The sequence below is a fragment of the Lonchura striata genome, chromosome 15 (genome assembly GCF_050655825.1).
Source record: "Lonchura striata isolate lonStrDom1 chromosome 15, ASM5065582v1, whole genome shotgun sequence".
NCBI classification, from domain to species: domain Eukaryota; kingdom Metazoa; phylum Chordata; class Aves; order Passeriformes; family Estrildidae; genus Lonchura; species Lonchura striata.
In genome coordinates this window covers 2433548-2494495 of record NC_140717.1, presented here as the reverse complement: position 1 = coordinate 2494495, position 60948 = coordinate 2433548, and the positions used below count along the sequence as shown (strand labels likewise).

General features: G+C 47.4%; 3 protein-coding genes across 6 annotated transcripts; all 3 read right to left on the bottom strand.

Moving 5' to 3' along the window:
* Window positions 1-1400: 1400 nt before the first annotated feature.
* LOC146765975 (TOG array regulator of axonemal microtubules protein 2-like) lies at window positions 1401-34600 on the bottom strand. 2 transcript variants are annotated; one of them, XM_085592814.1, is made up of 4 exons: window positions 11080-28267; window positions 5240-9769; window positions 3961-4078; window positions 1401-2995 (listed from the first exon to the last, which is right to left on the bottom strand). In XM_085592814.1, the coding sequence occupies exons 2-4, from the start codon at window positions 5557-5559 to the stop codon at window positions 2885-2887; spliced, it is 549 nt and encodes a 182-aa protein (XP_085448940.1). In that variant the 5' UTR covers window positions 5560-9769; window positions 11080-28267; the 3' UTR covers window positions 1401-2884. The 2 variants fall into 2 exon arrangements, with proteins under 2 accessions (XP_085448940.1, XP_085448939.1); XM_085592813.1 differs by lacking the exons at window positions 1401-2995; window positions 3961-4078 and having other exon boundaries at window positions 9663-9769; window positions 11080-27768; window positions 28212-34600.
* A 2000-nt stretch (window positions 34601-36600) lies between these two features.
* LOC146765974 (TOG array regulator of axonemal microtubules protein 2-like) lies at window positions 36601-45040 on the bottom strand. The gene is made up of 3 exons (XM_085592815.1): window positions 40440-45040; window positions 39161-39278; window positions 36601-38195 (listed from the first exon to the last, which is right to left on the bottom strand). The coding sequence occupies exons 1-3, from the start codon at window positions 40757-40759 to the stop codon at window positions 38085-38087; spliced, it is 549 nt and encodes a 182-aa protein (XP_085448941.1). The 5' UTR covers window positions 40760-45040; the 3' UTR covers window positions 36601-38084.
* Window positions 45041-45089: 49 nt separating this feature from the next.
* Window positions 45090-58562, bottom strand: LOC146765973 (uncharacterized). 3 transcript variants are annotated; one of them, XR_014958620.1, is made up of 6 exons: window positions 55108-55436; window positions 54116-54267; window positions 53324-53370; window positions 52001-52176; window positions 48166-51160; window positions 45090-47211 (listed from the first exon to the last, which is right to left on the bottom strand). XR_014958620.1 is itself a non-coding variant. In XM_085592812.1 (6 exons), the coding sequence occupies exons 2-6, from the start codon at window positions 55231-55233 to the stop codon at window positions 51005-51007; spliced, it is 657 nt and encodes a 218-aa protein (XP_085448938.1). In that variant the 5' UTR covers window positions 55234-55283; window positions 56430-58562; the 3' UTR covers window positions 45090-51004. The 3 variants fall into 3 exon arrangements, 2 of the variants coding, with proteins under 2 accessions (XP_085448938.1, XP_085448937.1); XM_085592812.1 differs by adding an exon at window positions 56430-58562 and having other exon boundaries at window positions 45090-51160; window positions 55108-55283; XM_085592811.1 differs by having other exon boundaries at window positions 45090-51160.
* Window positions 58563-60948: the final 2386 nt, after the last annotated feature.

Here is a 60948-nt window from a genome sequence, read left to right as displayed (position 1 = left end):
CACTAATTTACTTCTTCTAGCCCAAGGTCATAGTTGTGAAGAATTTGAAGGAATGTGCTGTATGAACTTTTCTGATCACGCTACATCTATCCATAAGCAAATACGAAAATTGACCGAGCTAACTCAACAGTTAAAGGTAGAGGATAGATTAGGTTTAAAAAGATAGCTAAAAGGATTGGGGATTGGACCATAGTTAAGAGACATTATCAAATACGGCATAATAGTTCTAAGCATAATTGTGATACTTTTGTTTGTTTTGCCCTGTGTGTTTACTTGCTTGCAAGGCTTGATGCAGCAGCTTTTGCAGAAAATGCTGAATGCACACCTTCTTGTACAAAAGGAAAACGGGGGAGATGAAGAGAGCCTGACAGAGGAATGGTTGAACGACAAGGGACATGATACTGTAAAATTAATCCAAATAGGGAGGGCTACGTGACTGCTGCAAAGTTCGCATGGCCCTGAAGAGTAGATGGTGTGCAGAAAGCAGGATATTGAAACTGCTTGGTATGTAGAAGTAGATAGAGAAGAACAAAGGGGTACTAAGCTGTTCTAACTGCAAGGCCAGCTGGACAGGCATGTATAGATCATAAAGATACTTTTAAGATAATAGTACAAGTCACATAGCAACCAATCATGAGCTTGGCTTTTGCAATATGTATGAGCTAATTAACGAACATATATAAACTGTGTAATCTGTCACAATAAACTGAGACTTGATGATCATGATAGCATGAGTCTTGTCTCCCGCGGCATTTCCCTCTAACAAGCAGTTACTGGGAGGAGAAGGCAGAGATCTGTTCTTAGCTGTTTTCCTCCTTTTCAAAGAGAATAAAAAGCCCCCCAAGAAGGGTGAGCACTGTCTTTACCAAGAGGATTAGGGACAAGGATGGAAATGAGTAGCCAGAGTTGTGCCTGTGCAAGACAAGATGGAGTCTACAGATGTATTCTTTAAAAAATCCTGGGTTTAAACAAACCCGGCCTGATACTTCTGTTCCCCATGCAAACCCATTTTTAATCTGGATTGTAATTTCCATGCTTTCAGTGGCTGAATTCCCTTCAATTAACCCAACTGGGAGTAGGAGACAGCAGCAGTTGCACCAGAAGAAAATTCTGTCATCATCTGATGAACAGCATCAATAGGCACCTGCCAGACAAATACAGCTGGACTGAAATAACTTGTCCTGAAGCCTGGACCTGAATTAAATTTGTCTGGGTAAGAGGGACCAGCCTGTCCCAAACAGCCAGGATGTTGTGCCAAGACACACTGAATTACCTTTACAGGCTTGGGAAAGGAGCTAAAGGAAAGGAATAATGAAAATACCCTACATACTTGGACAATGTTATTGGAGATTAGCTGGGGGCTGTTTTTGCACAGCTCTAGGAGGAGTGCCACTCCTTCCAGCCGTGTTTGAAACCCCTTGGCTTCCAGGAGCTGGTAAAGTTTGTGGAGTGGCTCCATCTCTTCTGCAGCTGCAGGTAACGTGGCCTGGACTTTTGCATGGTGTAAGAGGTGTCCATCAGAAGTAGACTCCACCCTGGAAAACAAAACCAAATTAGAACCTCTTGGTGATAATAGCTTCAGTTAAATGTGAGCAAATATCTTGAGCTTTCCTAATGATGTGATTTCAAGCTAGAAAAACATGAGGCTCTGAAGAACAACGTGGACCTTGTGACAATCATTACAGGAGACAAACTGCTAGTAACATTCTCGCCAGTTCTCACTCAGGAAAACCAAGGATGAGATGCATCTGATCTATCTTCAGATGGCTTCCAAGGTGCACTGCTCACATTGCTTTGTGGGGAAAGAGAGATGCTACTTCCAAGTTTAAATGCCTCCTCATATGGGATGTGTGTGTCTTATAATAAGGAAACTCATCACTCCGGAGAAGTGCCTCTACAACCAGCCATGACAATTTGGAAAAGTAACTCAGATGCATCTGAGCAGGTGAACAGGGCCATATGTGAAGGATCCAGAAAATCAGTAACAGAGATAAAACCAGAAGCCAGACATCCCAGAACTATGCTCACATTTCATTTGCTTCCCTAGAGACTAGATCCACAGCTTAACAACCCCACTGGGAACAATTCTCCTCGATCAACCTGTCTCATCCATGAGCACGGGAAGATGCTACTGAGGCACGTGGTCACTTTCCTGACACCACTGAGTGTGACAGGGCTAAATAAATACCCTCTGTTATCAGAGGAGAACAGGTACAAGTAGCTCTGCCATTGGAATGAAGAGACAGCGAGGACCAAATTCCTGTCTTAAATGCTGATTGCAGCACAGGGGGAAATAAACCAAACATGCTGTCCATCAAGTAAACTATATGAAGGACGGGAATATCAAGACAAAAAGTCCACATTGAGACACCTGTTGACCAAAGCTGCTCAGGAATTGCCTTGCTACTTACTACTCAAACTTGGTACTGCTTGAGGGTAAGAAAACCATGACTCAGCCAGGCCAAACCACATGGTGAGAACTGCATCTTTGTGGAATGGCATCTTGCTTCTAGACTGGGACTTCTCATCAAAACATCCATCTAAAAAAGACTCTACTCAGATGAAAAAAGCCTTGGTTGAATTTACTTGTCTCAAGTCAGGCAGCAGAAACTTGGCCCTGTCATAGCCTCCACAACACCGCCCTTGCCACTGCACTGGATTGTCTGAGCTGCAACCAATGGGTGTCTTTTTGTCTCTCCATTTTTGTGAAAACCCTTCCAGAGAAGTTGTGTTCAGTGTAATGCAGAGGTAGATATTTTTTATCCTAGAGCATTTGTAGGGAAAGGAAACAATCTCTGGCACTGGTCATCTCTGTCAGAAAGATTTTCCTGAGGGAGAGGCATGTAAAACTTGTCATATGCTTGGTCACATCTCACAAAAGTGCTCAGTACCGTTTGCTAGAAGACATCGTGGCCTGGGGCTTCTTGGGGCCATCATTCCTCTTCTCCACTGGCTCCTTGACAGCTGGGCATTCACTCTTCTGGTTTTCCATCTCCTACAAAGACATGGAGAAACCCCATCCATCTTTAGAATATAAAATAGGAAATTCCCTGTTTAAAACACCAGTTAGAACCGGGATCACTGCTATCAAGGCTTAGGGAAACATTTCCTAACTTACAGAAGGAAACAGACCAGAGATTCAGTGATGCCAACTCTTTGCTTTCTATAGCCCAAGGCAGGTTATGGGTGCTACCATACTGAGCAGCAGTCTGAAACCCCAAATTCATTAATCTTGAGCACAAATGGGAATTATGAAAACTGGTAGGCAATGAGTGTTCTTAAAGGAAGCAGCAGAAAAAATTGGACTCTTTGTGGGTCAGCCCATTGTGTTGGAAGTTGATTTGGTTCAACACTCACTCTCCCTGTGCCTGCACAAAGGCACACTCCTTTCTATATTTTTTCAATAAAAAAGTAAAATCCCCCTCCAAACAAACAAAGAATTTTTTGCTGGATGCTGCTGGATTCACCAAACTTCTTCCAGCTCCACAGGGCTTGAGAGCAGGGCAGTATTCCCAAAAGACAGACAGAAATTGTAGTAACTAGTCTTGACTTGGACATCTTTTGTATATTTGGAAGTTTTCTTGGTACTACTACTTTGAGTGTCTTAAAGATACTGTTATCTTCAGACTGTTATCTCCTATTCTCATTTAATTGCTTTACTGGGGGCAGAGCAGGGACAGCGTGGTGGGGGCCTTACTCTTAAATGTAAATCCATTTTCTCCTCTTTCCCTTTCTTCATTGTGACCAATATTCAAAATATTCAAAATCTCACTTTTTCCCTAATAATATCAGTCCCTTTGCGGCTTGCAAATGAACAGGCTGAGGTTTACCAGCTCATTCCCAGGAGCAAAATGATTCAGCAGAAGAGGAATGAGATAAAGACAGATTGGGTATGTTTGATCTCGTATGAGTGGTGGCAGTACTTGCACAAAGGAGACATTTCTCCTGCTAAGCACTTACCTTCTTCTTAATTCTTGCCAGAATGTCTTCCAGGTCACAGGTGGAAAGAGATCGTTCCAAAAGCATTTTCAATTTTTGGTGACTCAGCAATATCTTTACCATCTCCTGTCCAAAATGCCTAAGGAGGGATGGAAGGAAGGATGGGAGAAAGGAAGGGAGGAAGGGAGGAAGGAAGGAAGGAAGAAAATGAAAATGAAAAAATGAACAAAGGAAGGGTATCTTAAACTCATCAGGTGCAATCCTTGCATGAGAAGGCATTACCTACTCAGCAAAGAGGGAAATTTCCCTCCACTTGACACTGCACAGTGTTGTCAGCTGAACACAAGAGACAAGAGGAGAATGTGGGGCCACAGAAAAATATCATTTCACTCTGAAACTGTGGGTGTTCCCAGAGAACATGCAAAATACATCTGCTTTGTTGTCAGAGCCTATTAGCAGTGTCCTGCTGCCATTGCACAATAATTTGCCTTTCTTTAACTGGCAGGGAAGCCAGGACAAAACACCTCATGCGTCCTATTGATTATTCTATACTATATGTATGCACAGAGGCAGCTAGTTGCTCTCGTGTTCTTGGCAGCTATTAATGGGAATTTCATCATCAAAGTAAGGGGCTTTTGGCAGTTTGGGTTGATCTGGCCACTAGGAAATCACAGTCTTCTTCAAGAAGAAATTTGGAGGTCACTGAGCCACAGATAACAGCATTGCAGAAATCTGTGGAAGGGGTTTAGAAAGACTGAACACATTGGCTAACAAACCTTGAAATATTTCTAGGAAAGTCTTAATGAGAAACAGATGTTTGGGATCCTTCAGTGAATAACATTAGCCAACACTTTGGCTTTGTGTTGTGCACCTAAGACCAAACAAAACTGTTTGACAGACTAATTGGAGCTCTTTTGATCTCAGTAAAGAATCCTTCAAGTTACAGGAAGTTGATAATGCACCTTTTTGCTGGCCAACCTCAGGTTACCAACTACAGTCATTTCCCAGGCAACCCAAAGCAGGGGTCACAGCACCAAGGCTGTCTGAGCTCAATAAGTGTTTGCACAATGCTCCCAGGCATGAGGAGTGACTCTTGGGGCCCCCTGCACATGGCCAGGAGCTGGACTGGGTGACCCTGACAGGTCCATTCGAACTCAGCATATTCTCTGAGTCTATGCCCCTTAGCCACACAGCGAGGTCACTTTTTATTTCCTTCAGTTTCCACTCATTTGTGGTTTTACCTTTCTAGCCAGACACAAAATGGTTTTCCTGTTTGAGGAGGTGAAATGAAGATCATTACCTTGTGTCCTGGTGACAGTCCTGTGCAAGCTTCCCTGCCGCATGTGCCAACATCTCAACCCTGGGGGTGTCTGCGAGCTTTGTGACTCCCATTCTCTCCATCAAAGACAGGAGGAGCTCGGCCGCGCACTTCCGCACCTGGACGTAGCGGCTCCTGGGAAGAAGAGAGAAACACTGGGCACAAGGAGAAGGAGCAACAGCAGCACAGGCCTTGGCCAGAGCCTGTTCCCTGTCCTTGCTGGGGGAAGGAGGCCCGGGCTCTCCCTGCAACTTCAGACACCTGTAGAAGGTTCTGCCCTCAGATAAACACAAAGTTAGCATTGTACAGAAGGACTGACTGTGAGGAAGAGGGAGGAATTCAGTCTCCCTGCACTATCTGATACTCCATTTCTTTCACAGTATTTTCTCAGAGAAAGATTAAAAGAATAGATCACATATGAATTATTAAGAAATTAAGGACAATTCATGCTGACCCATCAGAGGGCACCCACTACACAGAGCTGCAGCAGGATTGATGCTCTTTCCACCCATTTCTCCCCAAATCTGCAGACCTTTGGAGAAAAACAAATGCAGGGAAAACATGCTGTGGGCTGTGAAGTTGCAGAATATCCAGCAATGCAGCCTGTTTCTTCTGTAAGGCTTGGCAACGGATATATCTGAATGTTTTACCCTATTCCAAAGCTGAGGAAAGAGTGGCAGGCATTTTAGCCAGATTGTCCTGTTCTAGAGAGTGCCTCTTGGGAGCTATCAGCCCAGCACCAACAGTTAAGGCAGCATTTTCTTCAGCTCTCCCATGGTAGTTGGCCTGTGAAGGTGCCTGTAAAGTGATTCACCATCTCAAGGCTAAGCTGAAACATCAGTTTGAATTGAAAGTAGAGCTCTAAGGCCAGGACAGTCATACAAGACTCCTTTTGGCAGGAGCTCTACCTGCTGTGTAGGCTGTGCCTCACCAACGCATTCTCCCCCATGTGCTCTAGGCAGCAGCAAACACCCTCCTTATTTCTCAAATTAATGGCATCAAGAGGAGACATGGTTTTCCCAGGGTCTCTGTGGTTAGTGCTGTTAAATACCAAACACCATTCACAGCTGCAAAAGCACAAAAGCACAAGGCTCTATCCTTGGCCTTTCATTTCCCCAGTGGTTACCATGTGTAAGAAAATCTGACAGACTGGGAGAACTCCAGGAGGCAGCAGGAAGCTGCGTGGGACGAGCTCTAGTTTGGATATCAGGAGAAAAGTTTTCCACCCAGAGGGTGGTTGGGCACTGGAACAGGCTCCCCAGGGCAGTGGTTACAGCACTAAGCCTGACAGAGTTGAAGAAGCATTTGGACAACAATCTCAGGCACTTGGTCTGACCCTTGGGCTGTTCTGTGCAAAGCCAAAAGCTGGACCTGATGATCCTGAAGGGCCCCTTCCAACTCCCCATATTCTACAGTTCTGTGATTCTGAGAAGTTCTATGATTCTGCTGCAGGAGGGCAGAAATAGGTGACAAGAGGAAAGAAATGAGGTAGATCAGAGAATCAAGTCCCTGAGTTCACAGAAGATGCAGGATACAGGACCCATTCCCACTCCCACCATTCCCACTCTCTCTCTCATCCCTTCCCCCACTCACACAGGAGAAGGTGAAGAATATCATTAAAAGAAGAACCTACTTGACTCCCCTGTCAATGAGAGTAGTCATTGCTCGTGCAGGAGTCACATTTTCCACCATGAGCCCCAGGGTGTGACAGGCTGCCTTCTGTATGAACTCTGGGGAGTTCCACACCATCTGGAGAAGGACTGGTGCAACCTCTTCTACCTCAGAGTCCATGTCCTTCTTCAAGTTTGCAAAGAACTCTCCCAGAGTGACAATTGCAGAGTAGGACACCTTTGAACGGAGGTTGGTCACCTGGGGAAGTCATGAGGGAAAACATAAGAATCACCTTGAAAAGAAATCAGTTGCCTTCAACAGAAGTCCCAGGAAATGACAAAACATCCTACTGTGTCCAGAGGAACATAAAAGCACAAGAAGAGCAGAAGAGCACAAGCACGGAAAGCACTTACCCAATTTCTGGCCACAGACGTGCTTATTGCAGGCTTTAAAAAAAAAAAAAATCACTAAAGTGTTCTATTTTACACTTCTAAAATGCCCACTACTTTGATTTCAGGTCCTTTTGCTAGTAAATTAAAACAAGGACTGCTTTCAAATCATAAAGGCACAAGTCATAAAGATAAAAGAGTCAGGTGCTCCTATTCCAGAAGGCAACACTAGCAGCTGAAGCACTCAGCCAGGAAACAGAAAACTCAGCCTCAGGTCTACAGAATAATTTGCAGTGTTGAATTACAGCTTGGGCAGAGATTAGGATTCTGGTAAATAATGTCATCAGTGTCTCAGTTTCTGCATTTGCACATTGCATTATAATGGCACCTCACTCGAAGAACAAGTGTCAGATACCTGACCTACCAGTAAATACAGCTACATGTACACACAGAGCCTACAGAGAGCTGACAGACATTAGAAATAGAAGGTCTAAAACCAGAAATGAAGACATGCCCTGAGCACACATGGAGATGAACAAGCACATACCTACTCTACACACCATGTAAGGAGTATGGGGAACAATTCAGAGCAATGTTCTCACCTCACTGGTAAGTGCCAAGCAAATATCCCGAAGTCGAGAGAGCAGGACATCTGAATGGGATTCAGCCAGCTGTTTGATCTTGAAGAGTCCCTTCTCCTTCTGCTCCCTGAAAGGCAAGTACCAAAAAGATTGATTGATATTTCTCTCCATCCAAGAACTAGGCAGCACCCTCTGAAATGACCAGGCTGGCAGCTCATCCAAACCACAGGAGGTGCTTTTCAAGGAGCACTTAATGAAATCGTGGAACACGTTGCCACAGGATGCTGTGGCTGTCAAAAGCATATAAAAATCCAAGAGGCAAACAGAGGGGTATCAGAGTCTTCATTTGTGGCTGTTTAAGAAGACAGTATTTCTGAAATCTCTGGCACATGATGCCCCTCTGTCACTGCTTCCTAGAAGCTGTGAGACTGAGCCATGCTGCTGTTTCTTGTCACCTCCCTGTACCAGTCCCTGAGACACAGTCCCATGGGGCTGTTACTGGGGCATTTTCCTTCCTTGTCAGCCCCAGCAGGCAGTTCAGCAGGGAGAGTCTGCGCTGCCACTCTGGAGCCGAGTTTCCACTCTTCAGTCTAAGCTTGTGTGTCACCCACTTCACCTCACACATTCCCCTAAAAAGCAGCAGGATATCCTAGAAGATTCCACCCCTGGGCAAGAACTGTTGAAACCCTGGCTTTTCCCAAACCCCCCTGCCTAAAACAACCCCCCCAACAGCAACATGTTATTTAAAAGTTGCAAAAAACTCCATCTCCCAACACTTGCTTTCTGTAGGCTCTCAGCCAGAGGAAGGTCTGTGAGGCATCAGGGCTGCAGCACAGGGCTGGTGACTGATCCCATGGGCACCCCTGAGTGTCATCCTGACCCCCACATCTGCAGGAGCTCTCTGCACCTCACAGGGCACCAAAGAGAAATGGGGAAGAGAAAGGGCAGAGCAAATGTGGCTGCACAAGGAGATGCATCGGGACAGATTTTTCATGCTTATGCCAGTGTGAATGGAGGCCTTACCCCTGTGTGAATGAAGCATCCACCAGAGAGTGATCAAAAAGACACCAAAAACAAAACCAATACCACCTAACATTGTAGGGTTATCATCTCTGGGCCTCCTTCTGCCTGTGTATAATTTTGGGACACATTGTGAGTATTGACAAAACATCTCAGGCCCATATGAAGCAGTGAGAAGGAAAAAGCTGAATTCCAAAAGTGCAGGATTCCTAGAGGATTTTCTTTCTTTTTCCTTCTCTTCTGCCATGAGCCCTTAGGAGTAATGACAGACTGAGGGACTTGAAAGCACAACTCAGTCGGTTTCTCAGAAAGAAGAACTCCCTGGAGCTGTTTCTGGGACTGCCATGCAGGAGGTCACAGGGAGACCCTGTCACCTGCCATTGCTGGCAGCAGTGGGAGCAGAGAGGAATCTTAATCCCACTGGGTCAGTGGCCCAAGGCACCCAAACCTGCACGAAAAACTGCTGCCATCCTGCTCTGCCTTCAGTCAGCAAATCATCTCATCCCACAGCTTTCTCTCTCCCCTCAAGATTTCCTTTGCAGCCCCACAGAGCAGCAGGCAAACTGAGGAAACAGCATGGAGCTGCTGCAGCTGGAGCACTGCTGCAGAGCAAGGCTGAGGAAAGGCTGCTCTCAAATCTTTATCCTCTCAGTGCTCTGCAGTAGTTTCACCAGTGCCCTTCGGCCCTCTGGGCTCTCGGGGCTCAGAGGCAGCAGCAAGACTCGCTTCTAACCAACCTTAGTGCTAAAATGGACACAGTGAACGGGGCCTTTCTTACCACTCATCGCTGCCGAGCGAGGAGAGCCCCTCCAGCAAGGACTTCTGTGGGTCGGCAGGGGCTGCGTTCTTCTGTACAGTCCCACGGCATGGCTCTTCTCGGTGTTTGGCACCAGCGGCCGTCTCCGAGGTCACTGTAAGGACAGGGTCGGCCATGGGCGCTGCAGCCCCGGGCAGGGCACCCCGCCATGGAGCGGCCTGCAGCCCATCTCCCAGCCAGGGCTCCATGGGCACACACGGGCACTGGGGCAGAGGCTTCCCTGCTGCCTGGCGCCTTGGGCTCCTTGCTTTCCCCCAGCCTCCCCGGCTGGGCACAGCTCCGGGCTGAACCTGACCATGGCCCCGCAGCGCCAGCTCCCCAGTGCCACAGGGGCCACAGCCAGAGGCAGGTTCCTGCGGCCACATCTATAGTCCCAGAATCTAGATGAACTGCTCTAGACTCTGTAGGGTTTTTGTGCTCCCTTGCATGTTGTCACAAAGTATGGAGGAACCATATCATCAAAAATATTCAGACAGGAGCTAATCTGGGTGTCACTGATGTACCGCAGCCACTGACACCAGTGACAATGCTGAATTATGTAGACATACACATCTAGATTCACTATGGATGGAGAGCCACGTCAGGTTAGCTCTGGTCAATCCTGAACATGGAAGCAGCATCACTAGAAAAGAGCTTTCCAAGTATCCTTCCTAGCTCCCTTCTTCTTATCTCACCCTACTTGGGATCACAGCACAGGCAGGCTGCCCAAAAAGGAGAGACAGGAGCCACTAGGGACTATCTGCTGAGTGTTTCCTGCAGGCAGCCAACAGCCTGGGAGCAGCAGGCAGCCCCCTGTGCCTGTCACTGCTGCACACAGCCGCTGTATTTGCTGGGTGGCACAGGAGGCACTGCTTGTTCCCTCTTGGCATTGCAGCCCGTGGGATGGTGGCAGCGAGGAGCCATCGGGCACTTCTGGGAGCAGCAGCACGACTGCACCGAGCTGCTGACGGCTGTGCAGAGCCAGCCCTTGCTGGGAGAGCAGAAAAGCTGCATGCAGAGCCGGACAGCAGCACAGGCAGAGGGCCCAGATGGTGAGTGCACAACTGATCCTGTGGTTCTTGTAGGTGCACAGTGAGACCCTGGCAGACTGCCCTGCAGCTCATCCCTGCAGTCACAGCAACCTCCTGGCACCAGTGCTGTAGTTTGGATTATATCAGGATGGGCAAAAGCCAGAGCTTAGACCTTTACCACGATTTCATTCAGCTCAACTTTCTAGCAGATCTCTAAGAACCAACTGCTGCAGTACTACCAAGCTGGAGTAACTCCAAAGTAGCTTTGCTGTTCAATCTCAGGACAGGCTATGGACCCAGGATCCCAGCTGTGCTGGCTGAGGCAGGAGGCAGTTTGTGCTCCTTGGGCAAGGACAAACCCACGCAGGAAAAAGCTGCCATGGAGCAGGCTTACCTGAGGAGCTGTGTGGGACGCTGCCATCCCCACGGACGATGGGTGGTAAGGGCACATTGTCCTGCTTCCTCAAGACCTTTTTCTTCAAGGCACCACCAGGGTGTTTTTTCTGCACTCCAGAAGCTGTGCCATTGACAGGTGGTAGGTTAATCCCTGCAGGAACCAAATAGGAGTTTATAAGTGGAGGGTGCTGGACAGGCTGATGATGAAAAGAGCCTGGAAACTTGCTGGAGGTGGGTAACATCTCTTTGTTATCCCAAAGAACTTCAAATATAGCAATAATATACCACTTTATACCAAGTATAACACTAAAATGGGCCAATGATCACAGAATCACAGAATCCAAGAAGAGTTTGGTTTGGAGGGCACCTTTAAGCACCATTTAGTCCAACCCCTGTGAGCAGGGACATATTCATCTCTGGTGTTTTCATTAGAAGGAACTGAATTTTGTTTTTTTTCAGGTTGAAAAGCATTCTTTTGGAGTCACCTTCTCGGGAGGCTGCTCTCCAGGAGAGAGTCTGAACCCTCAGTGTACTTTGCAAGACAGAATTTTCTACTCTGAAAGACTTTAGAGGTAAAGGTGGGAGGCTGATATTCTGGTACTGACTCAGTGAGGCCATAGGGAAGACACTTCACACCTCTGTATTTTTCTTTGGGAAAAATAAATAAATCCTATTTAAGCTTCCACTCAGATGCAAGCCAAACAGCCCCCCAGTCTGATTGCAACAATGTGCAAAGGGCAAGCAAGTGGTCAGAAAGGACCACAAGTGTAGCCACCACTTACTTGCTTCAGCTTCATCCCCGGGCTCAACTGTATCAGGAGGCTGCAAGAATCTTTTATTTTTTCTTCTGTTCTTTATCCCTTCCACTATATGCTCTATGTCCTTTGGCTCTAAGTGCTCTTCAGCCAACTTCCACAATGCAGCACGGATCTAGGTGCAATGGAAATACATCACAGACTGTAAGCAGAGACACACAAACCAGACACAACATCTCATCCCGGGCACAGAGTCCATAAAGTGCCACAGGCTTCAGTGCAGCTCCACAGACATTCCAATAGTTTCAGAGGAAGGTCTCCCATCCTCACCCTGGCAATTACACACAGCGAGGTGGAACCCTTCAGTGCCACAACCTTACACTGTTGCAACTGCAACCTCTGTCAGGAAGGCCTGCTTGAAGCATGAAAGTCATAGGAGTGCTCCAAGACAGATGAAGAGCTCACATGGCCAGTGAGCAGGCAGTTCAGTTCCCACAGGCCATGGCAGGAGAATAAAAACCATGTGCAATACCCAGCAAGAAGGGGTAATGAGCTGTTGCTTAACACTCATGGCCAGGAACTACAGCTGTTTCTCCCTTCCTGCCTTCTGAAGGACTCAGTTCTGAAGGACTCTGAAAGGACTTGGTCTCTGAGACCATGAGACCAAAAGGAGGAGTCGTGAAAACAAGTTGCAGAAACACGGATGTTAATGAGCAGAAAACTTGAGAGTGAGAGGGCTGTGAGATGCAGCCACAAAGGTAACCCAGAAAAGTAAAACTCTCCCATTTTATTTTGCAGCCTTGCTTACACTCAACATTAGAATCTTTGCTTCTCTGCTTCTGAGGGTGCACTTTGCCTACATTCACTAATGTGTAGCTTACTCTGTCATTCAGAACTTCTCTAAAACAGCCTTTGCACATAAAGTATGCTTCTGGCATGACCTTAACACCATTTCCAAACTTGACACCACTGGAAATAGTCAAGCAATTGCTCAGTAGCTGTCAAATATATTCCCAAGAGAATCCCTATCCCCCAGGAGGGGAAGATTATGATTTTCAGTGACATTGTGGGCCAGGTACTAAATAGCCACTGGAGAGGAGGTCTGCTCATCCCTGTCCTTATTCCTTACCTTTCCAAAGCCTTCCTTGATCTCTTTGTCACTGGTAAAACCAGGACTGCTGGGATGACCCAGCTCCTTGGCCCGGCTCAGTGGGAGGCCTGGTAATGGAAGCAAAGGCTCTTGTAAATCTCTGGCAGACTTCAAGCCCCCAAAAATACCATGCTGGGCAACAGGCAAGACAGGTTCCAGATTGCAGAGCTCCCATTAAACACAGAGACTGGGATTGAGAGCAGCAAGGTACATCCTCCTAGACCCTCTCCCAAGGGATGGGCTACTGGCAGCAGCCATGACATTTACTCTGTTGGCCAGCAGACTGAGACCTGCTGCATGATGAAGGCTGCAGCCCCTGGATGCTGGAGAGCCTCTGTACTTGATAGAGAAGGGCAGAGATGGAGATTGCTCTTGACAGAGATCCCTATTTGCCCTTATTCATGCTGATTTTAGTAAACATCTTCTTTCTGGTTCCTAAAAGAAGTCCTGTGTTCTAATACCTACATTTAGATCAACATTTTCTTCTCTTTGTTGGAATATTTAAGAGGACATTCAAAGAAAAGCTTAGCATTGAGGGAGTGTTACCCAAATGTGTACTGTCTTCTTGACACTAGAGAATGCATTTTCTAACTGTAAGATATGCACCTTCCATTTCCTCTGCCTGCCCCACAGCTGAGCAGCCCTACAGCTCCAGGGGGCACTGGCAGAGCACAGCTCATTGCAGGGAGCACATGCAGGGCACAGCTGTTCCCTGGGAATGTGCTCAGGCTCTCCAGGCTGCCACAAGAGCCTTCCTCCCACCAGAGAAGGGCCCAGCTCCCCCCTTACCTTTTTGTGAGGCTGAGCCATGCTCAGCCTTCACCTGGTCCTCCCTGGCAGTGACTCTGGGGCCAGTGCTGCTCTGCGGCTCCTGGGCCAAGGTCCCCTGAGCTGGCTGGGAGCCGAGACCTTCATTGCCAAGGTTGGGCTTTGGCACATGGGTCCTCAAGCCAAAAAGGTCAGCCAGTTCCCTTGGGAACAGAGGCATCCCAGATCCTAGCCCGCACCAAGAGTTCTTTGCCTTCTTCCTCTCCATTTTTGTTGTAGTCTCAGAGGAAGCTGTAATTCAGGTACAAGAGAAGAAGTGAGTTCATTGAACTCATGCCTTTACAATCAGCCCATCTAATGGATGAGGAATTCAAAGCATATTTTAGTTACTGGAAAGACTGGTTGGTAATTTTTAATGAAACTAGCATCAGTTTAATTTCTCTGAACAATATGGAGCTGGAAAGAGAGAAGGGTTCTACTACTTCATGTGTTGCCTATTGCCTCCCCACTACTACAGGATGCCTTTGCTTCCAAACAGTTGGAAATTCACAGTGGTCTCTAGAATGTGACTCTGTCTAGGAAGTAATTGATTTCAAAAGTAGTTTTCAAGGCCTCTTTTTCTGTAGGTCTCACTCAATGCTATGTTGGGTTTTGCACTTTTGGGATTTTTATATTACTCTTTCCAACAAAGGAAGTGCTGGGACACAAACAATGTTAGATGCAAAGGAAGTTTTGCTTTCTCCTTTAATGTACCCAGTATTCAGCAAGCCTGTATTTGTAGGGAACAAAGTGGTTATCCAAAAGTTCCATTTTTGCTCCACTTACCTGGTCCAGGGGTTTATTCCCTACCTTCTTTTCAACAGACCCCCAAACATATACATGACCTGACTCAAAACATTTCTGATCTTGCCTAATACTGTCAATTCAAAATTTGTTATTTCATTCTGAAATACTCTCCAACAGAGCTGTTAGAACTAAAAGAACTAAATCTTTACATGGTTTCAAAGAGGATAAAATCATATGGCAGCCAAGCAGGATGAGTGTCTTAAAACTGGATTCTTTCACCCTGTAGAATGCTGCGGTCAGTAATAAAGGTGAGACAGGTAAGGTTTAATGAGGCCATTTCTAGTCCAGAATTAATCCAGCAAAAATGTCACCTTATTTACTGAGCACCCTAGCTGCACTAAACATTCCAGATGTATATCAGCAAATAAGGAGTCATTCCAAAGTGTCTGTACCCAGGATTTGACAGAACTAACCCTGAGCAAAGGGACCGGGGGATCTAATTCCTGTTTCTGCATCAGCAGAATTATTTCTTCAAGTCTCATCTCTCCTATCATTACACACCCAGAGATGGCAAAGGAACAACAACAGTGTCACTGAGGCTTTCAACCTGAAAGCATTGGCTGACCCAGATGCAACAGAGACTGCATTTTGTGTGGCACAATTCCACCTGCCTGGGATCAGGCAAGGCAGGAGCAGGGACAAGGCAGAAAGCAACTCCTCCCTAGCCTCAGCCTGCAACTCTGATACAGGCAGAGGGAGCCAGGGAAGAGATTTGTCATCCTGACCCTGTTGGGGATCTCATTTCACAGGGAGGCCCAGGCACAGTGAATTTTCACCTGATGGTTACAGAAGCAGCACCTGAATTTGCAGACACCTCTCCTGTAGCCAGCATTTGCCCAAGCATATTCTCCTGGCTGCAGAATTTGACAGTCAAGGATCACAGTATTCAAAGGTCTGCAGGATCCAGACCCGTGAAATACAGTTCCAAGTGACACCACTACAATTAAAAATGGAATCTATAGCCACGTCCAGGAGAGGACCCATCTTGAGGTGCTTTGAAGCCCTGCCTCCTCTTCCCCACCACCACCTCTGCTCTAGGGGCTTATGGTGTTGGGTTTGACATTGTAATGGATCATCATGGATGGGCAAAATGGTGAATACACAGAGATTTGCCTCAACACATGGAACACCTGACTGTGCAAAATGACCACACGAGATGGGAAGAGTGAGATGAACAGCGCACTGGAGCTGCAGACACCTTGGCTTACCTCATCTCCTGGGGCTTCTGGAAATCCTGATGTGGCAGGGACCCTGCAGTGCTGCCAACTGGGGGGCTTCCTGCCTTCCTTATTGGGGGGATCAAAGGTGGTCCCAATAACCCCTTCTTCGTATCCCCACCAATGGAATAGAGCGAGAAAGCCTGGAAAGAGTAGAACATATTGCTCAGATCAAGCATCCAGCCTTGCCCCCATTCATGCCTGAAGATATTCAGATATGCCCTCAGCTGAGACCTGGCAGGAAAAGTCAAACTGATGGTGGAGCTTGGACCAGGAGGGGAATGGAAAGGGAGGTGCCGATGGAGAGACCATGTCTCAGATTTGCCACCTCTCCCCTCATGCACACTTCTCTGCAAGTGTGGCTTCATTCCCAACAGGCATTCACATGTTGGACATCAAGATGTTCTGGGGTGCCACTGCCTCCACTGGCATTTTGGATGGCATGGGAGTGGGTTTAGATCACTATTGTCTCCCTGCCCCTAAAGGTTCCTAACAGCCAGTGCTGATCTCCAGCCAATTTCCACAAATCCATTCTGCAGAATGACAAAACCTCCTTTTTCCAAGCCCCTCATTTCTTCTGCTGCTGTGCTTCCCTCCTGCAGATCCCCCGCAGCCTTTGAACCCAGATGCTGCTGAGCTCTCAGGGTGCTCGCTGCTCTCCAGCTCCCACACTTCCATCATCTCAGGCTCACTGGCATTTAGAAGCTCAGTAGAGCTCCCTGCCCTGCTGCTCTCTGCAAGGTCTCAGCCTGCCCAAGTTCCTCCAGGGCCCCCATGCCTTGGCCAGGAAGGGGGCTGGAGGCAGAGGGTGCAGGTGCACACCCTTCCTTCATATCCCATCATTGCTGGCACAGTGAAAGAGCCAAACCAGGACCTGTTCAAACTTCAGGGAACTTCAAGTTCGTGTCATGGAAAAGGTCTCACAGCTCTGCCTACAGCACATCAAGTGAAACTTTACACAGGACTTTGTCTCCTTACCTCATGTCCTCTTCCCTCTGCTCTCTGCTCCTGTATTTTTATCCGGTGCTCATCAGAGCCATTGCCATTTCCCCCATTCTCCTGCTCTCTGCCATATGTCTGCCCTGGCATGGTGGAAGGAGAGCCCTTCTGGATGGAAGGCAATGGCTTGGATGGAAGGAGCATTGAGGGATTTCCAATGGAAAACCTCTTGGCAAGAGGATATCCGGTGAGGCCTGCGAAGTGGAGACACAAAATGTAACAAAGGCCACAATGCAAACCTAAAGCAGCTTACGCTCTAGATTTCATGGGACACATTTCCTGCCAACTTCTAAACAGGGAAGCATGCTTCTGCTGGCGGACACTGGAGGCAGGCCAGGGGAAAACCCTGACCCACTTCCACAGGGCTGCCACAGGAACAGCCTGGCCTCTGGGCTGCCCTGGGACAGCAGGAGCCCAGAGCCCTGTGCTGTACCCAGGAATGGCTCAGCTGCACATGCACCCTCCTGCTCCTCTCCCTGCCCCACAGCTGAGCAGCCCGACAGCTCCAGGGGCACTGGGAGCACAGCTCATTGCAGGGGCACATGCAGGGCACAGCTGTTCCCTGGCAATGTGCACAGGCTCTCTGGGCTGCCACAAGAGCCTTCCTCCCACCAGAGAGAGCCCAGCTCCCCCTCACCTCTGTGTGAGGCTGAGCCATGCTCAGAGGGGAAGGAGTGAGTTAGCTGAACTCCCACCTTTATCATCAACACATCTTACAGGTGTGGCACTCGAGGGGAATAATTTTTAATTACTGTGAAAATTCCTTTGGCTTTCTTTTTCATGGAACTAGCCTGTGTTTGATTTCTCTCAACAGTATTGACTTAGCAAGTCTGAAGGGAAACATGGAAGGGTCCAATGATAAGAGGGGAAAAAAGTTTCCTTCTTTGAGGCTGGCCTTATGGAAATCCCCAGGAAAGACCTACACAGATGTGACTGCCAGTTCTGCAAACCACAAAGACCTCTCAGCAAGCAGGCAGGCCTTATTGGTGTTTCTATAGCACCATAATACCATCCTCAGGTTTGGACATGATCAGCAAGCCAAGGAAGAATGGGAAATTTATCTTTACTGACACCCAGCATTGAGGGAAAAAAAAAGAAACAGGACTTGCATCTCATGACCATGTCCAATTTGTGGTCAGCTGTGGCCACAGTCCCTATCCTGGCTGACAGTGTGACTGATTTGGCTACTGTCAAAAAGGAGAAAGTAGAGTAAAATAATTAAAGAATTTTGTGGTGCCATGGCGTCCTTTCAGGATCATCTGTAGCTGTCAGCCACCTACTCTGACACAGAGTCAGCACTGGCCACCATGGACCAGTTTTCCCTGAAATCTGGTGGATTTTTTTTTTTGCCATTTGGCTTCAGCCTTTCACCTCCTTTCTATCCTCACCTTTGCCTTCAGAGGTCTTTCCTTTTGCAGTAAATTCCATCTTCAAACCCCTGCTTCTGCCTCACAGAAGTGTCTGGGTTTGAATTCGGGAGTAATCTCAGTGTGGGCAGCGACAGGAGCTTTGTACCCAGCCTTAGCACGAGGTTGGGCGACTCCAGTCGCCAGCACTCACTCACAGAGGCAGAGCCAGACTGTGACTGTGTCAACCACAACTGTCACAGCCCTGGCGTGGGGCTGCCCCTTTGTGATGCACTGGTAGTTACATCTATGGTTCTCTGGTTTCCATGGCTGCAAAACCACACCCCAAGTTCCATTCCTTTCCCTTCCCCAGGGCACCCAGCCCTAAGCTGGGCCAGGCCAGGCCTGAGGATTTCACACTGTCTAGGCAGTAAACCATTTCCAAAGCTACTTTTCAAGGTCTTTATTTCTGTAATTCCCACTCAGTTCTGGGTTGCAGCTTGTTGGTGTGGGATTTTGTTTATTTCTCTTCACATCCAACTAAGTGGTGGGGCACAAACATGGCACTAGGTGGTGGAAGTCAAAGAAGCTTTGCACTCCCCAGTTCAGGACCCCAGAATTCAGTTGGCTGATAGCTGTAGGGAACAAACTGACCATCAACCTTCCACTTTTGCTCTGCTTCATTGTTCCAGGGGTTTATTCCCTGCTTTCTTTATTGCAGAGGCACCCAAACCTAACATAATCATCATCTGCCTCAGAACATTTCTGATCTTGGTAGTTCCTGACAATTCAAAATTTTCTTAATGGAAATAGCCCAGGCAGGTTATTCTAAACAGAGTGGATAAAACTAATCATGCTTGATTTGGCAGAACTAAGCCTGAGCCATGGGGCCCATGGGTCTGATCCCTTTTTATACATCTGCAAAATTATTTCTTCAAGTCTCATCTCTCCTACCTATTCAAAGGAGCTTTGTACTCATCATTAGTATTCAGGGGGCTGATATGATCAGTGTATCTGTAGGGTGTAAATTGGCCATGCAAATTTCTCCTTCATTGTGGCAAGGCTTTATTCCGGCTTCCTTTCCTTCACACACACCCAAACCCAACATTACAACTCCTGCCTCCTGAGTTAGAATAGTTGACTCCTTTTTAATACAAGTGTACCTGGACTTAAGCAGGGACACTGGGCTAATCATAGTGGGAACTGGTTTGTAAGCCTTGTGCAAGCATTTTTCAGTAGAAAGAGGTAGATGAGATTTTACAACACATTCATGAGCAAGTCTGACCAAGAAGCCAAAGTACAAGACAAATACTTCCAAATCTGCCACCCATGGGGAAAGGAATCAGAAAAAAAGATTAAACAAATGCCATTGCAGCTGAATTCCCTGCATTTATCCCATGGTCCTGTTGTCAATGCAGGTGAACCCAACAGGAAGAAATTATGAAGTCTGACTCAATTCAGAAGGCTGAATGATTTCTTTATTACAACTATACTAAAATACATTAATATACTATATAAAAGGAGGATACTAAAACTGCATACTACTTTCTTTGACTCTAACACAACTCGTGACCCTCTCTGAGAGTCCAGCCCCAGGTGGGTTGGATTGGCCATCACGCTCAAACAATCCTTATCAGAATACAATAAAGTGCTCACTCCAGATAAACAAATCTCCAAACACATTCCACATGAGAAAAAACAAGGAGCAAAAATAGAAATTGTTTTCTCTTTCATTTCTCTCTGTGCACCTCTATGAAAAATCCTGAGAGAGGGAGAAATGTGCTGCCACAATTGTGTATGCTAAACCTTCTTACTAAACATGGATATAGAGATTAAAAACATAGGGAGTATGACATTAAAGAGGTTGATATGTGTATTATAACTACTTAGTGTTACCTAAGTTTCTTCTGATGGAACCTGATTTGTTTGCAAATGAAACTGATAGGTGTTAACTTGTGCATAACTGGAATGTAGACCTGCCTTGAAAACACAGTCTTGACAAGACACAAAAAAAAATTGTGCAACACCTGACATGGCTTGATTTTTTTTTAATTTTTTTTTTCTTTTCTACAGCAAACTACCTTTAAAATAGGTAGTTTGCAGTAGAAAAGCGGCTGTTTTATATAGTTACAAAATTCAGCAATATCTAGTGAAATTATTTTCTGGCTTGGCATATGCATATGGATTAGATAGTGGTAGATAACTTTATGTGCCAGGTCTGCCTCATTTTTTGTGAATTGTAGCAGTTCATGTTACTTGCAGATTTAACAGCCAGGGTAGATTGTGCTCAACAAAATTTCTGGGCCTTTGTTTCTCCCATCTCTTTGCTATTTCTTAGGGTTTAGGTAGATTGACTCCCCATTCATGAAGCAGTAAGGTAATTTTCAGCACTACACATGCATTTTAATCTTACTGACAATTTGCAACATGCTAATTTAGAGTGGAGCTTTTTCCTGACTTCCATTTTCAAGGGCCCTCTAGGTCTATTAAACTGTGTTTATATCTGTATGAATACAGCTACTTCATTACATCTAAAACATTCAGAATTACAATGTGGAAGGTCAAGAATACAAGGCTTAATTGATAGAATTTCAGGAATGATGGGTTATATTTGGAGGGGGAGATAGAAGGAATGGAAGTTAAACAGGAGTCTTTAAATGGCAAGTTTAAATCTCCCAGAATAGATGCATTAAATGTACAGGCCAGATTACTATTTTCTGCCACAAGGAATGTTGCTCAAATAAACTACATAAATCAAGGTCATTGGTGCTGGTGCTACTAACAATTGGTTATTTACAGCTGGAGTTTTTCTACTTGCAAAAGCACTTTCCTGACATTAGAGGCATTATCTGTTGTGATCTGAGAGAGATCCAAGAAAATAAAACACGATCAAGTAAAACCAAAACTGAGACAGTATATGTCTATAGAGCCTTACTTCAGACAGTCAGAATGTAGTGCTAGTTAAATCTGGGACAAAGGTGCTGCCTTTATTTACTGGTTGGCAATTTTCTTGTAGGGAAGGAAACCAAAAGCTCAAGAATTTGACAGATTGCAAGTCACTTTTGGATGCAAGCAATACCTTACAGTATTTTTCATGGAAAAAGCCCAAAACCCAACAAAAAGCCAAACTAACCACAAAAACCCCCTTGAGACAAGACCAACACAAAACCTAAATATTAAGTATTTCTGTAGCTTTCCACTATTGAAAAAAAACACCTGGTGGTGATATGGAAGGGTATTGGTGGTTATGCTCAAGGCTATTCTTATACCCTCAGACTTTAACTAAATTTTCATATTGATTATGAGGTGGAACTCATTACTAGAACTTGATGGATTTTGAGGAAAGCTTTTTTTTTGGGTGAAGAACATCAGAAACCATTCAAAAGCGCTTTTTGTGTTACGAGAATACGAGGCTTTGGCTTTCTGCTGTCATTGTACTCCATTAAGTTGCCTTTTGCAGCCCGAGAAAATGCATTAATAACTCTGCCAAGTGTTCCCTGGAGGAGAAGCCGTGGTCAGGTTGCAGGATGGGCACAAAGCCACCGGGTGGCAGAGGAGACTGAACTATCCGGCAGCTCTGTGAGCAGCAGTGCCTGGGTTTGTGTTCCTGGCTGGGAAAGAGACCCGAGTAAGGCACCTGAGCTTCCTGCTCAATCTTCTAGAGGATTTTTCAGGAGCTGGGAAAGCAGAGAGAAGGGAAGAATCCAGTAGATCTAGTAACAGACTGAAGTACTCTGCTGGCCAGCTTAAATTGCTACACAAGTGTTGCATTGAGAAAGCAGTGCATAATCTAATGCACAGTTATAGGGTTTACTTGGAATAACATCCGTGTCCAAAAGCAGCATGTGCTTTCAATCTTTGTCCTGTTCTTCCTCTTTGCTTCTTATCTGAAATTTAAACTATTGACTGCTTTGAAGAAGGTGAAATGAAAAAAAGAGATCAATTATTTCCTCTTCTCTGTTGTACGGAAAACAGTAGTACTGGTATATTTTTTATAAGGTACTAGACTATTCCCACCTTCCTGTTGTGTGTGAGGGGCCTCATACTCTGAACTCTGCTGCTTCTCCCCTCACTGCCTCTATGTTTACACTTCAGGATTACGGCTTTAAAAGAAAGTGGAAAAAAAAATCCAAGTTGCAGTGCATCAGTTCCTCTGATGGAACAGTTCTGCATTCACTTCATGCTTAGTGTGCTAGATTGGTTTTAATTACTTTGTTTGCTTGATTTATAGTGAGAGATATTTGTTCTGCAGCTCATTACTTGAGGTCTCTGCATCTATCTAGAGCCTTCAAGTCACCACTGCCCATCATGAAGCCTGGAGCTGAATAAGAGACTGAGGTGATCTGGGTGAGGGACACAGTAGAGGAGCAATGTTGTCCATTCTGCTCTCTCTTTCTGTGCCTTGGGGTGGGCTGGAGCACCTGGAATATAACTTGAGAAATGCTGAAGATGCCCAAATAACTCACAGTGAATCCATTCAGCATTCTCTCTGTGAAAATTTACCTGTTAATATGAAAAAAACCCCATGGTGGCGGCTGGTAAGCGAGCAGCAGACAGCTTGTTAATAGGTCATTAGTAAAGTCCAGTTATTCTTTTCTTAAGATCAATGGATAATATAGTTTCTCACTCCATTGAAAGTGTTGATTAGCTAAAACTGAGGTATGGGCACTATGTGACTGGTTAACAACAGTTGCCTGGAGACCTGAGTCTTTGTAAATTTAGCAGGAATAATAATATATATTATATGCCAAATATAATAATACATTTATATAAATTATTATATAATATTTAATATTTGTGTTTATATTTATAACTGCAGATATGTTTATATTTATTTTAAGAACAGATTTATATTATTATATAAGAATATATTTATTATAAACAAAACCTGCCAAATATAATAATAAGACCACACAGATTCCTAGATGATAGCATACAGAAATCAAATAGCATGGGAAACATGGGCAGCACAAGTCACTAAAAGAAGAGGGTGCTGGAAAATAATTGTTTGCTTTGCATTTTGAAGATATTTCTGGTGTCAACTATTTTTCAAAAGCAAGCAAGGGGCAGTGTCAGTGAGCCAATGTTTTCCTTTGCTGGTAGAGCCTGGGACATGTATCCCTTCCTCTTGCTCTGGAAATGAAATTTATGGCTGAAATGTTCTCTGATTCATAAAAAGCAGGAAAATAATTCATCTAGGGCCTGATGCTCTGATTCCCATGTGATTCTTTTCATCTTTAGAGTAAAGTTTATCTGATAGGTGCTAACCCTTCTTCTCTCCAAGCTGCAAATTAAAATAATTAGCAAACAAAGCCTGTTGTAGATTTTCCATTGAAGCTGCAAAAAATACAAACAGACAGAGAAGCATCAAGGCACTTTTTCTTTCTTGTTCAAACATTATAAATGTCACCGATCATTTCACAGAATTAATCTTGCAAGATTAATTGCAAGAGCAGAAATGGTGTGAAAAGGGTAGGCTGTGAAAAAAAAAAAACAAAACTGGGTGAACGTTAATGCAAGTACTCTGGTTGTCAGTGATTCAAGCAAACAAGACACTTAGTGGTAGGTTGGCTGAAGAATATTTCTATAACAGAGAGAAATGAAGTGTGTAGAGTAGTAAATGCAATCTGAAGAGCCATTTCCTGGCAACAGTTTTTGTTTGTGTCATAGCCCACCACTAGAGAAAGCATGGCTGTGTGTTCCTGTGTTTTTGTGCTGAGACTTTCCCTTCTTTGCTGTGAGCTACAGCGATGTGGGGTGTCCTGTGTGGAAATGAAACTTTCTAGGAAGTGTAAATGCTAAAGAAAGCAAAGGGTTGCTTCTTTGCATGTGCAGAATTTGGCTTGAAATACCAGCCCAGAAAGCAAATTGTGAAAGTTCCTCAGTCATTATTTAATTCAAATTTGTTTGGGAGAACAACAAGGTGACTCGTTTTTTCCACTAGGGGTTTAGAGGTATGTCCTTGGCTTTTAGTGTTTGATCAAAACTTGACAGGTTATTTAAAGCGGCGGGTTGTTTAAAGTTTAAATCATTATTTTGGCAGTTGATAATAGCATATCACAGGTGCTTAGGAATCAAATCTTTGGGCCTTTATACAGGCAAATAACCTCAATAAAATCCCTAACATAACCTCTGATACAGCAGACATTGTAAATATTGCAATAAAGGCTTGATCCTTTAAGGTCATGTAAGTTTTACCCAAAGTTTTCTTTTTTAGATACTAGAACCTGGATATTGTGCTGTAAACTTTGGTGTACTAGTGCACCTTCCTTTAGCTGTATCTGTAGATAGACACTATCATACAGAACTTGTGATTACTGTGAGACCATGCTTGCTTTCTCATTACGAAGCTAATGGTGTGTCAAAAAACTGAGTTAAAAGGGCTTTGGAAATACATGATTCTGTGAATAAGTAGGCTGCATTTCTGAAAGAATGGTTGTTCCTGCACAATAGTGCATTTCCCTCAAAAAAATATTATTTTTCCTAAATATCTGAAACACTTCACAGATGAGTGGAAGAGGAAGGTCCTTTCACAGGGGCCAGCATGGTTTGGCTTACAACTAAACAACTTCCTTTGCTTGAAACCAAATTGAATGTTAGGTTTAAAGTACTTGCCTTCATCCATCCTCAATATTTTTAGTTATATGCTGTTTTGCAGCATATGACAAAATACAATTAGCTTTTCCATCTTGAGATTATATCTGGAGTCTTCAATCCTAGGTCCAGATAATTAGATGGGTTTCATTAACACAGAGGAACTAAGTGAAAGGAAGACTTCAGTGTCATGTTAATCCTTTTGTGTCCTTTCTCAGCCATCGATAGCACTTGGCAGGGGGGTTAAAGCAATGTGAAAAATACAGCACCAGCTCCAGTGGCAGGCCCATGGACATGAATGAACGCTGGCTCTTTCCCATGGGAAACAAAACTCACCCCTCCAGTTTCCTGATGTCAGTTTGTAAGAGGCATTTGGCACTGCCAGGGCAGCCCGAGTTGTAGGCGGTGGCAGGTTGGGTCTGGGAGACATCCTGCACCGTTTGGAATTTTAGGAGTGCACTTGGCTCCTTGTCTCCTCATTGTGTCACCACGAGCAGGAGCCCAGAGCTCCTGCAGAAACCATCGCAGCACTCAGTGGGAACAGACCTGTGTCCAGTCCTCACGCAGAGCTGTGGTGTCCAGCATCATCTCATTGGAATGAGGAACTGTTCCAGCTTTTTAGAAGGAGCTAAGGAGGTTTGGCCTTCAGATCAGCTCCTTCCCAGCTTTTGATTTGCTGCCCTGGGTAAGCTGCTGCTTGTGCCAACACTTGTTTCACAGCTGACCGCCCTGCTCTGCTGACCAGCAGCCATTGCAGGAGTTTCTGCCAGTGACATTGAATCTTTCAGATCACCCTAAGGAAAGCTCAGGGCAAAACCTGAGCATTGCCTGGGTGATGCTTTTAACATTAAATCTTTCCTCTGTGCTCCATGCCACGCACAGTAAATATTTGAGGAAGCAGGTTTGCTGCTCTAGAAATTCTTCAAAACAGTAATTAAACCACAACAGAACAAGATTTTTGGATGTGACACGATTCTCATTTTAATTCATTGTGCAGAAAACTTCAGGAGCACTGCTTGTGAGCTGTGTGTCTAACCTAAGTGACCTTGCAACCAAGAATTTAGAAAAGTGGGGAGAGATGGAATCACTACCACAAGGATCTGCATTGTGATTCTCCCACAGGCCTGAGGACACGGCCCACTTCCACTGGGCCGTGGCTTTTTACCCTACATCAAAACTTCATATTTCAGATTGTGGTGGTGAATCCCCCTGGCCTTGTCAGGCCACATGGTGATTTGAGAAACACTTGTCAGGCCTCGGCCTTGCTGAACAGCCCCTGGACCCAGCTCCTCAGGAGTTTTTCAGAAACACTGAGTGCTCCCAGGAGCTTGTGCTGTCTGATGAGCTCCTGGGGTGTTCTGTGAACAGCCTTGGAAACCACTTTTCTGGCCTCAGTGGCATGGCATCCTTCTTCTCCCACTTTCAAAGGCAGGCTGCTGACCCAAAGTGCAGCCATGAGGAAGCATTTTATTTTATAATCAACACTCCAAAAGGAGCCCCTTGGAGCTCTCCTGGACCACAGCAGCTGCCAGCAGCAGCCTCCCTTTGCGTGGGGCCTCTCAGAGCCAGCGAGCTCTCAGGTTTGCTGCTCTGGAAGGATCACCCATCAACAATGGATCCTGGGCCAACAGCCCCACTCCTGGAGTTAAGCTTGAGTGCTGTTAAGCTTTTAGGTGGTATTCCTTTGGATCCATGTTCTTTCTGTCCCCTTCTCAAATGCAAACACACACACACACACACACACACACACACACACACACACACGTATAGTTCTCAGTACATTTCTTGTTTAATTGACTGCATTGTATTTGTTACTTTTTTTCCTTGTTATGCCTTAATTGACCAGTAAGTAATAGTGTGAATGCTGCCATTGAATTTTGTTGAGCTGTTGCTCAATATTCAATCTGGCTTTTACTGAACCTTGCCAAAGAATTTTTAAGCAATCTTGGACACTTGTTTGTAACAAGCCATGGGACATGAGGTGCAGGGTTGACATTGAAAAGCAGGAGAGTCATTCCAAAGTGACAAGTTTAACTGTCCATTTTATTACTCTTCTATGTATTTCACTCTAATAAGACAAGCCAAGCTTTTATTGGAGGCAGAATGTGTGTGGGATGCACTACAGTATTATCCCATAATACTGTGGTCTGAATGGCACCCAGGATGGAGTTTAAAAAGATTTGAGGAACCCTTGTCACTTGTTATTTGCCTCACAACAGGTTGCAAACAACACAGTTGGACTGCTGTCCTGGGTAAATATACATACAGATGATTTTTCCAAAGCAGTGCATCTTTTTTCGTGTCCTCTTCTTACCTATGAAATTATGACTGAAAACACCTGTGAGCCAGATCTGTGTGAGGCTGCAAAGGAGCAAAGCTTTGGGATTTGGGCACACTCCTCTTGATTTCTTTTCTCAGGCCTTTTGTGAGCACAGAGTACATCTACATGGAAAACTTTTGACTATACAGGATCTTGTGGGTCCATTGTCCCCCAGACATGTCAATGGGTGGCTGAGTTGTAATGCCAAATGACAAAGAGCAGTGCAAATGACACAAAGAAAACATGGTAAAAGAGGAAGAAGAGAAGCCCAGTGATGACAGGATGTGTGAGACACTGGCACATTGAGTGAGCTGCACTCCCATAACCTCTAGGCTGGATAGGTCTGGGTCTCACATTCTCTGCTTGGCTTATTTAAATTTTATTTATTTATTTACCTTTTTTTAAAACCATCAAAATAAAATATATACACTTAAAAATATGTCACCAAAATTTCAAGATACAATCAAAATACATTTAATCAAAACTACATCTAAATATCAGAACATATGTACATCTGTATCTATGAAGACTAATGCATAAATCGTATTCTTCAACTACTCTTCAAGCAGGCGGCAGCTTCTTCCTGAACTTGGAAGGATGAGAGCTCTTCTGGATGAGAAGCAAGGACTTTGCAGGTAAGAGACAATCAGAAGTGTCCAGACAAAACTTGGTAAGAGGATATCCAGTGAGGCCTGCGAAGTGGAGACACAAAATGTAACAAAGGCCACAATGCAAACCTAAAGCAGCTTAAGCTCTAGATTTCATGGGACACATTTCCTGCCAACTTCTAAACAGGGAAGCATGCTCCTGCTGGCAGACACTGGAGGCAGGCCAGGGGAAAACCCTGACCCACTTCCACAGGGCTGCCACAGGAACAGCCTGGCCTCTGGGCTGCCCTGGGACAGCAGGAGCCCAGAGCCCTGTGCTGTACCCAGGAATGGCTCAGCTGCACATGCACCCTCCTGCTCCTCTCCCTGCCCCACAGCTGAGCAGCCCGACAGCTCCAGGGGCACTGGCAGAGCACAGCTCATTGCAGGGGCACACGGGGCACAGCTGTTCCCTGGCAATGTGCACAGGCTCTCTGGGCTGCCACAAGAGCCTTCCTCCCACCAGAGAGAGCCCAGCTCCCCCTCACCTCTGTGTGAGGCTGAGCCATGCTCAGCCTTCACCTTGTCTTCAGTCTGGAGTTTCTTCAGGCACCCCATGTCATGACTAGGAAGGGCGATGGAGAAAGCGGGGGCAGATGCACGCCCTTCCTTCGTATTTCATCATTTTTGGCACAGCTAAGAGGTCAAATCCGAGGTGTCCAACTCAGCATTTGGTCATCTTCCTGGAGAACATCCTGCCTTCACCAGCACAGAATGTTGGAGAGGTTCTCCCGCATGTATCGAGGTTTGCTGGCAGCACACTTCTTCAGTTTGTTGCCCATAACCTCATAGAGGGCCAGGGCAAGCCTGGTGGCCACCGTGCGGACGTTGGCACTTCGGACAGGCAGAGCTTTTTTGTCCAGGAAGGACCAGAGCACAGGCAGGGCGTAGCGCTGGATGGCTTCAGGGCTCCTGGCGTAAACCCACTCCACGAGCTCTGCTGGGAGAGAGACACGGCTTCTTACCCACCAGCCTCCATGCAAACAAGGGTCTACCTCTGCTTTTGCTGCTTGGAAGCCTCTCTGGCTAAGATCAGTGAAAGAGCATGCACAACCCCATGATCCAGAAACGGGCAAAGCAGCTGGTGATCCTTGAAACAGAACCACCAATGCCTCAGGACTAATTTCTCCAACCAGAGCCTTGTCCCTGTGGCAGACTTTGTACCTTTACTAAATTATTTCACAATCTATTTCTGCATGAACAATGACTGAAATATCAAATTGCCTTTTATTCCTATTAAGGAGTTGTCTAAACCCACACTGAAGATTTGGAAATGCACCCTAGAGAGGCAATTAAGAGATTTCTAGTAAAAGGGATGATTCCATGTTTGTAACTTTGATGTCAAGTACCAAATGTCTAATCTGACTCTTCCCTTTGCTCAGTGGCACACAGCAAAGGGCAGTATGAGAACACACTTCAAAACTCCAGCCCCCCAGAGATGGCTGCTCCTTGACAGCTGGAGAAGAAATATCAGTGATTAGCTGGTGTCTTTGGCAGAATGATTTTGTAGCTCACAACACAGAGCTGTTTCAAACTTCAGCGTGTCTTAGAGAATTACCCAGACCCCATTGCCGTGGCATTTGGGCATCTCCACATTTTAATGGCATTTCCTCTCCAATGTTAATGGCATTTTTTCTTATAATGTCCACTGAAATAGGGGCATAGAGAGAGAAAAATGCTACACAAGCAGATTGAAATTTAACCAAAACGCAAGTATTTTTCTCACATTGTTTCTGAAATCTGCTCTCTGCTCATTTTCTGAACTGAACTATATCAAACAAAGACAAAAATTTGCTACTAACAGTATATTTGGAGGCCATACCTGCGATACAATCTGCGACATCCAGCAGAGCTTGGCCACTCATTTGGCTCCATTGATTGCTGCACTCTTTCATCAGTGATATTTTATCTACAAATGAAACATATGTTTTTGCTCACTCTTCTGAGGTCATAGGAAAAGACAGTGAGGAGGGAAAGGTCAGGGGCAACCCCATTTTATACAAGAAAGTAAATTTCTGCTGATTTTTAAATCCTTTTCATCTTTCCTTCCAGCCTACTTGGCAGGGTTTAAGATCCCAAAAGAAAAGTTCTCCTTTCACATTTGTAAATTCAAGCTTGTCTTCTGTACCAGGAGCTATGTTAAAACATTTCACATCAGGGATCTCAAGAGTTCGGCCACATGTAAGCAGTGAAAAGGGTTTGTATCCCACAGCAAAAAGGAAGAACCCCATCCTTGGGACTCAGGCAGTTCCTGAGTTCACAAAGCAGCTGAGCAGGAGAAAGTGGAAATGCCCCTTGGAGACCTGCCTCTTCAACACTCCATTTTTCAGTCATTTTCAGAGCTGACATAAATCTGTGTGGCAAAGGAATTTAGAGCAGCCAGTGCCCATGTAGATATTTGCTAGAGCAATCTTGCCCCACACAAAACAATATGTTGAACAAGGCACCATTGACATCTGGATTTAGATTTGTTATAAATAAATTAACTTGGTGAATTGTAAGTTCCCCTTTGAAAAAAGAAAACAAAGAAGAAAGAGGGAAAATAGGCAGCTAATGCCTATAATGTAGAGCCTTCCAGATGGCTGCTCTGCAGAAGCTCTGATGGGCCAGTGTCCCTTCATGCCAACAGCCAAGCTGTTCACTTGGGAAGTCAGATGGGGCCCAAGCAAACTCCAAAACCCCTTTGCCTCTGAATTGTAGCAAAGCTGTAGTCCAGGACTTGCTCTTCAGACAAGCAGCACAGAGCCAAGGGCTCCTGGGACTTTTGGGAATTGCTGATCACATTCAAGCCTGTTTGGGGACTGGTGCATAAGGGGCTGCACCTCCACAGCTTCTGGTGGGTGTCAGCTGGAGCATTCCACAGACAACAGCAGCTATCAAGGCACTCAGTGTTCTCTTTGTGTGGGAGAGGCAGAGATGCAGTTGAGGAGAGTCCATGCTGGGGGTCAGCCTCACCTAAATGAGCAATTGATTCTTCCAGTGCTCTCATAGCCGCAGCGTGAACCCCGGGATCATTTGAGCTCAGGTTCTTTGCTATTCCTTCTACCAAACGGATCATCACAGGGTTCATGGCATCATCCAGGAGCCCTATGATTTCAGCTAGCACATCCAGCGCCTTCTGCCTCACTTTCTTGTGGCTGTCACATATTCTCAGGACAAAATAATCAAAAATCTGTGAAGAGAACAAACAACATGAAAGCTGGATTAAAATGTCCTTGTTTGAAGAGTGGCTGCAGCACTCAGAAGATCCTTTCTCTCAGGTCAGCACTTGCTTGCCCAATTTCACTGTTTTCCTGTGGGCCACTCACTGGAATGGTTGTGCAACCTCATGCTGCTTGAAAGATTTTCTTCTGTTTTTAAGTGGTTTGGTTGGGGACAAAATAGTTCCTATGGTATTTCTCTCCACTATAAATCATTAAATCAATTCAATTTATTAATGAAAAAGGCTTCCTTTGCTTTACAAGTAAGGAAGCAGATATTTACAATGCCCATTTTTCTATATGGTTGCCTCACGTACTGAGGGCAATTATGATTTTGCCAAAACTATGGCTGGAGGAGATATAAGTTTTGTTTGTCTCAGAATCTGTGTCTGGAGAAGTGCAGGGCTCTGATCAACTCTTCCAGGATCTCTAACTAACAGGTGAACTTCTGAAATGTAATGTACTGTACAACTCTCATTAGAGCAGGTTCAGTCCACTTGACAGCCACATTATCAGGCACCTTTTTCTGGAAAAAGGGAAAAAGCAGTTACTGGGAGGAGAAGGCAGAGATCTGTTCTTAGCTGTTTTCCTCCTTTTCAAAGAGAATAAAAAGCCCCCCAAGAAGGGTGAGCGCTGTCTTTACCAAGAGGATTAGGGACAAGGATGGAAATGAGTAGCCAGAGTTGTGCCTGTGCAAGACAAGATGGAGTCTACAGATGTATTCTTTAAAAAATCCTGTGAGGGATGAGTATTCTCCTCTTGCACGGTTGGGGGGTAGGGAGGCAGAGATCTCTGAAGCTTGCTCTTGGGGGAAGAGATTTATTGGAGAATTCAGGAATGCCCAAGCCTCGTGCTCTCAGGCGTAGCACGTGGCTGGGCTTAGGAGGATGGGGGAAGGGAGAGAGAAACGGAGGGTTTAGGAGAGGGGAAGCCCCAGGGAGGAAGGGAGTCCAAGAGAGGGAGGAAGTCCAAGAGAGGGAGGAAGTCCAAGAGCGGAGGAGAGGGCCAAGAGGCCGCATGGCCGCTCGGAGCCCCCTTTTCAGGGGTTCCTAGGTGGGCTGGGACAAGGCATGGGCCAATGGGGTTACAGACTCCGATGCTTCAGGGGCAGGTACAGAGGTGTGGGATGAGCCACAATCTTTTGCGGGGTGGGATGGAACAGTCCATTTCACTCCATGATTCATCCAAGGGTAGAAGTGACATTCGGCTAGCTAAGATAACAATCATATCTATCTATCCTCTGCAACAATTGCCCTTTTTCGTTAAACTTTTGAAAAGGTAAATACAGACTTAATTACTATTTTTGCACATATTGGTACTGAAACTATACTTATTACTCTTAAAACAATCAAGCTTACTCTACAGAGTTTCTTTCAGCCAAGATGCAGAGCTCAAACCTCCAGATAAACTGTTTAGCTAGATTATTAATTGAAATTGAGGTGGCATTTATTTCTTTACTGATTGAGCATTTTAACCTTTTGACTGCTTTAGTCTAATGGAAGAATTTAACTGAGGTAGTGTTATTAAAATCTTTTGAGGAAGGTTCTATAATTGACTAGGTTGAAAAAGTCTATTAGAGCTTTGTATCAGTTAGAGATATGGTATCAGAGCTTGCAGTCTTGGCCAGAGTTACCCAGGCATTTGTCTTTGGTTAACCTATAGGTGAAATCTCAATACAAAAATTTGAAATAAGAGAACAAATGTAACAAGGGTATAAAATTAACATGCATGTGAAAATAAATGTCCATAGTCTTGAATTGTTTCTGGCAGGTAGTTTTCATCTCGTCTTAGCACAGTTCAAATCTGAGCGCTTGCTTCTTGGTTTGCACCTGCAAAGTCACTGCCATTGGTGAGGGCACTGCCAGATTTCGGTGTATGGCCTTACATTCTTTGCCGGGGTCCATCTGAGTCCTTCGCCTGTAGAGACACAAGCAAACCCTCTCTCCCATGTTACGAGGTTGCATGGGCTTTCTATTTGTCCTGTGACTGAGGTCTTGATCAAGACTTTTATTTTTACTTTTTTGTTGTTCAGGAAGTGTCTGTAAATGGGGATGTCAGGCTGTCCTATACAGCAATTTGAAAAATTGTATGCGTATGGGGCTTTGCTGAAGCTATTTTGGGGTGTGGCCTTATATATTCCCCTCTTCTGTTTTAATAAGCTGCTTTCTAGGGCCTCAGATGTCTTTTCTATGGTACCCCCCAACAGCTGGTAACCATAAGAGAAACGGAAGCAACTATCTCCTGCTGCTACTAGGAATTCTCTCTTGTCCAGAGATGGGACAGCCGTCCACTCTCTGGGACCATGAGGCTTGGATATATGCCTGTCCATCAGTTGGAGGCCATCAATGCTCCCCTGAGCATCCTGGGAAACTGAGGCAGCAGGGGTTGTATTGGTAGGGGTAGCACAGTTCTCCGTGGATCCTGTACTCGTCAAAGTAGCTGCTAGGTGCTGTTTCTCTTCCCCTGGCTGCATGCTAAGCTGTGAGTCAGCTGCAGCTGCCAACAGCTGGGGCAGAGGGGCAGGAGTGGAGACTGTCAGCAAAGGCTCATGGGAAAAACCTGAGGATGTGGAGGGCTCTCTCCAAGCTGAGGCTGCAGCTGTGGAATGTGGATGCAGCCTAGGAGAGGAAGCGGGGGCATCCAGGGGCTGCAGGGGCGGCGGTGGGGTGACGAGAACTACTTGTTGCGCGGCTGGCCGGAGTTCCGGGCGGGCACCCGGCACGGAGGGCTTTAGCGGCAAACCCGGAAGCGACTCGAAATTCCCCGGCAGCGGCGACGGCAGTGGAACTCCTTCTGGCGGCTCCGGGGGTCCTGCCGGCGCCGCCGCTGAGCTCGGGGGTTCTGGTTGATCGCACATCGCGGCACGGGCGGTGTGGGGATCAGCAGGCTCCATCGGCAGCGCGGCAGAGGCGGCAGGAACTGGCCGGACCGGGGGCACCGCGAACCGCGCATGCGGGGAGGGCGTCACGTGGTCCGCCGGCCGAACCAAGATGGCGGCCGCGTCTGCCGCCCCGCCGGAGCCGTCTGATGTTGGGCCCGCACCGCGGGGGGGTTGCCGGGAGGCGGGGGGTGGTGGGGTCGCGGCACGGGGCGCGGCGGGAGTGGCAGGCTCTATCGGCGGCACGGCAGAGGCGACGGGGACCGGCCGGACCGGGGGCACCGCGAACTGCGCATGCGCGGGGCGCACCACGTGGTCCGCCGGCCGAACAAAGATGGCGGCCGCGTCTGCCGCCCCGCCGGAGCATGCTGACGATGGGCACGTTCCGCGGGGGGGTTTGCGGGGGGCGGGGGGTGGCGGGGTCGCGGCGCGGAGACCCGGGGTGTCCCCCCACGGCCGGGGCTCGGGCTGGGGTGGGCGCACCGGGCTTCCCGGTGCTTCCTGTCGCACGTCCGGGATTGGGGGCGTGGCCAAGCGCCCTCCCGGCGCGGGCAGCGGCGGCAAGGCAGCGGCGGCGGTGATCGCCGGATCGAGCGTTTGTAGAAACGCGGCGAAGGCGCTTTGTAAGGAGCCAGCTAAAGTAGCAACCGCCGCTGCTATTAGAGGGTTTTCGGGGGGAGCCAGGGCGGGCACGAGCCCCGCGGCCAGTAGGGGGGGCGGGGCGGCCGCGGGGGCCGGGACAGGAGCAGCGACCGCGGGGGCTGGGGGTGGGGTCATGGTGGAGTCGGGAGGGGCGGGGGCGGCCGCGGCGGGGGCCGCCGAGCCCGGCGGCAGGCGGCGCGGCGCGGGGATCGGGGGGGTGCGGGGGGTGGTCGCGGGGGCCGGCGCAGCCTTGGCGGTTGGGGGTGGGGTCGCGGTCGCGGCGGAAGCGGCACGGGTGGAAGCGGCCGCGGGGGCCGGCGGCCGGCGGCGCGGCGCGGGGGTTGGGTGGGGGGTCGCAGGGGCCGGGGCGGGGGCGGCGGGAACCGCGTCACTCAGGGGGGCGGTTGCAGCCGGGGCCGCGGCGGGAGGGGGAAGGGCGGGGCGGAAGGGGATCGCGGCCATGCGGTCGTCAGCAGCCGCGTGGGCCGGCCACATGGCCGGGACCGGCTCTCGAGGAACGAACAGTTCGGCCACAGCTCTAAAAGCTGGGAGTAACTCGCAAGCAACGGCATCTCTCCTGGAAATCTCAATAAAAAGCCTATCACCTACTGAGTCCCAGAAGTCTTTGGTAAAGGCGGCTGATCGATCTGCATGAGGGAAGTGGGGCAGGACCCATTCCAAAAGGGATTTTAACTCTTTCTTAGGCAAAGTACTATTATGACTACGTAAAAGATGGTTCAATTGTTTGTAGAGATCTCTATCTTGGGTAGAGTGGGATTGTCCCATATTTTAGACCTGTGTAGCTCACCTCGAGTTCGCAAAAGCAGAGATCCTCTCCTCAGGACTCTGCACAGGTCCCCTCAGAGCTCCGGGCGTCTCTCCGGACGGCTTTTCCGTGCTCGGGACCTTCAGACCTCCCCCCTCGGGGCTTCCAGCGCAGGCAGTGCTAGGCAGTGCTCGGTGCGCTCTCTTAACGTGGCCACGTGCCACCAGCTCACAGCTCTTTGTCGGGCAGTCCCAAGAGCTCCAAAAGCTCGCTATTCACAGGCGATGGTGCTCGAGGGTAAAATGCCTCGGCAAACTTTAAAGAGATAAGGCTTCTACGTTGCTTAGCAACGACAGCCTGTGCTCAGAGCGAAGAGGAGGCTATCACAGGTAATTACCGTGCATGGAGGTGTCGAAATTCGTGGATTCCTTTTTCTTTCACGTTGGGCGCCAGTTGAGGGATGAGTATTCTCCTCTTGCACGGTTGGGGGGTAGGGAGGCAGAGATCTCTGAAGCTTGCTCTTGGGGGAAGAGATTTATTGGAGAATTCAGGAATGCCCAAGCCTCGTGCTCTCAGGCGTAGCACGTGGCTGGGCTTAGGAGGATGGGGGAAGGGAGAGAGAAACGGAGGGTTTAGGAGAGGGGAAGCCCCAGGGAGGAAGGGAGTCCAAGAGAGGGAGGAAGTCCAAGAGCGGAGGAGAGGGCCAAGAGGCCGCATGGCCGCTCGGAGCCCCCTTTTCAGGGGTTCCTAGGTGGGCTGGGACAAGGCATGGGCCAATGGGGTTACAGACTCCGATGCTTCAGGGGCAGGTACAGAGGTGTGGGATGAGCCACAATCTTTTGCGGGGTGGGATGGAACAGTCCATTTCACTCCATGATTCATCCAAGGGTAGAAGTGACATTCGGCTAGCTAAGATAACAATCATATCTATCTATCCTCTGCAACAATCCTGGGTTTAAACAAACCCGGCCTGATACTTCTGTTCCCCATGCAAACCCATTTTTAATCTGGACTGTAATTTCCATGCTTTCAGTGGCTGAATTCCCTTCAATTAACCCAACTGGGAGTAGGAGACAGCAGCAGCTGCACCAGAAGAAAATTCTGTCATCATCTGATGAACAGCATCAATAGGCACCTGCCAGACAAATACAGCTGGACTGAAATAACTTGTCCTGAAGCCTGGACCTGAATTAAATTTGTCTGGGTAAGAGGGACCAGCCTGTCCCAAACAGCCAGGATGTTGTGCCAAGACACACTGAATTACCTTTACAGGCTTGGGAAAGGAGCTAAAGGAAAGGAATAATGAAAATACCCTACATACTTGGACAATGTTATTGGAGATTAGCTGGGGGCTGTTTTTGCACAGCTCTAGGAGGAGTGCCACTCCTTCCAGCCGTGTTTGAAACCCCTTGGCTTCCAGGAGCTGGTAAAGTTTGTGGAGTGGCTCCATCTCTTCTGCAGCTGCAGGTAACGTGGCCTGGACTTTTGCATGGTGTAAGAGGTGTCCATCAGAAGTAGACTCCACCCTGGAAAACAAAACCAAATTAGAACCTCTTGGTGATAATAGCTTCAGTTAAATGTGAGCAAATATCTTGAGCTTTCCTAATGATGTGATTTCAAGCTAGAAAAACATGAGGCTCTGAAGAACAACGTGGACCTTGTGACAATCATTACAGGAGACAAACTGCTAGTAACATTCTCGCCAGTTCTCACTCAGGAAAACCAAGGATGAGATGCATCTGATCTATCTTCAGATGGCTTCCAAGGTGCACTGCTCACATTGCTTTGTGGGGAAAGAGAGATGCTACTTCCAAGTTTAAATGCCTCCTCATATGGGATGTGTGTGTCTTATAATAAGGAAACTCATCACTCCGGAGAAGTGCCTCTACAACCAGCCATGACAATTTGGAAAAGTAACTCAGATGCATCTGAGCAGGTGAACAGGGCCATATGTGAAGGATCCAGAAAATCAGTAACAGAGATAAAACCAGAAGCCAGACATCCCAGAACTATGCTCACATTTCATTTGCTTCCCTAGAGACTAGATCCACAGCTTAACAACCCCACTGGGAACAATTCTCCTCGATCAACCTGTCTCATCCATGAGCACGGGAAGATGCTACTGAGGCACGTGGTCGCTTTCCTGACACCACTGAGTGTGACAGGGCTAAATAAATACCCTCTGTTATCAGAGGAGAACAGGTACAAGTAGCTCTGCCATTGGAATGAAGAGACAGCGAGGACCAAATTCCTGTCTTAAATGCTGATTGCAGCACAGGGGGAAATAAACCAAACATGCTGTCCATCAAGTAAACTATATGAAGGACGGGAATATCAAGACAAAAAGTCCACATTGAGACACCTGTTGACCAAAGCTGCTCAGGAATTGCCTTGCTACTTACTACTCAAACTTGGTACTGCTTGAGGGTAAGAAAACCATGACTCAGCCAGGCCAAACCACATGGTGAGAACTGCATCTTTGTGGAATGGCATCTTGCTTCTAGACTGGGACTTCTCATCAAAACATCCATCTAAAAAAGACTCTACTCAGATGAAAAAAGCCTTGGTTGAATTTACTTGTCTCAAGTCAGGCAGCAGAAACTTGGCCCTGTCATAGCCTCCACAACACCGCCCTTGCCACTGCACTGGATTGTCTGAGCTGCAACCAATGGGTGTCTTTTTGTCTCTCCATTTTTGTGAAAACCCTTCCAGAGAAGTTGTGTTCAGTGTAATGCAGAGGTAGATATTTTTTATCCTAGAGCATTTGTAGGGAAAGGAAACAATCTCTGGCACTGGTCATCTCTGTCAGAAAGATTTTCCTGAGGGAGAGGCATGTAAAACTTGTCATATGCTTGGTCACATCTCACAAAAGTGCTCAGTACCGTTTGCTAGAAGACATCGTGGCCTGGGGCTTCTTGGGGCCATCATTCCTCTTCTCCACTGGCTCCTTGACAGCTGGGCATTCACTCTTCTGGTTTTCCATCTCCTACAAAGACATGGAGAAACCCCATCCATCTTTAGAATATAAAATAGGAAATTCCCTGTTTAAAACACCAGTTAGAACCGGGATCACTGCTATCAAGGCTTAGGGAAACATTTCCTAACTTAGAGAAGGAAACAGACCAGAGATTCAGTGATGCCAACTCTTTGCTTTCTATAGCCCAAGGCAGGTTATGGGTGCTACCATACTGAGCAGCAGTCTGAAACCCCAAATTCATTAATCTTGAGCACAAATGGGAATTATGAAAACTGGTAGGCAATGAGTGTTCTTAAAGGAAGCAGCAGAAAAAATTGGACTCTTTGTGGGTCAGCCCATTGTGTTGGAAGTTGATTTGGTTCAACACTCACTCTTCCTGTGCCTGCACAAAGGCACACTCCTTTCTATGTTTTTTCAATAAAAAAGTAAAATCCCCCTCCAAACAAACAAAGAATTTTTTGCTGGATGCTGCTGGATTCACCAAACTTCTTCCAGCTCCACAGGGCTTGAGAGCAGGGCAGTATTCCCAAAAGACAGACAGAAATTGTAGTAACTAGTCTTGACTTGGACATCTTTTGTATATTTGGAAGTTTTCTTGGTACTACTACTTTGAGTGTTTTAAAGATACTGTTATCTTCAGACTGTTATCTCCTATTCTCATTTAATTGCTTTACTGGGGGCAGAGCAGGGACAGCGTGGTGGGGGCCTTACTCTTAAATGTAAATCCATTTTCTCCTCTTTCCCTTTCTTCATTGTGACCAATATTCAAAATATTCAAAATCTCACTTTTTCCCTAATAATATCAGTCCCTTTGCGGCTTGCAAATGAACAGGCTGAGGTTTACCAGCTCATTCCCAGGAGCAAAATGATTCAGCAGAAGAGGAATGAGATAAAGACAGATTGGGTATGTTTGATCTCGTATGAGTGGTGGCAGTACTTGCACAAAGGAGACATTTCTCCTGCTAAGCACTTACCTTCTTCTTAATTCTTGCCAGAATGTCTTCCAGGTCACAGGTGGAAAGAGATCGTTCCAAAAGCATTTTCAATTTTTGGTGACTCAGCAATATCTTTACCATCTCCTGTCCAAAATGCCTAAGGAGGGATGGAAGGAAGGATGGGAGAAAGGAAGGGAGGAAGGGAGGAAGGAAGGAAGGAAGAAAATGAAAATGAAAAAATGAACAAAGGAAGGGTATCTTAAACTCATCAGGTGCAATCCTTGCATGAGAAGGCATTACCTACTCAGCAAAGAGGGAAATTTCCCTCCACTTGACACTGCACAGTGTTGTCAGCTGAACACAAGAGACAAGAGGAGAATGTGGGGCCACAGAAAAATATCATTTCACTCTGAAACTGTGGGTGTTCCCAGAGAACATGCAAAATACATCTGCTTTGTTGTCAGAGCCTATTAGCAGTGTCCTGCTGCCATTGCACAATAATTTGCCTTTCTTTAACTGGCAGGGAAGCCAGGACAAAACACCTCATGCGTCCTATTGATTATTCTATACTATATGTATGCACAGAGGCAGCTAGTTGCTCTCGTGTTCTTGGCAGCTATTAATGGGAATTTCATCATCAAAGTAAGGGGCTTTTGGCAGTTTGGGTTGATCTGGCCACTAGGAAATCACAGTCTTCTTCAAGAAGAAATTTGGAGGTCACTGAGCCACAGATAACAGCATTGCAGAAATCTGTGGAAGGGGTTTAGAAAGACTGAACACATTGGCTAACAAACCTTGAAATATTTCTAGGAAAGTCTTAATGAGAAACAGATGTTTGGGATCCTTCAGTGAATAACATTAGCCAACACTTTGGCTTTGTGTTGTGCACCTAAGACCAAACAAAACTGTTTGACAGACTAATTGGAGCTCTTTTGATCTCAGTAAAGAATCCTTCAAGTTACAGGAAGTTGATAATGCACCTTTTTGCTGGCCAACCTCAGGTTACCAACTACAGTCATTTCCCAGGCAACCCAAAGCAGGGGTCACAGCACCAAGGCTGTCTGAGCTCAATAAGTGTTTGCACAATGCTCCCAGGCATGAGGAGTGACTCTTGGGGCCCCCTGCACATGGCCAGGAGCTGGACTGGGTGACCCTGACAGGTCCATTCGAACTCAGCATATTCTCTGAGTCTATGCCCCTTAGCCACACAGCGAGGTCACTTTTTATTTCCTTCAGTTTCCACTCATTTGTGGTTTTACCTTTCTAGCCAGACACAAAATGGTTTTCCTGTTTGAGGAGGTGAAATGAAGATCATTACCTTGTGTCCTGGTGACAGTCCTGTGCAAGCTTCCCTGCCGCATGTGCCAACATCTCAACCCTGGGGGTGTCTGCGAGCTTTGTGACTCCCATTCTCTCCATCAAAGACAGGAGGAGCTCGGCCGCGCACTTCCGCACCTGGACGTAGCGGCTCCTGGGAAGAAGAGAGAAACACTGGGCACAAGGAGAAGGAGCAACAGCAGCACAGGCCTTGGCCAGAGCCTGTTCCCTGTCCTTGCTGGGGGAAGGAGGCCCGGGCTCTCCCTGCAACTTCAGACACCTGTAGAAGGTTCTGCCCTCAGATAAACACAAAGTTAGCATTGTACAGAAGGACTGACTGTGAGGAAGAGGGAGGAATTCAGTCTCCCTGCACTATCTGATACTCCATTTCTTTCACAGTATTTTCTCAGAGAAAGATTAAAAGAATAGATCACATATGAATTATTAAGAAATTAAGGACAATTCATGCTGACCCATCAGAGGGCACCCACTACACAGAGCTGCAGCAGGATTGATGCTCTTTCCACCCATTTCTCCCCAAATCTGCAGACCTTTGGAGAAAAACAAATGCAGGGAAAACATGCTGTGGGCTGTGAAGTTGCAGAATATCCAGCAATGCAGCCTGTTTCTTCTGTAAGGCTTGGCAACGGATATATCTGAATGTTTTACCCTATTCCAAAGCTGAGGAAAGAGTGGCAGGCATTTTAGCCAGATTGTCCTGTTCTAGAGAGTGCCTCTTGGGAGCTATCAGCCCAGCACCAACAGTTAAGGCAGCATTTTCTTCAGCTCTCCCATGGTAGTTGGCCTGTGAAGGTGCCTGTAAAGTGATTCACCATCTCAAGGCTAAGCTGAAACATCAGTTTGAATTGAAAGTAGAGCTCTAAGGCCAGGACAGTCATACAAGACTCCTTTTGGCAGGAGCTCTACCTGCTGTGTAGGCTGTGCCTCACCAACGCATTCTCCCCCATGTGCTCTAGGCAGCAGCAAACACCCTCCTTATTTCTCAAATTAATGGCATCAAGAGGAGACATGGTTTTCCCAGGGTCTCTGTGGTTAGTGCTGTTAAATACCAAACACCATTCACAGCTGCAAAAGCACAAAAGCACAAGGCTCTATCCTTGGCCTTTCATTTCCCCAGTGGTTACCATGTCTAAGAAAATCTGACAGACTGGGAGAACTCCAGGAGGCAGCAGGAAGCTGCGTGGGACGAGCTCTAGTTTGGATATCAGGAGAAAAGTTTTCCACCCAGAGGGTGGTTGGGCACTGGAACAGGCTCCCCAGGGCAGTGGTCACAGCACTAAGCCTGACAGAGTTGAAGAAGCATTTGGACAACAATCTCAGGCACTTGGTCTGACCCTTGGGCTGTTCTGTGCAAAGCCAAAAGCTGGACCTGATGATCCTGAAGGGCCCCTTCCAACTCCCCATATTCTACAGTTCTGTGATTCTGAGAAGTTCTATGATTCTGCTGCAGGAGGGCAGAAATAGGTGACAAGAGGAAAGAAATGAGGTAGATCAGAGAATCAAGTCCCTGAGTTCACAGAAGATGCAGGATACAGGACCCATTCCCACTCCCACCATTCCCACTCTCTCTCTCATCCCTTCCCCCACTCACACAGGAGAAGGTGAAGAATATCATTAAAAGAAGAACCTACTTGACTCCCCTGTCAATGAGAGTAGTCATTGCTCGTGCAGGAGTCACATTTTCCACCATGAGCCCCAGGGCGTGACAGGCTGCCTTCTGTATGAACTCTGGGGAGTTCCACACCATCTGGAGAAGGACTGGTGCAACCTCTTCTACCTCAGAGTCCATGTCCTTCTTCAAGTTTGCAAAGAACTCTCCCAGAGTGACAATTGCAGAGTAGGACACCTTTGAACGGAGGTTGGTCACCTGGGGAAGTCATGAGGGAAAACATAAGAATCACCTTGAAAAGAAATCAGTTGCCTTCAACAGAAGTCCCAGGAAATGACAAAACATCCTACTGTGTCCAGAGGAACATAAAAGCACAAGAAGAGCAGAAGAGCACAAGCACGGAAAGCACTTACCCAATTTCTGGCCACAGACGTGCTTATTGCAGGCTTTAAAAAAAAAAAAAATCACTAAAGTGTTCTATTTTACACTTCTAAAATGCCCACTACTTTGATTTCAGGTCCTTTTGCTAGTAAATTAAAACAAGGACTGCTTTCAAATCATAAAGGCACAAGTCATAAAGATAAAAGAGTCAGGTGCTCCTATTCCAGAAAGCAACACTAGCAGCTGAAGCACTCAGCCAGGAAACAGAAAACTCAGCCTCAGGTCTACAGAATAATTTGCAGTGTTGAATTACAGCTTGGGCAGAGATTAGGATTCTGGTAAATAATGTCATCAGTGTCTCAGTTTCTGCATTTGCACATTGCATTATAATGGCACCTCACTCGAAGAACAAGTGTCAGATACCTGACCTACCAGTAAATACAGCTACATGTACACACAGAGCCTACAGAGAGCTGACAGACATTAGAAATAGAAGGTCTAAAACCAGAAATGAAGACATGCCCTGAGCACACATGGAGATGAACAAGCACATACCTACTCTACACACCATGTAAGGAGTATGGGGAACAATTCAGAGCAATGTTCTCACCTCACTGGTAAGTGCCAAGCAAATATCCCGAAGTCGAGAGAGCAGGACATCTGAATGGGATTCAGCCAGCTGTTTGATCTTGAAGAGTCCCTTCTCCTTCTGCTCCCTGAAAGGCAAGTACCAAAAAGATTGATTGATATTTCTCTCCATCCAAGAACTAGGCAGCACCCTCTGAAATGACCAGGCTGGCAGCTCATCCAAACCACAGGAGGTGCTTTTCAAGGAGCACTTAATGAAATCGTGGAACACGTTGCCACAGGATGCTGTGGCTGTCAAAAGCATATAAAAATCCAAGAGGCAAACAGAGGGGTATCAGAGTCTTCATTTGTGGCTGTTTAAGAAGACAGTATTTCTGAAATCTCTGGCACATGATGCCCCTCTGTCACTGCTTCCTAGAAGCTGTGAGACTCAGCCATGCTGCTGTTTCTTGTCACCTCCCTGTACCAGTCCCTGAGACACAGTCCCATGGGGCTGTTACTGGGGCATTTTCCTTCCTTGTCAGCCCCAGCAGGCAGTTCAGCAGGGAGAGTCTGCGCTGCCACTCTGGAGCCGAGTTTCCACTCTTCAGTCTAAGCTTGTGTGTCACCCACTTCACCTCACACATTCCCCTAAAAAGCAGCAGGATATCCTAGAAGATTCCACCCCTGGGCAAGAACTGTTGAAACCCTGGCTTTTCCCAAACCCCCCTGCCTAAAACAACCCCCCCAACAGCAACATGTTATTTAAAAGTTGCAAAAAACTCCATCTCCCAACACTTGCTTTCTGTAGGCTCTCAGCCAGAGGAAGGTCTGTGAGGCATCAGGGCTGCAGCACAGGGCTGGTGACTGATCCCATGGGCACCCCTGAGTGTCATCCTGACCCCCACATCTGCAGGAGCTCTCTGCACCTCACAGGGCACCAAAGAGAAATGGGGAAGAGAAAGGGCAGAGCAAATGTGGCTGCACAAGGAGATGCATCGGGACAGATTTTTCATGCTTATGCCAGTGTGAATGGAGGCCTTACCCCTGTGTGAATGAAGCATCCACCAGAGAGTGATCAAAAAGACACCAAAAACAAAACCAATACCACCTAACATTGTAGGGTTATCATCTCTGGGCCTCCTTCTGCCTGTGTATAATTTTGGGACACATTGTGAGTATTGACAAAACATCTCAGGCCCATATGAAGCAGTGAGAAGGAAAAAGCTGAATTCCAAAAGTGCAGGATTCCTAGAGGATTTTCTTTCTTTTTCCTTCTCTTCTGCCATGAGCCCTTAGGAGTAATGACAGACTGAGGGACTTGAAAGCACAACTCAGTCGGTTTCTCAGAAAGAAGAACTCCCTGGAGCTGTTTCTGGGACTGCCATGCAGGAGGTCACAGGGAGACCCTGTCACCTGCCATTGCTGGCAGCAGTGGGAGCAGAGAGGAATCTTAATCCCACTGGGTCAGTGGCCCAAGGCACCCAAACCTGCACGAAAAACTGCTGCCATCCTGCTCTGCCTTCAGTCAGCAAATCATCTCATCCCACAGCTTTCTCTCTCCCCTCAAGATTTCCTTTGCAGCCCCACAGAGCAGCAGGCAAACTGAGGAAACAGCATGGAGCTGCTGCAGCTGGAGCACTGCTGCAGAGCAAGGCTGAGGAAAGGCTGCTCTCAAATCTTTATCCTCTCAGTGCTCTGCAGTAGTTTCACCAGTGCCCTTCGGCCCTCTGGGCTCTCGGGGCTCAGAGGCAGCAGCAAGACTCGCTTCTAACCAACCTTAGTGCTAAAATGGACACAGTGAACGGGGCCTTTCTTACCACTCATCGCTGCCGAGCGAGGAGAGCCCCTCCAGCAAGGACTTCTGTGGGTCGGCAGGGGCTGCGTTCTTCTGTACAGTCCCACGGCATGGATCTTCTCGGTGTTTGGCACCAGCGGCCGTCTCCGAGGTCACTGTAAGGACAGGGTCGGCCATGGGCGCTGCAGCCCCGGGCAGGGCACCCCGCCATGGAGCGGCCTGCAGCCCATCTCCCAGCCAGGGCTCCATGGGCACACACGGGCACTGGGGCAGAGGCTTCCCTGCTGCCTGGCGCCTTGGGCTCCTTGCTTTCCCCCAGCCTCCCCGGCTGGGCACAGCTCCGGGCTGAACCTGACCATGGCCCCGCAGCGCCAGCTCCCCAGTGCCACAGGGGCCACAGCCAGAGGCAGGTTCCTGCGGCCACATCTATAGTCCCAGAATCTAGATGAACTGCTCTAGACTCTGTAGGGTTTTTGCGCTCCCTTGCATGTTGTCACAAAGTATGGAGGAACCATATCATCAAAAATATTCAGACAGGAGCTAATCTGGGTGTCACTGATGTACCGCAGCCACTGACACCAGTGACAATGCTGAATTATGTAGACATACACATCTAGATTCACTATGGATGGAGAGCCACGTCAGGTTAGCTCTGGTCAATCCTGAACATGGAAGCAGCATCACTAGAAAAGAGCTTTCCAAGTATCCTTCCTAGCTCCCTTCTTCTTATCTCACCCTACTTGGGATCACAGCACAGGCAGGCTGCCCAAAAAGGAGAGACAGGAGCCACTAGGGACTATCTGCTGAGTGTTTCCTGCAGGCAGCCAACAGCCTGGGAGCAGCAGGCAGCCCCCTGTGCCTGTCACTGCTGCACACAGCCGCTGTATTTGCTGGGTGGCACAGGAGGCACTGCTTGTTCCCTCTTGGCATTGCAGCCCGTGGGATGGTGGCAGCGAGGAGCCATCGGGCACTTCTGGGAGCAGCAGCACGACTGCACCGAGCTGCTGACGGCTGTGCAGAGCCAGCCCTTGCTGGGAGAGCAGAAAAGCTGCATGCAGAGCCGGACAGCAGCACAGGCAGAGGGCCCAGATGGTGAGTGCACAACTGATCCTGTGGTTCTTGTAGGTGCACAGTGAGACCCTGGCAGACTGCCCTGCAGCTCATCCCTGCAGTCACAGCAACCTCCTGGCACCAGTGCTGTAGTTTGGATTATATCAGGATGGGCAAAAGCCAGAGCTTAGACCTTTACCACGATTTCATTCAGCTCAACTTTCTAGCAGATCTCTAAGAACCAACTGCTGCAGTACTGCCAAGCTGGAGTAACTCCAAAGTAGCTTTGCTGTTCAATCTCAGGACAGGCTATGGACCCAGGATCCCAGCTGTGCTGGCTGAGGCAGGAGGCAGTTTGTGCTCCTTGGGCAAGGACAAACCCACGCAGGAAAAAGCTGCCATGGAGCAGGCTTACCTGAGGAGCTGTGTGGGACGCTGCCATCCCCACGGACGATGGGTGGTAAGGGCACATTGTCCTGCTTCCTCAAGACCTTTTTCTTCAAGGCACCACCAGGGTGTTTTTTCTGCACTCCAGAAGCTGTGCCATTGACAGGTGGTAGGTTAATCCCTGCAGGAACCAAATAGGAGTTTATAAGTGGAGGGTGCTGGACAGGCTGATGATGAAAAGAGCCTGGAAACTTGCTGGAGGTGGGTAACATCTCTTTGTTATCCCAAAGAACTTCAAATATAGCAATAATATACCACTTTATACCAAGTATAACACTAAAATGGGCCAATGATCACAGAATCACAGAATCCAAGAAGAGTTTGGTTTGGAGGGCACCTTTAAGCACCATTTAGTCCAACCCCTGTGAGCAGGGACATATTCATCTCTGGTGTTTTCATTAGAAGGAACTGAATTTTGTTTATTTTCAGGTTGAAAAGCATTCTTTTGGAGTCACCTTCTCGGGAGGCTGCTCTCCAGGAGAGAGTCTGAACCCTCAGTGTACTTTGCAAGACAGAATTTTCTACTCTGAAAGACTTTAGAGGTAAAGGTGGGAGGCTGATATTCTGGTACTGACTCAGTGAGGCCATAGGGAAGACACTTCACGCCTCTGTATTTTTCTTTGGGAAAAATAAATAAATCCTATTTAAGCTTCCACTCAGATGCAAGCCAAACAGCCCCCCAGTCTGATTGCAACAATGTGCAAAGGGCAAGCAAGTGGTCAGAAAGGACCACAAGTGTAGCCACCACTTACTTGCTTCAGCTTCATCCCCGGGCTCAACTGTATCAGGAGGCTGCAAGAATCTTTTATTTTTTCTTCTGTTCTTTATCCCTTCCACTATATGCTCTATGTCCTTTGGCTCTAAGTGCTCTTCAGCCAACTTCCACAATGCAGCACGGATCTAGGTGCAATGGAAATACATCACAGACTGTAAGCAGAGACACACAAACCAGACACAACATCTCATCCCGGGCACAGAGTCCATAAAGTGCCACAGGCTTCAGTGCAGCTCCACAGACATTCCAATAGTTTCAGAGGAAGGTCTCCCATCCTCACCCTGGCAATTACACACAGCGAGGTGGAACCCTTCAGTGCCACAACCTTACACTGTTGCAACTGCAACCTCTGTCAGGAAGGCCTGCTTGAAGCATGAAAGTCATAGGAGTGCTCCAAGACAGATGAAGAGCTCACATGGCCAGTGAGCAGGCAGTTCAGTTCCCACAGGCCATGGCAGGAGAATAAAAACCATGTGCAATACCCAGCAAGAAGGGGTAATGAGCTGTTGCTTAACACTCATGGCCAGGAACTACAGCTGTTTCTCCCTTCCTGCCTTCTGAAGGACTCAGTTCTGAAGGACTCTGAAAGGACTTGGTCTCTGAGACCATGAGACCAAAAGGAGGAGTCGTGAAAACAAGTTGCAGAAACACGGATGTTAATGAGCAGAAAACTTGAGAGTGAGAGGGCTGTGAGATGCAGCCACAAAGGTAACCCAGAAAAGTAAAACTCTCCCATTTTATTTTGCAGCCTTGCTTACACTCAACATTAGAATCTTTGCTTCTCTGCTTCTGAGGGTGCACTTTGCCTACATTCACTAATGTGTAGCTTACTCTGTCATTCAGAACTTCTCTAAAACAGCCTTTGCACATAAAGTATGCTTCTGGCATGACCTTAACACCATTTCCAAACTTGACACCACTGGAAATAGTCAAGCAATTGCTCAGTAGCTGTCAAATATATTCCCAAGAGAATCCCTATCCCCCAGGAGGGGAAGATTATGATTTTCAGTGACATTGTGGGCCAGGTACTAAATAGCCACTGGAGAGGAGGTCTGCTCATCCCTGTCCTTATTCCTTACCTTTCCAAAGCCTTCCTTGATCTCTTTGTCACTGGTAAAACCAGGACTGCTGGGATGACCCAGCTCCTTGGCCCGGCTCAGTGGGAGGCCTGGTAATGGAAGCAAAGGCTCTTGTAAATCTCTGGCAGACTTCAAGCCCCCAAAAATACCATGCTGGGCAACAGGCAAGACAGGTTCCAGATTGCAGAGCTCCCATTAAACACAGAGACTGGGATTGAGAGCAGCAAGGTACATCCTCCTAGACCCTCTCCCAAGGGATGGGCTACTGGCAGCAGCCATGACATTTACTCTGTTGGCCAGCAGACTGAGACCTGCTGCATGATGAAGGCTGCAGCCCCTGGATGCTGGAGAGCCTCTGTACTTGATAGAGAAGGGCAGAGATGGAGATTGCTCTTGACAGAGATCCCTATTTGCCCTTATTCATGCTGATTTTAGTAAACATCTTCTTTCTGGTTCCTAAAAGAAGTCCTGTGTTCTAATACCTACATTTAGATCAACATTTTCTTCTCTTTGTTGGAATATTTAAGAGGACATTCAAAGAAAAGCTTAGCATTGAGGGAGTGTTACCCAAATGTGTACTGTCTTCTTGACACTAGAGAATGCATTTTCTAACTGTAAGATATGCACCTTCCATTTCCTCTGCCTGCCCCACAGCTGAGCAGCCCTACAGCTCCAGGGGGCACTGGCAGAGCACAGCTCATTGCAGGGAGCACATGCAGGGCACAGCTGTTCCCTGGGAATGTGCTCAGGCTCTCCAGGCTGCCACAAGAGCCTTCCTCCCACCAGAGAAGGGCCCAGCTCCCCCCTTACCTTTTTGTGAGGCTGAGCCATGCTCAGCCTTCACCTGGTCCTCCCTGGCAGTGACTCTGGGGCCAGTGCTGCTCTGCGGCTCCTGGGCCAAGGTCCCCTGAGCTGGCTGGGAGCCGAGACCTTCATTGCCAAGGTTGGGCTTTGGCACATGGGTCCTCAAGCCAAAAAGGTCAGCCAGTTCCCTTGGGAACAGAGGCATCCCAGATCCTAGCCCGCACCAAGAGTTCTTTGCCTTCTTCCTCTCCATTTTTGTTGTAGTCTCAGAGGAAGCTGTAATTCAGGTACAAGAGAAGAAGTGAGTTCATTGAACTCATGCCTTTACAATCAGCCCATCTAATGGATGAGGAATTCAAAGCATATTTTAGTTACTGGAAAGACTGGTTGGTAATTTTTAATGAAACTAGCATCAGTTTAATTTCTCTGAACAATATGGAGCTGGAAAGAGAGAAGGGTTCTACTACTTCATGTGTTGCCTATTGCCTCCCCACTACTACAGGATGCCTTTGCTTCCAAACAGTTGGAAATTCACAGTGGTCTCTAGAATGTGACTCTGTCTAGGAAGTAATTGATTTCAAAAGTAGTTTTCAAGGCCTCTTTTTCTGTAGGTCTCACTCAATGCTATGTTGGGTTTTGCACTTTTGGGATTTTTATATTACTCTTTCCAACAAAGGAAGTGCTGGGACACAAACAATGTTAGATGCAAAGGAAGTTTTGCTTTCTCCTTTAATGTACCCAGTATTCAGCAAGCCTGTATTTGTAGGGAACAAAGTGGTTATCCAAAAGTTCCATTTTTGCTCCACTTACCTGGTCCAGGGGTTTATTCCCTACCTTCTTTTCAACAGACCCCCAAACATATACATGACCTGACTCAAAACATTTCTGATCTTGCCTAATACTGTCAATTCAAAATTTGTTATTTCATTCTGAAATACTCTCCAACAGAGCTGTTAGAACTAAAAGAACTAAATCTTTACATGGTTTCAAAGAGGATAAAATCATATGGCAGCCAAGCAGGATGAGTGTCTTAAAACTGGATTCTTTCACCCTGTAGAATGCTGCGGTCAGTAATAAAGGTGAGACAGGTAAGGTTTAATGAGGCCATTTCTAGTCCAGAATTAATCCAGCAAAAATGTCACCTTATTTACTGAGCACCCTAGCTGCACTAAACATTCCAGATGTATATCAGCAAATAAGGAGTCATTCCAAAGTGTCTGTACCCAGGATTTGACAGAACTAACCCTGAGCAAAGGGACCGGGGGATCTAATTCCTGTTTCTGCATCAGCAGAATTATTTCTTCAAGTCTCATCTCTCCTATCATTACACAACCAGAGATGGCAAAGGAACAACAACAGTGTCACTGAGGCTTTCAACCTGAAAGCATTGGCTGACCCAGATGCAACAGAGACTGCATTTTGTGTGGCACAATTCCACCTGCCTGGGATCAGGCAAGGCAGGAGCAGGGACAAGGCAGAAAGCAACTCCTCCCTAGCCTCAGCCTGCAACTCTGATACAGGCAGAGGGAGCCAGGGAAGAGATTTGTCATCCTGACCCTGTTGGGGATCTCATTTCACAGGGAGGCCCAGGCACAGTGAATTTTCACCTGATGGTTACAGAAGCAGCACCTGAATTTGCAGACACCTCTCCTGTAGCCAGCATTTGCCCAAGCATATTCTCCTGGCTGCAGAATTTGACAGTCAAGGATCACAGTATTCAAAGGTCTGCAGGATCCAGACCCGTGAAATACAGTTCCAAGTGACACCACTACAATTAAAAATGGAATCTATAGCCACGTCCAGGAGAGGACCCATCTTGAGGTGCTTTGAAGCCCTGCCTCCTCTTCCCCACCACCACCTCTGCTCTAGGGGCTTATGGTGTTGGGTTTGACATTGTAATGGATCATCATGGATGGGCAAAATGGTGAATACACAGAGATTTGCCTCAACACATGGAACACCTGACTGTGCAAAATGACCACACGAGATGGGAAGAGTGAGATGAACAGCGCACTGGAGCTGCAGACACCTTGGCTTACCTCATCTCCTGGGGCTTCTGGAAATCCTGATGTGGCAGGGACCCTGCAGTGCTGCCAACTGGGGGGCTTCCTGCCTTCCTTATTGGGGGGATCAAAGGTGGTCCCAATAACCCCTTCTTCGTATCCCCACCAATGGAATAGAGCGAGAAAGCCTGGAAAGAGTAGAACATATTGCTCAGATCAAGCATCCAGCCTTGCCCCCATTCATGCCTGAAGATATTCAGATATGCCCTCAGCTGGGACCTGGCAGGAAAAGTCAAACTGATGGTGGAGCTTGGACCAGGAGGGGAATGGAAAGGGAGGTGCTGATGGAGAGACCATGTCTCAGATTTGCCACCTCTCCCCTCATGCACACTTCTCTGCAAGTGTGGCTTCATTCCCAGCAGGCATTCACATGTTGGACATCAAGATGTCCTGGGGTGCCACTGCCTCCACTGGCATTTTGGATGGCATGGGAGTGGGTTTAGATCACTATTGTCTCCCTGCCCCTAAAGGTTCCTAACAGCCAGTGCTGATCTCCAGCCAATTTCCACAAATCCATTCTGCAGAATGACAAAACCTCCTTTTTCCAAGCCCCTCATTTCTTCTGCTGCTGTGCTTCCCTCCTGCAGATCCCCAGCAGCCTTTGAGCCCAGATGCTGCTGAGCTCTCAGGGTGCTCGCTGCTCTCCAGCTCCCACACTTCCATCATCTCAGGCTCACTGGCATTTAGAAGCTCAGTAGAGCTCCCTGCCCTGCTGCTCTCTGCAAGGTCTCAGCCTGCCCAAGTTCCTCCAGGGCCCCCATGCCTTGGCCAGGAAGGGGGCTGGAGGCAGAGGGTGCAGGTGCACACCCTTCCTTCATATCCCATCATTGCTGGCACAGTGAAAGAGCCAAACCAGGACCTGTTCAAACTTCAGTGAACTTCAAGTTCGTGTCATGGAAAAGGTCTCACAGCTCTGCCTGCAGCACATCAAGCGAAACTTTACACAGGACTTAACTTGATCTCCTTACCTCATCAGAGCCATCAGAGCCATTGCCATTTCCCCCATTCTCCTGCTCTCTGCCATATGTCTGCCTTGGCATGGTGGAAGGAGAGTTCTTCCAGATGGGAGGCAATGGCTTGGATGGAAGGAGCATAGAAGGATTTTCAAAGGAAAACCTCTTGGCAAGAGGATGTCCAGTGAGGCCTGCAAAGTGGAGACACAAAATGCAACAGAGACTGTGATGCAAAAGAGGAAACATTTTTCTGTCCATAGACACTTGAGGCAGGCCTGGGAAAAACCCTGACCCACTTCTCCAGAGATACCACAGAACAGCCTGGCCTCTGGGCTGCCCTGGGACAGCAGGGAGCCCAGAGCCCTGTGCTGTACCCAGGATTTGGCAGAAGTAAACATGAGCAAAGGGACCAGGGGATCTAATTCCTGTTTCTGCATCAGCAGAATTATTTCTTCAAGTCTCATCTCTCCTATCATTACACACCCAGAGACAGAAAAGGAACAACAGTGTCATTGAGGTTTTCAACTTGAAAGCATTGGCTGACCCAGATGCACCAGAGACTGCATTTTGTCTGGCACAATTCCATTGTTTTGGATCAGGCAAAGCAGGGGCAGGGACAAGGCAGAAGTCATCTCCTCCACCAGCCTCAGTCTGTGACACTGACACAGGCAGAGAGAGCTGGGGAAGAGATTTGTCATCCTGACCCTGCCATAGGTGCCTTTGGGCTTGTGCTGTCAGAGGATGTCAAACCCAGACCCTGCATAGGCTGCAGCCATTTGGCAGCCTCCTTCTCCTTCATTGGAAAATTCAAAAGGACTTTCTTTCTGTCATAGGAGGATTCCCTGTTTCTGCCAGGGCAAAAACAGGCAATGCCCATGAATCTCCTTCAGATATCAAAGGTTTAGCTCAGAAACTGCCCCAAGGGAAGGATTAATAAAAAAAAAAAAAAAAAAAGATTAAAAAGTAGGAGGGGGGAATGGGAACATTTCTCATTTGATGCTAAATGCCTTCTTTTTCCTTACTAATTCATTGTGACTCTAGAAAGGTTACAGGGAGTTAAAAGAAATAAGCAGGATGGAGTGGGAGGTATCCTTTTCCTGCACTGCATTTCCAGGGCCACAAGGTACCACTCAACACTTCACACTGGAGGAATTTTCACTGCACCACCAGAGCATGCTCCCAGTGAGTGGGCTCTAGGAGAGTCCACTGAGCTCATCAAAGAATTGAAATTACTTTAAAGAAACTTTGAAATGAATAGATTATAACCAAGCTTTACAAATGTTACCACTTAGTTAAGATTACAATGTTAATTCTAGGACAGACATGTCCTCTACCTACCTGCATCTTCAGAGTTGTTGTCTCGGCTTCTGCTGCTGGATCTCAGCCTTGAGAAAATGGAGGACAAAAGAACAAATGAGGAGGTAGAAAGAGAAGGGAGGGAATGGGTGTTGATGAAAGGAGGCAAAATTTCTTAACATGGTCACTCTGATGAAGGAGGAAATGCAACACAAACCCAACAAGAGGCAAAGCTGATTAAATTGTCCTTAAGCTTTCTGTTGCTGGAGTCACACAGAGCTGGCCAAGCTCTGGCTGAAACACAGCCAGGTTGATCAAACATCAATCCTGCTATACATCTATACCCCAAAATTTGTTGGGGATCTCATTTCACAGGGAGGCCCAGGCACAGTGAATTTTCACCTGATGGTTACAGAAGCAGCACCTGAATTTGCAGACACCTCTCCTGTAGCCAGCATTTGCCCAAGCATATTCTCCTGGCTGCAGAATTTGACAGTCAAGGATCACAGTATTCAAAGGTCTGCAGGATCCAGACCCGTGAAATACAGTTCCAAGTGACACCACTACAATTAAAAATGGAATCTATAGCCACGTCCAGGAGAGGACCCATCTTGAGGTGCTTTGAAGCCCTGCCTCCTCTTCCCCACCACCACCTCTGCTCTAGGGGCTTATGGTGTTGGGTTTGACATTGTAATGGATCATCATGGATGGGCAAAATGGTGAATACACAGAGATTTGCCTCAACACATGGAACACCTGACTGTGCAAAATGACCACACGAGATGGGAAGAGTGAGATGAACAGCGCACTGGAGCTGCAGACACCTTGGCTTACCTCATCTCCTGGGGCTTCTGGAAATCCTGATGTGGCAGGGACCCTGCAGTGCTGCCAACTGGGGGGCTTCCTGCCTTCCTTATTGGGGGGATCAAAGGTGGTCCCAATAACCCCTTCTTCGTATCCCCACCAATGGAATAGAGCGAGAAAGCCTGGAAAGAGTAGAACATATTGCTCAGATCAAGCATCCAGCCTTGCCCCCATTCATGCCTGAAGATATTCAGATATGCCCTCAGCTGGGACCTGGCAGGAAAAGTCAAACTGATGGTGGAGCTTGGACCAGGAGGGGAATGGAAAGGGAGGTGCTGATGGAGAGACCATGTCTCAGATTTGCCACCTCTCCCCTCATGCACACTTCTCTGCAAGTGTGGCTTCATTCCCAGCAGGCATTCACATGTTGGACATCAAGATGTCCTGGGGTGCCACTGCCTCCACTGGCATTTTGGATGGCATGGGAGTGGGTTTAGATCACTATTGTCTCCCTGCCCCTAAAGGTTCCTAACAGCCAGTGCTGATCTCCAGCCAATTTCCACAAATCCATTCTGCAGAATGACAAAACCTCCTTTTTCCAAGCCCCTCATTTCTTCTGCTGCTGTGCTTCCCTCCTGCAGATCCCCAGCAGCCTTTGAGCCCAGATGCTGCTGAGCTCTCAGGGTGCTCGCTGCTCTCCAGCTCCCACACTTCCATCATCTCAGGCTCACTGGCATTTAGAAGCTCAGTAGAGCTCCCTGCCCTGCTGCTCTCTGCAAGGTCTCAGCCTGCCCAAGTTCCTCCAGGGCCCCCATGCCTTGGCCAGGAAGGGGGCTGGAGGCAGAGGGTGCAGGTGCACACCCTTCCTTCATATCCCATCATTGCTGGCACAGTGAAAGAGCCAAACCAGGACCTGTTCAAACTTCAGTGAACTTCAAGTTCGTGTCATGGAAAAGGTCTCACAGCTCTGCCTGCAGCACATCAAGCGAAACTTTACACAGGACTTAACTTGATCTCCTTACCTCATCAGAGCCATCAGAGCCATTGCCATTTCCCCCATTCTCCTGCTCTCTGCCATATGTCTGCCTTGGCATGGTGGAAGGAGAGTTCTTCCAGATGGGAGGCAATGGCTTGGATGGAAGGAGCATAGAAGGATTTTCAAAGGAAAACCTCTTGGCAAGAGGATGTCCAGTGAGGCCTGCAAAGTGGAGACACAAAATGCAACAGAGACTGTGATGCAAAAGAGGAAACATTTTTCTGTCCATAGACACTTGAGGCAGGCCTGGGAAAAACCCTGACCCACTTCTCCAGAGATACCACAGAACAGCCTGGCCTCTGGGCTGCCCTGGGACAGCAGGGAGCCCAGAGCCCTGTGCTGTACCCAGGATTTGGCAGAAGTAAACATGAGCAAAGGGACCAGGGGATCTAATTCCTGTTTCTGCATCAGCAGAATTATTTCTTCAAGTCTCATCTCTCCTATCATTACACACCCAGAGACAGAAAAGGAACAACAGTGTCATTGAGGTTTTCAACTTGAAAGCATTGGCTGACCCAGATGCACCAGAGACTGCATTTTGTCTGGCACAATTCCATTGTTTTGGATCAGGCAAAGCAGGGGCAGGGACAAGGCAGAAGTCATCTCCTCCACCAGCCTCAGTCTGTGACACTGACACAGGCAGAGAGAGCTGGGGAAGAGATTTGTCATCCTGACCCTGCCATAGGTGCCTTTGGGCTTGTGCTGTCAGAGGATGTCAAACCCAGACCCTGCATAGGCTGCAGCCATTTGGCAGCCTCCTTCTCCTTCATTGGAAAATTCAAAAGGACTTTCTTTCTGTCATAGGAGGATTCCCTGTTTCTGCCAGGGCAAAAACAGGCAATGCCCATGAATCTCCTTCAGATATCAAAGGTTTAGCTCAGAAACTGCCCCAAGGGAAGGATTAATAAAAAAAAAAAAAAAAAAGATTAAAAAGTAGGAGGGGGGAATGGGAACATTTCTCATTTGATGCTAAATGCCTTCTTTTTCCTTACTAATTCATTGTGACTCTAGAAAGGTTACAGGGAGTTAAAAGAAATAAGCAGGATGGAGTGGGAGGTATCCTTTTCCTGCACTGCATTTCCAGGGCCACAAGGTACCACTCAACACTTCACACTGGAGGAATTTTCACTGCACCACCAGAGCATGCTCCCAGTGAGTGGGCTCTAGGAGAGTCCACTGAGCTCATCAAAGAATTGAAATTACTTTAAAGAAACTTTGAAATGAATAGATTATAACCAAGCTTTACAAATGTTACCACTTAGTTAAGATTACAATGTTAATTCTAGGACAGACATGTCCTCTACCTACCTGCATCTTCAGAGTTGTTGTCTCGGCTTCTGCTGCTGGATCTCAGCCTTGAGAAAATGGAGGACAAAAGAACAAATGAGGAGGTAGAAAGAGAAGGGAGGGAATGGGTGTTGATGAAAGGAGGCAAAATTTCTTAACATGGTCACTCTGATGAAGGAGGAAATGCAACACAAACCCAACAAGAGGCAAAGCTGATTAAATTGTCCTTAAGCTTTCTGTTGCTGGAGTCACACAGAGCTGGCCAAGCTCTGGCTGAAACACAGCCAGGTTGATCAAACATCAATCCTGCTATACATCTATACCCCAAAATTTGTTGGGGATCTCATTTCACAGGGAGGCCCAGGCACAGTGAATTTTCACCTGATGGTTACAGAAGCAGCACCTGAATTTGCAGACACCTCTCCTGTAGCCAGCATTTGCCCAAGCATATTCTCCTGGCTGCAGAATTTGACAGTCAAGGATCACAGTATTCAAAGGTCTGCAGGATCCAGACCCGTGAAATACAGTTCCAAGTGACACCACTACAATTAAAAATGGAATCTATAGCCACGTCCAGGAGAGGACCCATCTTGAGGTGCTTTGAAGCCCTGCCTCCTCTTCCCCACCACCACCTCTGCTCTAGGGGCTTATGGTGTTGGGTTTGACATTGTAATGGATCATCATGGATGGGCAAAATGGTGAATACACAGAGATTTGCCTCAACACATGGAACACCTGACTGTGCAAAATGACCACACGAGACGGGAAGAGTGAGATGAACAGCGCACTGGAGCTGCAGACACCTTGGCTTACCTCATCTCCTGGGGCTTCTGGAAATCCTGATGTGGCAGGGACCCTGCAGTGCTGCCAACTGGGGGGCTTCCTGCCTTCCTTATTGGGGGGATCAAAGGTGGTCCCAATAACCCCTTCTTCGTATCCCCACCAATGGAATAGAGCGAGAAAGCCTGGAAAGAGTAGAACATATTGCTCAGATCAAGCATCCAGCCTTGCCCCCATTCATGCCTGAAGATATTCAGATATGCCCTCAGCTGAGACCTGGCAGGAAAAGTCAAACTGATGGTGGAGCTTGGACCAGGAGGGGAATGGAAAGGGAGGTGCCGATGGAGAGACCATGTCTCAGATTTGCCACCTCTCCCCTCATGCACACTTCTCTGCAAGTGTGGCTTCATTCCCAACAGGCATTCACATGTTGGACATCAAGATGTTCTGGGGTGCCACTGCCTCCACTGGCATTTTGGATGGCATGGGAGTGGGTTTAGATCACTATTGTCTCCCTGCCCCTAAAGGTTCCTAACAGCCAGTGCTGATCTCCAGCCAATTTCCACAAAGCCATTCTGCAGAATGACAAAACCTCCTTTTTCCAAGCCCCTCATTTCTTCTGCTGCTGTGCTTCCCTCCTGCAGATCCCCAGCAGCCTTTGAGCCCAGATGCTGCTGAGCTCTCAGGGTGCTCGCTGCTCTCCAGCTCCCACACTTCCATCATCTCAGGCTCACTGGCATTTAGAAGCTCAGTAGAGCTCCCTGCCCTGCTGCTCTCTGCAAGGTCTCAGCCTGCCCAAGTTCCTCCAGGGCCCCCATGCCATGGCCAGGAAGGGGGCTGGAGGCAGAGGGTGCAGGTGCACACCCTTCCTTCATATCCCATCATTGCTGGCACAGTGAAAGAGCCAAACCAGGACCTGTTCAAACTTCAGTGAACTTCAAGTTCGTGTCATGGAAAAGGTCTCACAGCTCTGCCTACAGCACATCAAGTGAAACTTTACACAGGACTTTGTCTCCTTACCTCATGTCCTCTTCCCTCTGCTCTCTGCTCCTGTATTTTTATCCGGTGCTCATCAGAGCCATTGCCATTTCCCCCATTCTCCTGCTCTCTGCCATATGTCTGCCCTGGCATGGTGGAAGGAGAGCCCTTCTGGATGGAAGGCAATGGCTTGGATGGAAGGAGCATTGAGGGATTTCCAATGGAAAACCTCTTGGCAAGAGGATATCCAGTGAGGCCTGCGAAGTGGAGACACAAAATGTAACAAAGGCCACAATGCAAACCTAAAGCAGCTTACGCTCTAGATTTCATGGGACACATTTCCTGCCAACTTCTAAACAGGGAAGCATGCTTCTGCTGGCAGACACTGGAGGCAGGCCAGGGGAAAACCCTGACCCACTTCCACAGGGCTGCCACAGGAACAGCCTGGCCTCTGGGCTGCCCTGGGACAGCAGGAGCCCAGTGCCCTGTGCTGTACCCAGGAATGGCTCAGCTGCACATGCACCCTCCTGCTCCTCTCCCTGCCCCACAGCTGAGCAGCCCGACAGCTCCAGGGGCACTGGGAGCACAGCTCATTGCAGGGGCACATGCAGGGCACAGCTGTTCCCTGGCAATGTGCACAGGCTCTCTGGGCTGCCACAAGAGCCTTCCTCCCACCAGAGAGAGCCCAGCTCCCCCTCACCTCTGTGTGAGGCTGAGCCATGCTCAGAGGGGAAGGAGTGAGTTAGCTGAACTCCCACCTTCATCATCAACACATCTTACAGGTGTGGCACTCGAGGGGAATAATTTTTAATTACTGTGAAAATTTCTTTGGCTTTCTTTTTCATGGAACTAGCCTGTGTTTGATTTCTCTCAACAGTATTGACTTAGCAAGTCTGAAGGGAAACATGGAAGGGTCCAATGATAAGAGGGGAAAAAAGTTTCCTTCTTTGAGGCTGGCCTTATGGAAATCCCCAGGAAAGACCTACACAGATGTGACTGCCAGTTCTGCAAACCACAAAGACCTCTCAGCAAGCAGGCAGGCCTTATTGGTGTTTCTATAGCACCATAATACCATCCTCAGGTTTGGACATGATCAGCAAGCCAAGGAAGAATGGGAAATTTATCTTTACTGACACCCAGCATTGAGGGAAAAAAAAAGAAACAGGACTTGCATCTCATGACCATGTCCAATTTGTGGTCAGCTGTGGCCACAGTCCCTATCCTGGCTGACAGTGTGACTGATTTGGCTACTGTCAAAAAGGAGAAAGTAGAGTAAAATAATTAAAGAATTTTGTGGTGCCATGGCGTCCTTTCAGGATCATCTGTAGCTGTCAGCCACCTACTCTGACACAGAGTCAGCACTGGCCACCATGGACCAGTTTTCCCTGAAATCTGGTGGATTTTTTTTTTTGCCATTTGGCTTCAGCCTTTCACCTCCTTTCTATCCTCACCTTTGCCTTCAGAGGTCTTTCCTTTTGCAGTAAATTCCATCTTCAAACCCCTGCTTCTGCCTCACAGAAGTGTCTGGGTTTGAACTCGGGAGTAATCTCAGTGTGGGCAGCGACAGGAGCTTTGTACCCAGCCTTAGCACGAGGTTGGGTAACTCCAGTCGCCAGCACTCACTCACAGAGGCAGAGCCAGACTGTGACTGTGTCAACCACAACTGTCACAGCCCTGGCGTGGGGCTGCCCCTTTGTGATGCACTGGTAGTTACATCTATGGTTCTCTGGTTTCCATGGCTGCAAAACCACACCCCAAGTTCCATTCCTTTCCCTTCCCCAGGGCACCCAGCCCTAAGCTGGGCCAGGCCAGGCCTGAGGATTTCACACTGTCTAGGCAGTAAACCATTTCCAAAGCTACTTTTCAAGGTCTTTATTTCTGTAATTCCCACTCAGTTCTGGGTTGCAGCTTGTTGGTGTGGGATTTTGTTTATTTCTCTTCACATCCAACTAAGTGGTGGGGCACAAACATGGCACTAGGTGGTGGAAGTCAAAGAAGCTTTGCACTCCCCAGTTCAGGACCCCAGAATTCAGTTGGCTGATAGCTGTAGGGAACAAACTGACCATCCACCTTCCACTTTTGCTCTGCTTCATTGTTCCAGGGGTTTATTCCCTGCTTTCTTTATTGCAGAGGCACCCAAACCTAACATAATCATCATCTGCCTCAGAACATTTCTGATCTTGGTAGTTCCTGACAATTCAAAATTTTCTTAATGGAAATAGCCCAGGCAGGTTATTCTAAACAGAGTGGATAAAACTAATCATGCTTGATTTGGCAGAACTAAGCCTGAGCCATGGGGCCCATGGGTCTGATCCCTTTTTATACATCTGCAAAATTATTTCTTCAAGTCTCATCTCTCCTACCTATTCAAAGGAGCTTTGTACTCATCATTAGTATTCAGGGGGCTGATATGATCAGTGTATCTGTAGGGTGTAAATTGGCCATGCAAATTTCTCCTTCATTGTGGCAAGGCTTTATTCCGGCTTCCTTTCCTTCACACACACCCAAACCCAACATTACAACTCCTGCCTCCTGAGTTAGAATAGTTGACTCCTTTTTAATACAAGTGTACCTGGACTTAAGCAGGGACACTGGGCTAATCATAGTGGGAACTGGTTTGTAAGCCTTGTGCAAGCATTTTTCAGTAGAAAGAGGTAGATGAGATTTTACAACACATTCATGAGCAAGTCTGACCAAGAAGCCAAAGTACAAGACAAATACTTCCAAATCTGCCACCCATGGGGAAAGGAATCAGAAAAAAAGATTAAACAAATGCCATTGC

Excerpts from the sequence above, each read along its gene's own strand:
- LOC146765975 (XM_085592813.1), bottom strand. The coding sequence starts at position 34,578 with ATGACCCCACCCCCAGCCCCCGCGGTCGCTGCTCCTGTCCCGGCCCCC.
- LOC146765974 (XM_085592815.1), bottom strand. The coding sequence starts at position 40,759 with ATGCTAACTTTGTGTTTATCTGAGGGCAGAACCTTCTACAGGTGTCTG. Across the intron at positions 39,279-40,439 it reads GACTGTCACCAGGACACAAG|GCATTTTGGACAGGAGATGG; the intron begins GTAATGATCTTC and ends ATCCCTCCTTAG. Across the intron at positions 38,196-39,160 it reads TGGCAAGAATTAAGAAGAAG|GAGATGGAAAACCAGAAGAG; the intron begins GTAAGTGCTTAG and ends ATGTCTTTGTAG.
- LOC146765973 (XM_085592811.1), bottom strand. The coding sequence starts at position 55,350 with ATGGACAGAAAAATGTTTCCTCTTTTGCATCACAGTCTCTGTTGCATT. Across the intron at positions 53,371-54,115 it reads CAGAAGCCCCAGGAGATGAG|GCTGAGATCCAGCAGCAGAA; the intron begins GTAAGCCAAGGT and ends CATTTTCTCAAG. Across the intron at positions 52,177-53,323 it reads CAACAACTCTGAAGATGCAG|GCCTCACTGGACATCCTCTT; the intron begins GTAGGTAGAGGA and ends TCCACTTTGCAG.